The sequence below is a fragment of the Triticum aestivum genome, chromosome 4D (assembly GCF_018294505.1).
Source record: "Triticum aestivum cultivar Chinese Spring chromosome 4D, IWGSC CS RefSeq v2.1, whole genome shotgun sequence".
NCBI classification, from domain to species: domain Eukaryota; kingdom Viridiplantae; phylum Streptophyta; class Magnoliopsida; order Poales; family Poaceae; genus Triticum; species Triticum aestivum.
This window is the reverse complement of record NC_057805.1, coordinates 245,876,548-245,948,636: the sequence shown is the minus strand read 5'-3', so window position 1 is coordinate 245,948,636 and position 72,089 is coordinate 245,876,548.

Genomic DNA, 72,089 nt, shown 5'->3' with positions numbered 1-72,089 from the left:
CTCCTCGGAGCTACATCATAAGTACAGCGTACGCTCCATCCCTATCCGCAAGGATGACGAGGTGTAGGTCGACTGCAACCTTCTCCTCGGAGCTACGTCACAAGTACAACGTACGCTCCATCCCTATCCGCAAGGAGGACGAGGTGCAGGCCGACTGCAACCTTCTCCTCGGAGCTACGCCACAAGTATAACGTATGCTCCATCCCTATCCGCAAGGTCGACGAGATGCAGGATGATTGGAATCTCTTCCTCAGAGTTGCATCTCAAGTACAAAGGTTATTCCGAGTGAAGGACAAGTTCCACTCGACAGCAAACACAAGCATTTCTAGAGATAAACTAAATTCAGATAAATCCTAAGGTTCTGGACTGCAGATTAAAGTACTCGGGCATCAAGCCTGAAGGAGTTTAACAGTTACAAAATCACTTGGCATTCCGAGGCAAATTTAAGGTGAGGCATAAAAGTTTGTTCACTCCGCAGGAGGAGGGCTAGCAGGCTCGACGAATTCGTCCAGGTCGATTACGTCGGCAATCTGAGTGGTAGCAGCAATGAAGGTCTCCATGAAAGATTGGAAGTCGTGCTTCTTGGTATTGGCATCCTTGATCACTGCCAGCTTCTCTTCTCGCGCTTCCTTGCAGTGGACACGAACCAAGGATAGAGCCACATCAGCGCCGCACCGGGCAGAAGACTTCTTCCATTCTTGCACTCGACCGGGAACCTCATTAAGCCGAGTCATCAGAGACTCGAGGTCATTCTGGAGCGTCGCCCCTGGCCAGAGAGCTGTGTCGATCCGCGACATTGCGACTTTCAGTCGAGCAAGATAGTTGACAACACCAGCAATGCGAGATTCCACTCGGAGCACGTTCATGGCAGCTTTGTCCCTCACTGGAGAGTGGATGGGGTCCAAGCTTGTCTCCACTTGCCCAGTCTCTTCCTTGAAGTTCTGGCAAAATTCTGCACGCACAATTCAAAGATGAGTCAGTGGTTGTATGTCGAGTCGACAGTAACAAGTCAGTCGGGTCGAAGAAAATACCTTCAAGCATGACGAACAGCTTCTTAGCAAGACCTCCCAGATAGTTCTCCAGATCGTCCCTCTTGCGAGCAATGCCTTCCATCTTCTCGTTCAGATTGTTCTTGTCCTTCTTCAGGCGAGTCGCTTCCTTATTGGCTTCATCAAGGGCAGTTTTCAGCTTGGCGTTTTCTTCCTCCAGTTTGCCGACTGAAGCTAGCTTCTGTTGAGCGGGTGCGGTTTTCTCATCAGTTGTTTTCTGTGCGGCCGCAAGATCTTGGTCCTTTTTTGCCAGAGCTTGGTTTGATTTCTATGAAAGAAACAACGCTCAGTTTAGAAAAAGCAAAATAAAATCCGGTTCAGAGACAAATCAGTCGACAAGTTTTTTCTTACCAGCGGCTTCATCCTTGGCTTTCTGCAGATTTGTCTTGGCCAGCTCCAGATCGAGGTTGAGTTGAATCTGCTTCTTCTCCAGGTCAGCAAAACGAGCTCCAAGTTCACAAGATTTCTGTAATCAAAGGGAAGTCAATCGACAAATGGAAAGACTGGTTACTTCAGAGCAATGGTCTGATAAATTCAGCAAGTTCTAAGACTACTGCCGAGTCAAACATCCAACAGTAGTCTCGGGGACTACACCCAGTGGGTGCACTTAGCGTGCCCCCACTAGTCCAGTTTCCACTCGACGTGGTCTGTCCAGGCCGAGTTTACAAAAAAAGAGGCAAGTTGTTCTCAGACCGTAGCCAACTGCCCGTAGTCGACCACGGTCTCGGGGACTACACCCAGTGGGTGCACTAAGCGTGCCCCCGCTGGTTCAGGTTCCACTCGACATGGTTCGACCAGGCCGAGTGAGAAAATTCAAATTCTAAAACTACAGTCGACTGCCCGCAGTCAACTATAGTCTCGGGGACTACACCCAGTGGGTGCACTCACCATGCCCCCACTAGTTCAAAGATCCAATCGACACAACTTAGTCGACTCAAGATACAAGTTTGCTCGGTGGCAAATCAAAAACACCCAGTGGGTGTACAAATGCGAAACGCAGACAGATGAAAAGGTTTTTCAAAGGAAGTTTTCAGGTAGCATATCCTAACAGAACAAGTGGCAAGCTAAAGAGTCGGTTGGTGATCAACCAACCTGGACGTTGCTCTGAAGGGCTGAGCTGGCGTCGTAGGCCGCTTGGCTGGCTTCCAAGACCATCTTCATCTGCTCCATCATGATGCCCGCCTGGCGTATGGCTTCCTCGGCAGCACCCACTTGGTCCTCTGGGACGTGATGTGCGGTAAAGAGCGAAGATGGATCGGCTGGAGTCTGAGCAGTCGACGCTGAAGGCTGAGCACTCGTTAGTGGTATGGCAAAAGTTACAGAAGTCCGATTGGCATTGCCACCTTCCTGGATCACTGTTTCGGTCGCCGATGCAGACTGAGGTGTCTTTCCAGCTAACGCCTTCCTGTTTCTTCTCCCCTGGGACCTCAGTGGCATGTCTTCGTCATCATCTGGAAGATCAATGACATGGGGAGGAGCTACAAAAAGAATCAATTGCCAAAAATTCAATCGACCAACAAAACGACCGAGTAAATAAAGACAAGATTATGAGAATCGTACCTGGATTGGAGGTGACTGCATCTTCCATTTCTTCATCTTCATTCTTGTAAGCGGAAGTCTCGGAGGTAGCAGCACTGCAAATTTCAAGATTCAGTCGGTCATGTCTATAACAGTGAGTCGACCAAGACCCAGTTCGTACTAAACAAGGAATTAAAGTCCAACTATTACCCGGAAATAGTAGGAATGGTCACTTTGATCTTGGACAAGGCATTCTGCGGTTTTGATGGCGCAGCTTTCGGTTGCTTCGGTGCCTTCTCAGTCGGTGCTGGAGAAGACGTCCGAGGGCGCTTTGACGACTGCTCGGTTTGCGTGGTCGCTTTGCCGCGGATGCTTGCCGGGTCATGAGTGTGCTTAGATCGCCTTTCCCTACGGCGAGGAGAGTCGACCTCTTCTTCATCACTCGGGTCGTCGCTCTCCTCGTCCTCGTCTCCGTCAGAATGCCACTCGCCGCTATCGCCTCCACTCGCGTCCCCCTCTGGATCCTGCTCCTGCTCTCCGTTGGTCATCGAATACATCTCAGTAAGAGCCTAGAAGACAACAAGCAAGACAAAAGTCAGTCGGTTGACTACCAGCAGTTACATGATAAATCAAGATAACACTCGACAATTTGGAGTTGGACCTTGTCAGTTTCGTACGAGTTGTAGAGTGGAGGGACTCTCCTGGCCCCGCTGGGGTAATCTTTGTTGCCAGTGATACCCCTCAACCACTTCTCCACCGTATCGTCGTCGACTTCTTCTGGATGGACCCGAGTGGAATCGTCAATGCCCGAATACATCCACATCGGATGGTCACGGGCTTGAAGTGGCCGGATGCGTCGTCTGAGGAAGACTTCCAACAGATCCAAGCCGGTCACGCCATCATGGATGAGCTGGACCACTCGCTCAACCAGCACCTTCACCTCCGCTTTCTCCCTCGGGGTCACTTTCAAGGCGGAGGGCTTCTCTGCTCGAGCCATGGAAAAGGGGGGAAGTCCGATTGACTGACCTGGAGTCGGCTGGTCTTTGCAGTAAAACCAGGTCGACTGCCACCCTCGGACTGACTCGGGAAGGATTATGGCTGGGAAAGAGCTCTTACCCCTCATTTGAATCCCAAGACCCCCACACATCTGGATCACTTTTGTCTTCTCATTATTCGGATTAGCTTTTTTGACCGACTGAGTGCGACACGTGAAAATGTGCTTGAAGAGGCCCTAGTGTGGTCGACAACCCAAGAAATTCTCGCACATAGACACGAAAGCGGCAAGATACACGATGCTGTTGGGGGAAAAGTGATGAAGTTGTGTTCCAAAGAAGTTCAAGAAAGCTCGGAAAAAAGGATGAGGAGGCAAAGAAAACCCGCGGTCGACATGAGTGGCGAGGAGGACGCACTCACCCTCCTGCGGTCGGGGCTCAGTCTCGTCCTCCGGGAGCCGCACGGATCCATGGGGGATCAATCCCTCCTCGGCCAGATCGTCGATGTCGTCCTGACGAATCGTCGACCGGATCCAATCGCCCTGGATCCAGCCGCGCGGCAGACCGGACCTCGACGAAGATCCGCCCCGGCTGGACTTCTTCCCCTTCGCCTTCGCCGTCGCCTTCTTCACGCGCTCCAAAGCCATCGTCTTCTCCTTCCCCATCGGAGCGGACGGAGCTCGAACAGAGCGGCGGCGCTGGGGCGGGAGCAGATGCGATGGAGAAAACAGAGAAGGAAGAGGAAGAATGGGAACACACTGTTCAAAAACCCCAGTCCGACGCCTTATATGCGGTTGCTTCCGAGTGACTGACCTGTGGACCCGGGCAATCCTATCAAATCCCGCAATAGTCGCGCGCGCGATACGTGGCGAAAAAGGTGGCACGGAAATCGAGGCGGCCCTGCCTAATCAAACCTGATTACTGCGGCCTCCTCCGCCCCGTGCGCTTCCCAAAATTCGAATCCCGCGAGATCCGCAGGCAACAGAGCAACCTGTCAGACTGAAGATTTTCTCCATATCAACGCTCGAAGCTTTTCAGTAAAAGTTCAGTCGACAAAACCAAGAATGGATTAAGGCGACTGAAAAAGAAGTTGGTGTCACCGTGTTGATTCGTCGATCCCAACAAGACACTTCTGAAGCGCGAAAATTGAATCGGAAGTATTTTCAACTCCTTCTCCACTCAAACCCTGAACCATTCGGGGGCTAATGATGAAGCTATGTACCTAGGGTAGGGTTATAGGCCTGATCTAGACACCCTCCCCAAGGACATCACCCTGAAGTCAGAAGCATTCCAAGGGTACCATCATCCACTCGACCAGAATCATTCCACTCGGAAGAATCAATGTCACTCGACCGTAACAGAAACCACTCGACATACAGAAGATCTAAAGTCACTCTACACAACAACGGTCGAGCGTTTACTCATAGACTTAATGATCATTTATGTCACTTTATTATGGACGTTACCAGTAACGCTCCTTCTTTATGTACATTGATCTCCTTGTAACCTGGGCTGGCTGGGATCCTGGCGCACTCTATATAAGCCACACCCCTCCACTGGCACAAGGGTTCGCACCCCCTATAACACACACACACACGCATAATCCAGTCGACTGCCTCCAGGCACCGAGACGTAGGGCTATTACTTCCTCCGCGAAGGGCCTGAGCTCGGAAAACTCGTGTGTACAACTTCGCCATAGCTAGGATCTTGCCTCCTCATACCTACCCCCCATTCTACTGCCAGTCTTAGATCCACGACACTAGCTGCGTCGCCGGCGACCACCTTCCGCAGGTCCCTTTGTTGTGCCCCTCCTTCTCCTTACTACCTCCATCCCCTTCTCTGGTCCCTCAAGCTCTCTCTGTTCCGTTGACACAAGAACCTCGCCGTGGATGCAGACTTCAAGCCACCACCGCTGCCGTCGGAGATGCCATGACCGTGCCCGAGCTTTGCCTCGTTCCCCGACCATCCTCGCCGGCCTCCGGATTCGGCTCGCCCGCGCCGGGGTTTCCCAGCCGTCACCTGCCTTGTCGTCATCGCACCAAGGCCGACGCCCCTCTACCTGGCTCACCTTGTCGCTTCCTCCCCGCGCCTGCTACCGCCAAGTCCAAGCCGCCTCGCCCGGTTCCAGCTGTTCTGCGTCGTCCCCGCCGCTAAGCTCCACGCCACCAAAGGCCTCCAGCACCACCCTCTGCATCGCGTGTCCGCGCGCCTAGGATGCCACCCCTTCTCTCGCTGACCGAGGCGCCCATATCGAGCCGATCCCCTGCCGCTCACCCACGTTGACTTCGCCAATGCTAGATCCGGCCCGACCAGTCAAACCGGCCCGTCAGGCCCTCTGGTGAGCCTCCAGCTACCTACTCCTCGCCCGGTGTGGCCTATATCTCATCTTGCGCTCATGTCTGTGCAGCCCAGCAGAATCTTTTTCGGCCCATATAGTTTTTTTCCAGTTCTGCAAATTTAGCTATTTACTCAGGAGTTTGACAGTTTTACAAAAAAAACCTCAGTCATCCTGCATATAATAACTCACAAACCGTGCATCGGATTAAAATGTTTTTATTATGTAAAATGCTTAGAATTTCATCTAGTTTAATAATTTCAACCTTTCATCCATGTTTAAAATGTTTAACTTGTTGTTTGCATTATTTTGCATAAATAACATGATAAAATGATTTTCGTAACTAAATAACCGTAGCTCCGAATTAAATAAAATTTATATGTAAATGGGGTGGAAAATGCATACATTAACTTGATGCACTTTGTTTTGATGTTTAACAACATTAAAATAAGGTTTAGGGCAGAACATGGTGATTCTCCAGAATTGTTGTTTGTTGTTTCTGGCCTCATTTAAACTTTCCTAAATAGTTAGTTTGCTTATGCTTCACCTCTTGCCATGTTTAACAACATTTAGTATTGTTGGGTACATAAACAAGAGCAAACTAAATAATTGATTGTGGTGTTTCGACGATATGCAACTCGTTGCATATTGAGCTCCACTTAATTTGTAGCATTGCTTGTTGCACTTTGCCATGCCATGCCTCATTAAATCGGACATGCATCATACTTGGTTGTGCATCATGTCATGTCTATGCTTGTTGGTTTACATGTTTGCTCCGTTCCGGTTGTGGTTCTTGTCGATACTTGCGGTTTTGTTGCGTTTGTGAGGATTCATTCGACTACGACTGTTCATCTACTTCATGGATTCGGTCTTCTTCCTAGTAGGATTTCAGGCAAGATGACCGATACCTTAGATCTCACTATTATCTTTGCTAGTTGTCTCGTTGCTATCGCTATGTCGATCTACCTACCACTTGTGTATCAAGCCTCCCAAATATGCCATGATAAGCCTCTAAACTTTTCCACCGTCCTAGCGAACCATTGTTTGGCTATGTTACCGCTTTTCTCAGGCCCTCCTATAGTGTTGCTAGTTGCCGGTTGTTCCATGTTGAGACATGGATATCATGGGATATCACCATATCTCTTATTTAATTGATGCATCTATATACTTGGTAAAGGGTGGAAGGCTCGGCCTTTTGCCTGGTGTTTTGTTCCACTGTTGTCGCCCTAGTTTCTGTCATACCAGTGTTATGTTCCTTGATTTTGCGTTCCTAACACGGTTGGGGTTTATGGGCCCCCCTTGATAGCTTGCTTTGAATAAAATTCTTCCAGCAAGCCCCAACATTGGTTTTACCATTTGCCTAATAACAACTAAAACTTGCATAGGGACATGCTGGCCCCTGAGGTCTCTTAGTCAACCCCTAGGCCAGTGCTCATCATGAGTGTTGGTCCACCTACCTAGTATTCGGCGGTGCCAGCTCGGGGCAACTCGATGGTATTTTGGCTACCGTCCACTTTGCATAGACGGTGTTGTCCTGAGAACGAGATATGTGCAGCTCTTATCGGGGTATTGGCGCAGCAAGTGGTCTTGCTGGATTTGTTTTACCATTGTCGAAATGTCTTGTGAACCAGGATTCCGAGCTTGATCGGGTTGTTCTGGGAGGAGGATTTTCCTCCATTGATTGTGAGAGTGTGTCATGGACTAAGTTGGGACACCCCTGCAGGGTTTGATCTTCAAAAGTCGTGCCCGCGGTTATGTGGCAGATGGGAGTTTTTAATATCCGGTTGTAAAGAATTTGACACTAAACTCGTTAAAATAGACCAACCGTGTGTGTAACCGTGATCGTCTCTTTTCGACGAAGCTCAGGAAGAGAACATGGTTGAGTTATGTTTGAACATAAGTAGTTCAGGATACTAGTTTGCGACCGTTGCGTAGTTTCTCATATTATTCCAGTACTCGTAAGTTAGCCACCATACAATTCTTAGTGCTGCTGCAACCTCACCGTCGTCCTTTCCATACCCATTTAAGCTTTGCTAGTCTTGATACCCATGGTAATGGGATTGCTGAGTCCACGTGGCTCACAGATTACTACAACAACAGTTACAGGTACAGGTAATGCGATGGTCCGACTTGAGAGCGATGCTTGCTTGTTTTGGAGTTCTTCTGCTTCTTCTTCTTCGATCAATGGATAGTTTCCGGGTCAGGGAGCCTGGGATTAGCAGGGTGGATGTCGTTCTTATTTTTCATTTGATTTCATCCGTAGTCAGATCCTGCTCTTTTGTATGATGATTGCTATGTATTGATGTATTCATGTATTCATGTTGTAGCTTGTGGCGAGTGTAAGCCTTTATCTTGTATTCTCATCTATTCAGTACATGGTATGTTGTAATGATATCCACCTTGCTATGTGCTCGAAATGCGGTTGTGCCCCAATCATGAGTTCATCACGTGATTAGTATAGAATCGCATCTTGGGCGCTACAAAGTACTAGAGTGTTCTTGAGGTTGACTCCGGCAACATACTTCACTCATATTCATTTTGGCGAGGACTTGTGCAATCAACTATCATATCTTGCACTAGTTCATGGAGTCACAAACCCTCTTGTTGGTAAGACAAGGGACAAGGTAACCTAATGCTTTCATGGATATCATCAAATGTGCAATTCACTCTATGTCTATGGATATCCTTGTAGATGTTCCTTGCGAGACTAACCCATGTAGGTATTGAAAGTGCAACACTCCAATGGATTGCTCCAAAAGATCTACATCAACATTGAGCATCCACATCTTCACTGTCTACATGAAGTTATCATCGACAAAACCCAAGGTTAGTTCATCCCTCTTAGGGGGAATATCACATCTAGGCGGAGCTTTGCTCTAAAATTGAGCTAAAGCAACTCTAATGGTGTGAACACATCAATGCTTTATGTAAAAGTGGTAACCCTACTTTTTCTTAAACGATGAGTATGACCTACGATCAAATGTTCTCATTTGACTCCTCAGTCAATATATTCATATATAGATGACCTAGTCATCTCCAATTGCTTGATAGATGCTAGAATTGTTACATATTTCATTTGCTAAGAACCTTCTCTAGCTATCTATGCTTCTTCTCTTCTCAAACTCTATTCATGCTACATCACAAAAATTGAACAAGTCTTTTTCGGACCCTCCGGGTGAGGAGCACTCGGAGTCACCGATCCATCATGGGCTGCCTTCCAAAACCTTCTTGTGAATTTCGGTCAGACCAACTCACTCCTATTCGGTCCCACTGAAATGACCAGATTGATCTAGGTTTTCATCTTGGTGATACCGATTAGAATGACTCGGTCCCACCGAGTTGCACTAACTGGACGCAGTTTTGCATCTCGGTGCCGCTGAACCATTCCATTCGGTACCATCGACTGGGTATATATACCCTGCGAACCGGTATAGTTGAAAACTTCTTCAAACTGCTCATGCTCGCGCCCCAATGTTGCCGCCCCTTGGTCTTCGGATCATCGCAGTCTCCGCCGCAGGACTCCGTCGCGGTCAACGGAAATCTTCACCGTCGTTTCGCCATAGCGAATCGTCACCAAGTTAGGGTATGGTTCGACCACTTTGTTCCCTTTCCCTTTCTGATTCGATGCACAAAGATATTGCCCAGCTTCTTGCCATGAATGAAAATGTTCTATCCACAGAAAAACTTCTTTAGATTAGATTTGATGAAAGCAATTAGGGTTAGGTTTCCGCCGAGCTCATCTTAGACCGACCGAATTGAAGTTTTTGGTCCCGCCGATTAGCCCTGGCCATTGCACTAAGTACAACTCGGTGCCACCGAAGTGTACTGATCGGTTAGACCGAGAGCTAAACCTCAATGAAACCCTAGCATCACGGAGTCACCGAACCGCAACTCGGTCTGACCGATGTTGTGTGTTTAGACTCTGTTAGTGCTTTGGTGTCAGCGAGATTTTCATATCAGTAGCTCCGAAATGCTTTCTGCATAAAACTAAAACTAAAGTTTTGATTCTAACTTTTTGCAAAACAAGCTGCTTTTTGTGATGCTCATCCACTCTGCCCATACCTATCTATTCACAGGGTCTATCTACAAGATGTCAGATGCAAGTGACAACCATAATAGGTCAGAGGAGGAGGTCAATCTCAGTGAGGGCACAAGCCCTAGTGGAAGCTATGATGAGGGCAGCAGAAGCACTCGTAGCAATCTGCCCAAAGCTGCCACTAGACAGAGAAAGAAGAGAACCTCGGAGGATTTTGTGGTCGAAGAAGAGGTCACTTCCACAAAGAAGAAAGTGCTCAAGAAGGAGTATGTTGCTGTTGCTTCTTCAAAGCCAGGTCTCTAGAAGAAGGCCCCTGCTAAGAGAGTTCCTATGTCTAAGGGCAGGAAATCAACAGTTCCATAAGAGACTATGGAATTTACTCTTGAGAGAAGAAGGAGTTGCTGACGGGAAGAAAAAAGGAAAGAAAGAGTATAGAAGACAATTGCCATAGTGATTGGAAGACCATCCATGATGGTGGATGATGAAGATGAGGAGGAAGAGGAACCAGCTGCTCCCCCTACCAAGTCTCATAAGCTAATGGTAGATGCCATGAAATCTGTAGGTGTAACCTCCAAGCCCAAGCCTGCACCTAAGGCTGCTACTCCCAAGAGATCCACAAGAAATATATAAAAATGAAGACTACTTCCCCCACATTCATGAGAGCTTCAGATTGATAGGTGTAGATGCTTTTGTTGGGTAGAAGATAACCAAGTGGAATGATGAGATGGTGATGTAGTTTTATTAAACTGCACACTTCTATCTAGATGGAAAGATTGTGTGGATGACTGAGGGAACTAGATACCAGTCATCAATCTCTGAGTGGGCTGCTCTTATCAATGCCCCAGAACAAGATGAAAATGATATTGATGTATATGGCAAACCCAAGATGGATCACAACACAATGGCACACATGTACAAGACCATTCCTGATGAAGAATTGGACACTCACAAGTTTGGCTCTATCTACTTTCTGCTCGCTGGTTTGGCCACTACAAACTATATCTTGAGCCACACCTTGTTGCCTAAGTCTAGAGATAAGAGGATGATGCATGGACACTCCATCAACTTGCTACATTTGTTTTATATACCACAGAAATTCAATGTCATGAGCGTGATTGTAGAGACAATCAAACAGATTGATGCTGGTCAAAAGAGGTCATGTGGATATGCACCACACATACAGATGATTATCAACTCCAAGGTTGGTACAGGAACATATCTGCTTGACAAAAGGCACCTTCCTCTTCGGCCAGAATTTGAGGATAATGAAGTGGTGATGGATGCTTCCCATCCAACTTCAGTTGAGGCCTAAGAGAAGGCCGAGAAAGCAAAGGTAGCCAAAGTAGCAAAGGCAGCAAGTGCACCCAATGCATCAATAGTGAATCTCAAGTCAAGGCAAGACCAACTGACATATCTGCTAGAAGCAACTCTGAGAATTGAGCAAAGTCTGGCCAACCTAGACAAGAATCAGGAGAGCCTAGAGCGGATAGTTGAGGATAAAATGTATAATCTTGATGTCAATGTCACAAAGATCCAATCTATTGTCGAGAAGCTGGGAGATGATGCTGAGAGTGGAGATGACAAAACAGCCACTGAAAGATTCCAGACTGAGCCAAGGGCACCCAGGTCTATATATAGCTAAGCTAGTTGCAGACATGAGTCCTACTCACTCTGCACCCGTCGCCACTGCCATAGTGCCACCTCCAGTGTCAACACCACCAGCTCAAAAGACATAAGCCGAGGAATTTGCAGAAGCAGTTCTCTCAACGTCGTCTACACACACCAGAGCAACAAGCTAGAAGACCCCTTCAAGAGCTCCTTGAGATCGTGCCTAGAGTGTTGCATAGCACTATAGTTTTTCAAGCTTTTCGGTAACTTGTTGCCAAAGGGGTAGAAAATGTAAAGATCATAGGCTGAGAGAGAGAGAGAGTCTCGTTCTTTTGCTTGTTGGTTTTATTTCCTTGCTACTTTGTTTTGTTGATGCTACTTATTGTTTTATGCTCGTGAGATACTTTGTGTGATTGTGTGTTTGATCATACTATGCTTAATGTGTGACATATGCCTATCTCTGTGATTATTTGTGTATGATCATTCACTTATGTTTTTGGTGATGCGTGCATGTTATTTTACTCTTATCATTTTGTGTGCTCAACAAAGATGTATGTGACATGGAAGAGCGACCCATGATCCTAATCGATTGTGCATTTGCATTCAAACGCAAATTTTAAATAATGCACAAATTTAGGGGGAGCTCTTTCTTATCTTGTACTTCTCAAACCGACGATGTATTCCATTCATTTCATCATTTGTCGAAGCTTTGATCTATATGTTGTCAACAATTACCAAAAAGGGGATATTGAAAGTGCAACTAATCCCCAGGTGGTTTTCATAATTCATAACAACATATAGCTCATTGAACTAATATCCATTCAAGATAAATATTTCAGGAAGTTCAATGAATGGCAAGGCATAGAGATGTGGACCACTCAAAATGCTAAGGACATATATTGGCAAAAGCTCAGGACTCTCCATCTTTATTTTAGTGATCCAAGATCACATTGAGTCCATAGGAAAGCCAATACTATTAAAACAGGATGGGGACTTGCTTAATGGCTTGCTTGCCCAAATGCTTAGTGATATTGCTCCAAAACCCTCAGGCACTTTCTCCATCCAAATATGTCAAAATCCTAAACTCCAACTTGGCCCCATCAACTCTTTCTATCCGGCGCCACTAAGTTCATATGACATAGCCATAGCGAGAAACCCTAACAGTTCGGTCTCACCAATACGGGTCTCGGTCTCACCGAGATGGCCCTGCCAACACTCTCTAACTTGTTGCATTTATTTCGGTCTCACCGAGTTGGCTTGGCAAATTCTCTGTTGCCTTATTGCTTCACTTCGGTCTCACCGAGTTGATGCAAATGGTGCCACCGAGATGATGCTTGCCCTAAGCCCTAGAACATCGGTCTCATCGAGTTGTTCCAGTCGGTCCCACCGAGATTCCTAACATCCACATTTGTGAACTCACCGAAATGGGTCAAATGTGTGTAACGGTTGGATTTTGTGTGGAGGCTATATATACCCCCACCCCCTTCTCCATTTTTGAGAGCACCATCAGAACGTGCCTACACTTCCACCATACATTTTTTGAGAGAGAACCACCTACTCATGTGTTGAGATCATGATATTCCAATCCTACCACAAGAATCTTGATTTTTAGCCTTCCTCGACTTGCTTTCTACTCAAACCATCTTTCCACCATAGCCAAATCAGAGAGAGAAAGAGAGAGTTGAGTGTTCGAGAGACTGTCATTTGAAGCACGAGAACAAGGAGTTCATCATCAACACACCATCTATTACCTTTTGGAGAGTGGAGTCTCCTAGATTGGTTCGTGTCGCTTGGGAGCCTCCGTCAAGATGTGGAGTTGAACCAAGAAGTTTGTAAGGGCATGGAGATCGCCTACTTTGTGAAGATCTACCCGAGTGAGGCAAGTCCTTCATGGGCGATGGCCATGGTGGGATAGACAAGGTCGCTTCTTCGTGGACCCTTCGTTGGTGGAGCCCTCCGTGGACTCGCGCAGCCGTTACCCTTCGTGGGTTGAAGTCTACATCAATATGGACGTATGATAGCACCACCTATCGGAACCACGCCAAAAATCTCCGTGTCTCCACTGCGCCTGCCTTCTCCAAAGCCTTCCCTTTACCTTCATATGCAATGTTTTACTTTTCATTGCTACACTCTTAGAATTGCATGTGTAGGTTGATTGGTTGACTTGTGCTAATTTCTAAAATCTGCCCACAACTAAAATCGGGAAAAGGTTAGACTTTTATTTGTTCAAGTAGTCTAATCACCAACCCCACCCCCCTTTAGACATACTTTCGATCCTACAGATAGGACTAAAAAGATTAATGTGAAGTAGCTCAAGTGGTCTTCTCGTGGTCATGATGTTCTTTACGGGATGACTTCCTCCAAATTGTTTTACTGCTTGACAAGCACTACAAAGTCTATCTTTGTCAAAGTTAGCATCTTTAACACTAAGAATATGATCTCCTTTGACAAGGTTATCAAGATGTCACATATCAACATGTCCTAGCCTTCTATGCCAGAACCAACCTTTAGAAGAATTTGCAATAAGACATGTACAAGGTTGGGATGTTTTAGTGAAATCAACATTGTATATATCACCTCTATGAATGCCGATAAATACCATACTGTGATTATCTCGACGAAACACTTGGCAATCTACTTCGGTAAATAGGACATTGAAACCAATGCCAGCGTCTAGATACAAAAAGAAGATTGTAGCCAAGAGATTCAACAAGCATGAAATCTTTAGTGGAGCTATCATTGGACATGGCCACCTTACCAAGGCCAAGTACCTTACCCTGGGAGTTCTTCTCATATTCGATGTCAAATTCTTAGCTTTCATCATAATATCCATGTCCTTCAATGTCATCATAACCTTGAGAGATAATTTCATTAGTTTCATGATCATGACAATGTTCAAGAGAATGAATTCCAATAGCTTCTAAGATGATATTGCTAATAGTTCTAACATCTCCTTTTGGACGCATGAGATCACGTTGCTCCAATAGACAATCATCAAAGTTAGGATCATTAGGCTTCATTTTATGGAAAGCAATAGTCTTGTGGAGAATCTCATCAAGATTCTTTAGAGAGTAATTTGGACATCGCTTTCCCAAATCTTTCCACAAGGTATAGGCACATTCAAAATTTTGCATACAACCAAGCACAATTTTAGGTAATCCTCTAATAATAAGATTGACGATTCTAAGACTATGAAGCATGTCAATTTCTTCCTCGGGAGTTGGGTGCAACTGATCAATAGGAGGCACATAAGGACTACGCATATACTTGCTCAAGTTAAATTCATCAAAAATCTCAACCATTTCATCTCTCCAAAAGTTGTAGTACTCCCCATTAAGAATAGGCACTCTACATCTTAGGACTCCCCAACATAGACACATCCATCTTCCTCCAATGGTGATTAAACCAAGGCACTGGAGACCAAAGATCTAATACCAATTGAAAGATTGAGAAGATAGGTCTAGTGGTGGGTGAATAGACATTTAGCAAGGCAAAGGTGCAGTTTTTCATTTCCTTGGAATTTAGGCGGATTTTAGCACAAGTTAAGTGGCAAGCAGTACTTCCTACACATGCATATATAGAGATTGGGTAGCGGATAATGAACAGCCTGAAAGTGCAATAAAGTAAAGGGGGTAGATATCAAAAGATCAAATGCAATGAAGACACAGTATAGGCGATGCTATCATACGTCCACATTGATGGAGACTTCAACCCATAGAGGATAACAGTTGTGCGACTCCATAGAGAGCTTCACCCATGATCGATTGTAGTACAGTGGGGTTTTAAGCCCAAACTATGGGTTGTCGATGTTCTCCACAGGGACTAGGCGATGATGACTATACTCAGCTAAATCTAGGTAACACAAGTCAGACTATGAATGCGAAAAAATAAACCTAAACTAAACAAGTTTGTTCTCAAAGATCCTCACCAAGGAAAAATGCAAAACGAGCATATCGTTTTGCTTGAGAAAGTAAACACTGACACAAGCATACAAAAATGACCAAAGAGAAACAACAATACTAGAAAACATATGTCTATCTAACATGTTGTCGATGCAGCAAACCCTGGGTCTGTTGCCCATACTGTGCACAGGCACGGGAAAAAAAATTACAGCACTAGGCCATGCAAGAGACCAAGATCATCGAAGGACCAACATGCAGATCAAGAGGACCAAGACCAAGCCTAATGGGTAAGATACCACCAGGAGAAAATCTTCCCTTGCCGGGCAGGCAACCTCAGCAAGGGCAGGGTCACCCCCTGAAGAAAACATCTAAGACATCCTGGCATGGCCTACCGGGACTCGCGGTGGCAAAACCACCTCACCCAACCACTCCGCCACGACCCACGTTGTCAATCAATGCGGTGTCAAGCCGCAAAGTGATTAAGTGGCAGCCATTCGCCACATGGCGGCCTCTTTCTACAGTAAATACTTATAGATGACACCCGTCCTGCGACGTGTCAACCGAGCAGGCGTGGAGCTGGCAAGACAAGCCCGGAAAGGCTTGCAGGGCAAGCAACGATGTGACGTTGAGCGGTGCATTTAATGCGTCCTGTCAGCCTGCAGAGTTAGGTATGATAGCACTGTTCGCTATCTTATCAGTGCATAATGACTGTTTTGCCATTGTGGTGACCCCTTAATCTATAAAAGGAGGCCCATGGCAACCGTAGAAAGGGTTAGAAGATTGGATAGCCACATACTTATACGCGCGTAGCCACTGCCGTCCCTGTTGGGAAGGTGTACTACGCTCCACCACCATTCTTCCACCATCAATGCACCAAAGCAGGAGTAGGGTTTTACGCCTCGCGGTGGCCGAACCTGGGTAAAATTGCTTGGTGATCTCTCCCATGCTGCCCCACATTCTTCTTCTCTTTGTGCAACGTGACATCCCCCCTGCCGAACCAGCAAATGGGACATTGGTCGGATAGGTGGTTGTGGTTTCCCACGACATCTTTGGCGTGCCAGGTAGGGGGATCACTTGCGCAAACCTGAAAGCGTGTGCAGCGTGTCGTCTTCATCGCCATCTTCGTCTTCAACGGTGCCATCGACCATGGCGCCCAACAAGAAATCGGTGCTTCTGCTCACCCATGCACCTCGAAAGCTCCGCCACCCGCAGCCACTGATGCTACAGGAGGGGCGGAGGCGCGCGAGGATGTGGACGCTACTGGGGATGTGGTCGGAGGGGGCGGCACCGTCACCACATCTCCCGCGGCCAAAGCATGAGCATGGACACCGGAGGAGAACAACATTAGCAACCCCCCGACGGTCGTGCTCCACGATGTACGGGTGAAGGGGTTACTCCGTCCACATCCCTTCCTCTCGCCGACGGGCACAGCCGCAGCGATGGCGCTCGGTCTGGGGCGAATCGCCGCCCTCCGGCCGCCCCCGTTACGGGAACGACCGCAACACATGCACCTCCCCCGGGGCGAGTTGACCAAGCCGCTGCACCCACTGGAGCCGCTGGTCCTCAAGCACCTTCGCCACGCCACCCCGCTATTCAGGTGGCCGCCCCACAACAGCGAGGATGTGGCACTGTGAAAGTGCAACTATCCCTGGGTGGTTTTGGTAATTATTAACAACATATAGCTCATTAAGCTAATCCTATTTCAAGATGAATATTTTAGGAAAGTTCAATGATTGGCATGACATGGATTAGAAATGTGGACACTTCAAAATGCTAAGGGCAAAAGATTGGCTCAAGCTCTAAAGCTCAAGACTCTACATTTTACTTTTAGTGATCCAAGATCACATTGAGTCCATAGGAAAAGCCAATACTATTAAAACGAGATGAGGTGTTGCTTAATGGGTTTCTTCCTCAAAATGCTTAGTGATATGCTCCAAAACCCTCAACCACTTTCTCACATCCACACATGTCCCAAACCAAAAGTCAAACTCGGCCCCACCGAAACTTTCTATCCGGCGCCACCGAGTTCAGTTGACATAGCCACTGCCACAAACCCTAGTCACTTCAGTTTCACCGATAGGGATCTCGGTCTCACCGAGATGGGATTGCAAACTCCCTGTTTCCCTTCGTAACGTTTCGGTCCAACCGAGATGAGCGATCGGTCCCACCGAGTTCGCAATGCAAACTCTCTGTTTCCCCTTCGTAACGTTTCGGTCCAACCGAGATGAGCGAATCGGTCCCACCGAGTTTGCCTGACCAACTCTCTGTTAGCCTGTTAACAAAATCGGTATCACCGAGTTTGTGTAATCGGTCTCACCGAGATTACGTTATGCCCTAACCCTAATGAAGTCGGTCCCACCGAAAACTCTAACGTTCACATTTTGAACTAAATCGGTCTGACCGAGTTTCATTATTCGGTCCCACCGAGTTTGGTGATTTGTGTGTAACGGTTAGATTTTGTGTGGAGGATATATACACCCCTCCAACCACTCTTCATTCATGGAGAGAGCCATCAGAACATGCCTACACTTCGAAGATATATTTTCTGAGAGAGAACCACCTACACTTGTGTTGAGGTCAAGATATTCCATTCCAACCACATAAATCTTGATCTCTAGCCTTCCCCAAGTTGCTTTCCACTCAAATCATCTTTCCACAAGATCCAATCCTATGAGAGAGAGTTGAGTGTTGGGGAGACTATCATTTCGACGCACAAGAGCAAGGAGTTCATCATCAACATACCATCCATTACCTTTTGGATAGTGGTGTCTCCTTGATTGGTTAGGTGTCACTTGGGAGCCTCCGTCAAGATTGTGGAGTTGAACCAAGGAGTTTGTACGGGCAAGGAGATCGCCTACTTCGTGAAGATCTACCCTAGTGAGGCAAGTCCTTCGTGGGCAACGGCCATGGTGGGATAGACAAGGTTGCTTCTTCGTGGACCCTTCGTGTGTGGAGCCCTCCGTGGACTCACGCAACCGTTACCCTTCGTGGGTTGAAGCCTCCATCAATGTGGATGTACGATAGCACCACCTATCGGAACCACGGATAAAAAATCTCCGTGTATACATTGTGTTTGCTCCCTCAAACTCCTCCCTTTACCTTCATGTGCAATTCTTTTACATTCCGCTGCTATACTCTTAGAATTGCATGTGTAGGTTGATTGCTTGACTTGTGCCAAGTTGCTAAAATCTGCCAAGACATAAAATTGGGAAAAGGCTAGATTTTTATTTGGTCAAGTAGTCTAATCACCCCCCCCCCCCTCTAGACATACTTTCGATCCTACAAGTGGTATCAGAGCTACGGTCTCCATTTGCCTTGATTTCCATAGCTTTTGGTGATCATAGCCTTGGTTTCACAACCTAGGAGAGTATGGCGTCTAGCGAGGGAAATTACCACCGTGGATGTCCTTAATTTAATGGTACTAATTTTGCTAGTTGGAAGCATATGTTGAAAATGCATATTCTTGGACATAACCCTGCCGTTTGGGCTATTGTGTGTATTGGCTTACAAGGTGAAATCTTTGATGGGAGAGAACCAAACCGTGAAGCTACCGCGGAAGAGTTGAAGATGCCACAATACAATGCTCAAGCTTGTGATATTCTCTTCAACGGATTGTGCCCCGAAGAATTCAACAAAATCAGCCGTCTTGAGAATGCAAAGGAAATTTCAGATACTTTGATCGATATGCACAAGGGTACCGACTCCGTCAAGGAATCCAAATTGGATGTGCTTCAAAGTCAGCTTGACAAGTTCAAAATGAAGCATGGTGAAGGTGTCGCTGAAATGTACTATAGGCTTGCTCTCATCAGAAATGAGATAGCTGGCTTAGGAGTGAAGAAATGACCGATAGATTCATCATCAAGAAGATCCTAAGAGCCTTGGATGGAAAATATGATACCGTGTGCACATTGATCCAAATGATGCCCAATTACAAAGATCTCAAGCCTACGAAAGTCATTGGAAGAATTGTCGCTCATGAGATGTCACTCAAGGATATGGAAGAGCTTCACAACAAGTCAAGTGGTACTTACAAAGCCTCATGTGATGCTCCCACATCTTCAAGTGAGAAACAAACCTTCTATGAAGAATTGAGCCTAATGGTGAGGAACTTCAACAAGTTCTACAAGAGTATAAGCAAGGAGAGAAGTTCCAAGTCAAGGTCCTACAATGACAAAAGATCTTCAAGTCGTGAACGTAATTGCTACAATTGTGGAATACCCGGACACTACTCCAATGAGTGTACGACTCCCTACAAAAGAAGAGAAGATTCTCCCAAAAGAAGAAGTAGAAGAGAAGAATCGCCACCAAGAGAGAGAAGGAGTAGAGATGATCATTATGAATGAAGACCCTCTCGGAGAAGCAAGGATTCGGAAAGGAAGGACAAATCATCAAAGAGCTACACAAAAAGAAGACATCAAGCTCATGTTGGTGAATGGGTATCCGGCTCCGACTATGATAATCACTTCGAAAGAAGTTATCACTCTGACTCCGAATATACTCAAGATGAAGGTTTTGCCGGTCTAGCACTTGTCTCAACAAACTCCTATGACATATTTGAATCACCAAATGAAGGAATTGGAAGATGCTTCATGGCTAAAGGCCCAAAGGTATCACACCCCGAGTACGTTGATTTCAATAGTGATGAAGATGATTTGCTAGGTGATGACGATTTACTTGTTGACAACTCTAGTGATGAAAACTATGATGAACTTGCTATTAATCATGCTAATCAAGACAAAACGAATGACGATGATAAGAAGGAGATTTAGTGTCTCACTAAAGAACTAAACACTCTTAAGTTAGCTCATGAAACTACCTTGGAAGATCATCGAGAACTTTTAAAGACTCATGAGAAGCTACGCTTTGAAAAGCTCAACCTTGAGCAAGAGCGTAAGTTCTTAAAAGCAATCAATGATGATCTTCGCAAGAAAAGTTCTTCTTACATTGCCAAACGTTTACTCTTTTCTACTTACGTGCCATAAGTAAAATCTAGCAACAAGAGTAAGAAAGATTCTTCATCCAGTAGTAACAATAATCATGCTAAATCAAATATTGTTGCTTCTAGTAGTTCTCTTGATTCCACTAACGATTCTCTTAGCCAAGTTACACTTGAGCAATAAAATAGCTTATTGAATGGAATTATAAAGAAAGGTGTTTACAAGAGCCTTGCCGGAAATAAGCAATTTGAGGAAATTGTACGGAAGCAAGTAAGACACTGGAAGAATCAAGGTGTTGGTTTTGAACGAAAGTTCAATGCCAATGGAGTTGAGTGGGAAGAAGACCAATACCCCAAGACAAAGTTTGTTCCTAAACAAGAGAAGTATGATCCTACTTCCTTCCAAGGAACACAAGCTCAAGATGATCTTCCACCACAAGACCACAAGCAAAAAGGCAAGGATAAGCTTCAAGAGGAGATTGATGCATTTGAAGAAGATCTCAAGGCCTTGGTCAAGTGGGTTCCCAAGACTACATCAAGTTCTACTTCATCAAGTACAACCACAACTCCAAGGATTCCCATCAATATGGTGTGGATCTGGAAGAAGAGGGACTAGAGAGTTCTTGAGGGTGACTCCGCCAACATATTTCACTCATATCATTTTGGCAAGGACAAGTGCAAACAACTTCCAAATCATGCACTAGTTCAAGGAGTCACAAACCCTCTTGTTGGTAAGACAAGGGAGAAGGTAACCTAATGCTTTCATGGACATCATCTATATGTACATCACTCTTTGTCTATGGATATCCTTGTTTGTTCCTTGTGGGACTAACCCGTGTAGGTATTGATAGTGCAACTCACTCCAATGGATTGCTCCAAATGATCTACATCAACATTGAGCGTCCACATCTTCAACACCTACATGAAGTCATCATCGAGAAAACCCAAGGTTAGGTCATCCCTCTTAGGGGGGATATCACATCTAGGGGGAGCTTTACTCTAACCAATTGAGCTAAAGCAACTCTAATGATGTGAACACAACAATGCCTTATGTAAAAGTGGCAACCCCACTTGTGCTTAAACGATGAGTATGACCTATGATCAAATGTTCTCATTTGACTCCTAAGTCAATATACTCATATATAGATGACCTAGTCATCGCTAATTGCCTGATAGATGCTAGAGTGTTTGTGCATGCTTTGTCACATATTTCATTTGCCATTTTATTGTGTGAGCATGTTGATTGCATATTTTACTCATTCAGGGACATCCATTTCTTGCTTTGATTGTTTGGCTTTTTCTCTTTTGTCAAATGGATGGACAAGAATGCCTAAGAACTCCCTCAAGCTATCTATGCTTTTCTTGTCTCAAACTCTATTCATGCTACATCACAAAGTTTGATCAAGTCAGATTTGAACCACTCTGTGTGAGGAGCACTCGGAATCCCGGATTCGTCATTGACTCAAACTTCCAAAACCTCTTTGTGCATTTTGGTATGACTGAGTCATCCACTTCTGCCACACCGAGTTCACTAAGTTGATCTAGGTTTTCTATCTAGGTGCAACCGATTTGAACCTTTCGGTCACACCGACAGGGTCGGGATATATATACCGACAGGTTGAATTTTGGAAATTCCTCCAAAACCCTTTGCCCGCGCGTGTGTCCTGCTCTGCCTCCTCGGGTCTCCGGATCATCTCCTCGCCGCCGGCGACCTCCCGCCACTGGTTTCCATCGCCGTCAACGGAAATCTGCTCCGTCGTTGTCGCCATAGCAAACCTCCGCCGAACTAGGGTATGGGTTCGACTCTGTGTGCTATTCCTTTAACTCTGATTCATAGCACATTGCTTTGCCATGATCTTTACCACATATGCAAACGATCTATCCACTGAAAACATCCCTTAGGATAGATTTGTTTGAAATTTAGGGTTAGGTCTCCGCCGAACTCATCTCGGACCGACTGAGTTGTAGAAATTAGTCTCACCGATTTGGCTTAGGCCATGGCACATGCATTTTCGGTCTGACCGAAAACTGCACATCGGTGTGATCGAGTTCAATTCTCTGTGAAACCCTAGTAGTCTCGGTGCCACCGAACTGTGACTTGGTCTGACCGGGTTCACATGTTTAGGCTCCAAAAATTGCTTCGGTATCACCGAGTTTATCAAATCGGTAGCTCCGAAATGCTTTCTGTGGAGAACTAAAACTAAGTTTTTAAGTCATCTGTTTTACAAGAACTCTGCACTTTGTCATGCTCATCCACTCTACCTCATCTACATCTATTCACGGGGTCTGCTGTTAGTGTGTTTGCCAAGATGTCTGACCAGAGTGACAGTCAGAACAGATCTAAGGAACAAGTGCAACTGAGTAAGGGTTCAGATCCCTCAAGCAGCTATGATGAGGGCAGTAGAAGCACACCTAGTAACTTGCCCAAGGTAGTCACTAGAGCAAGGAAGAAGAGAACCTCAGACTGTGAGGATGAAGATTATGTGGCTGGTGAGGATGAAGCCACCTCATGGAAGAAAGTGTTGAAGAAAGAATATGGCACAACTGCTGGAACAAAACCAAGCTTGAACAAGAAGGCACCTGCGAGAAGAATCCCAATGTCAAAGCCAAGGAAGGTTGCAACAGGAGAGACAATGAAGTTCACCATAGAATTAGATGATGGTGAAGCAGTAGGAGATGACAAGAAAAAGAAAAGGGCAAGAACCACTACTGCAAAAGTTCTTGGAAAGCCAACTATGGTTAGAGAGTCAGAAGAGGAAGAGGATGCTCCAGCACCCAAAGCTCGGAAGCTTATGGGAGATGCAATTAAGTCACGGGATTCTCCATCTAAGCCCAAGTCTGCTCCCAAAGCTCAAACTTAGAAACCCCCAAAGCCCAAGAGAAACACTAGAAGTATTCCTGCAGGAGAGAAGAACAAGGCCCCAGTGCCTCAAGCTGAAGAAGAGGATGAAGAGTCTCTTGTTTTGAGAAAGCTGAAACCCAAGATTCCAGACCACAATGATGCTCATCCAGTGCCTAAGGACATGCATATCAGAAAGGATGCTGGACTGAGATTGTGGAGACAGTCTGATCCCTATGCTGTGAGGAGGAGGACTGCAATTGACTGCAGGTTTCATACAAAGGAACAACAAGACTTTTATGAGACCATTCTACTTGACAAGAAGCCAATTGTCTATGACATGATATGGGTTGATTGGGAATACATGAAGGAGAATGAAGATCACTTCCCAGGAGTTTATGACAGCTTCAAAGCATGTGGAGTTGACAAATTTGTTGGGAAGAAGCTCACAAAATGGAATGATGAGTTGATCATGCAGTTTTACTCCACTGCTCACTTTTACCCAGATGGGAAGATCATTTGAATGTCTGAAGGTACTAGGTACCGATCCACTATTGAAGAATGGGCCAAGCTGATTAATGCCCCAGAGGAACATGAAGATGACTTAGATGTGTATGCAACGAAGAAGAAAGACCACAACACTATGGCTAACATGTACAAAGAGATCCCTGATAAAGCTTTGGAGACACACAAGCTTGGGTCCGTACATTATCTGTTGTCTGGTTTACCTACCATCAACGCCATTCTAAGGCACACATTGCTACCAAACTCAGGAGATCACAAGATGATCAGAGGACATTCCATCAACATGTTGCAAATCTTTGATGTCCCTCAAAAGTTTAAAGTCATGAGCCTGATTGTAGAGACAATCAAGAGGACAGGTGCTGATCAAAAGAGGAGTTGTGGGTATGCTCCACATATTTAGGAGCTCATCAATGCTAAGATGGGCACAGGAACATACTTGTTGGACAAAGAGCACTTACCCTTGCTCCCTGAGTTTGAAGATAATGAGGTTGTCATGATTGTGAATGAACCTTCATCAGCTCAAGCACAAGAGAAGAGAGCAAAAGCTAAAGCAGAGAAAGCTGCCAAGATGCCTAGTGTTGAGGAAGCATCTCCAGTTTTCCTAAAGAGCAAACAAGACCAGCTTGGATATCTGATTCAAGCTACTTTGAGGATTGAGAAGGGATTGGCCACCCTGACTTAGAATCAGGAGAGTTTGGAGAGGATCATAGAGACAAAAATTTATGATCTTGATCTGAAGGTAACTGAGATTCAAACAGTAGTTGAGCAGCTCCAGGAGGAAGCAGGAGAGAGGAAAGGGAAGGCAACTACTGATGCTTTTCAGCGAGTGCCTAGAGGTCAGAGGTCTGCTGCAGTACCCATGGCTGACACTAGAGCCACCACATCAGCACCAGCAGCCACAACTTCAGTGCCACCTCTAGGAGCCACTCCACCAGCTCCAACAACATCAACTGATGCCTTCGTCCTTGGAGTTCTCTCTACACCACCTCCCGAAGACCAAGCCTGAGAGACGCATAGCACTATGCATTTTCACAAAATTTGGTAACTTGTTGCCAAAGGGGGAGAAATATGTATAGATCATAGGCTTCGAGAGAGAGTGTTTTGTCTTTTATATCTCATGCTTTTGGTTGAACTTTATTGTGTGCTTGGTTTATACTTTATGTCCTTGTGTGAGATACTTGTATGATCATGTGTTTGATCATATGCTACTTTAATGATTGCTTGGATGATATTATCCTTTATATCCATATATGATCATTCACTTTGCTTGGTGATGAGTGCATGCTTTTAATTTATATCATTTTGAGCGCTCCACCAAGATGTATGTGACATGGAAGAGTAACCCATGATCCTAATCGATTGTGCATTTGCATTCAAAAGCAAATCTTAAATAATGCACAAATTTAGGGGGAGCTCTTTCTTATCACATACTTCTCAAAGCGATGAGGTACTTCAATCTTATTATGATTTGTTGAAGCTTTGATCTATATGTTGTCATCAATAACCAAAAAGGGGGAGACTTAAAGTGCAACTATCCCTGGGTGGTTTTGGTAATTATTAACAACATATAGCTCATTGAGCTAATGCTATTTCAAGATGAATGTTTCAGGAAAGTTCAATGATTGGCATGGCATGGATTAGAAATGTGGATCCCTCAAAATGCTAAGGACAAAAGATTGACTCAAGCTCTAAAGCTCAAGACTCTATAGTTTTACTTTTAGTGATCCAAGATCACATTGAGTCCATAGGAAAAGCCAATACTATTAAAAGGGGATGAGGTGTTGCTTAATGGGTTTCTTGCTCAAAATGCTTAGTGATATGCTCCAAAACCCTCAACCACTTTCTCACATCCACACATGTCCTAAACCAAAAGTCAAACTCGGCCCAATCGAAACTTTCTATCCGGTGCCACCGAGTTCAGTTGACATAGCCACTGCCACAAACCCTAGTCACTTCGGTTTCACCGATAGGGATCTTGGTCTCACCGAGATGGGATTGCAAACTCTCTGTTTTATTTCGTAACATTTCGGTCCAACCGAGATGAGCGATCGGTCCCACCGAGTTCACAATGCAAACTCTCTGTTTCCCCTTCATAAAGTTTCGGTCCAACCAAAATGAGCGGATCGGTCCCACCGAGTTTGCCAAAATTGGCATCACCGAGTTTGTGTAATCGGTCTCACCAAGATTACGTTATGCCCTAACCCTAATGAAATCGGTCCCACCGAGTTGACATGTCGGTCCCACCGAAAACTCTAACGTTCACATTTTGAACTAAATCGGTCTGACTGAGTTTCATTATTCGGTCCCACCGAGTTTGGTGATTTGTGTGTAACGGTTAGATTTTGTGTGGAGGCTATATATACCCCTCCACCCACTCTTCATTCATGGAGAGAGCCATCAGAACATGCCTACACTTCCCAGATATATTTTCTGAGAGAGAACCACCTACACTTGTGTTGAGGTCAAGATATTCCATTCCAACCACATAAATCTTGATCTCTAGCCTTCCCCAAGTTGCTTTCCACTCAAATCATCTTTCCACAAGATACAATCCTATGAGAGAGAGTTGAGTGTTGGGGAGACTATCATTTTGTGGACCCTTCGTGGGTGGAGCCCTCCGTGGACTCGCGCAATCGTTACCCTTCGTGGGTTGAAGTCTCCATCAACGTGGATGTACGATAGCATCACCTATCGGAACCACGGATAAAAAATCTCCGTGTCTACATTGTGATTGCTCCCTCAAACTCCTCCCTTTAACTTCAGCTGCAATTGTTTTACATTCCGCTGCTGTAGTCTTAGAATTGCATGTGTAGGTTGATTGCTTGACTTGTGCAAAGTTGCTAAAATCTGCCAAGACTTAAAATTGGGAAAAGGCTAGATTTTTATTTGGTCAAGTAGTCTAATCACCCCCCCTCTAGACGTACTTTCGATCCTACACGCTGTCGCTGCTAGCATTGTCAGGAGCCGAGCGACGCTGTGATCTACATCATCCTCACCTATGCCAAGTACCGCTACGGAGGCCATGGCGCGGGCTCAACTGCTGCTGAGGTTTCCACCACCGGCCGAGCACATGGACGAGTGGCGTGCCACCATCCACAGTCCGCTCGGTTTTGCCGAGGCGGGGGCTCGCAGCAAGCTGGCCTGCCACGGCCTCCCCAAGCGACAACGACAACTCGTGCTGCTGGTCGAACAGAAGGGGCCACCCCCACAGTGCAGTCCCTGCCACGGCAGCCAGCGGAGCGCAGCAGAATCAAGAACCTGATGACGCCCCAATGGCAACTTCTGGCCCTCAAGCGTGTCCAGGCCGACAGCGTGCCCTGGAGGACAGGCGGAGGGGATACATGTGCATTGTCATTGAACGACACCGCGACGACCACCGCGGGACCAATGAGTGCGACAGTCCCGACGTCGACGAGCCTGCGCTCGGTATTGGCGGGTGGCTACCTTTCGAGGTTGGGTGCCCTACCTTTACTCATGAGTTGTGGCAAGTCCGTTGGCCATCCGTCCGCATGTTCAAGCCAGAGATACCTGAGAAGTATGATCGGAGACTAAACCCGGCAGAGTTTCTGAGCATCTACACCATCGTTGTTCCAGCTGTCGGGGGAAGAGATGAGAAGGTGTTCGCCAACTACTTCCCTTTGGCCCTTAAGTCCAATGTGAGGTCCTGGCTGATGCACCTACCGGAGAACTCCATTTCGTCATGGGCTGACTTGTGCCATGAGTTCATTGGAGCCTTCACTGGCGGCCATCAAGAACCAGGTCGACCCAGCGATTCGCAGCTTCTCCAACAGAAAGAAGGAGATACTCTCTGGAAGTATTTGCAGAGATTCAGCAAAGTCCATAGGAACATCCCGAACATCCATCCAGCAGCTGTGATAGCTGCCTTCCAGTCCAATGTGCACAACCGCAAGATTCGTTCTAAGATGAACGTGTGGTTTCCCAAGATTGTGAAGGAGCTTTACACCTTGGTGGAAAAGTGTGCTCGGATGGAGGAGGGAAGGAAGTTGCCCGGAGAGGAAGATTGCATCATTGTCGATTCATAGGATGATGACGAATCCACCAGTCATAAGAAGAGCAAGAAGCGCAATAAGAGACGCAAGGATAAGACAGTAATGTATGTTGAAGGATCGTGTCGGTGTACAAAAGTAGGGGTGCACATTTGTAACCCTTTACCTATGCACGGATAGTCGGAGACGCGCCCACGGCCGCACCAAGCAGAGCAGGGGAAGGAACCGGAGAGAAGCCGAAGCACAAGATGCCCAAGACAACGCCAAGGCCAAGAACACAAAGAGGTAGAGGGGTGGAGCAGGTTCCCCCGGCAAGACCCTTGCCGGGGCGGCACCCCCAAACACCAACAGAGCAAGTCGCCCTTGAGCCCACAGTTTCCAAACCAACCGACTACGGTTGGACCAGGGCTCGGGAGGCACCTCTGTGGTGGCATGCAGATCTTTGTCAAGACCATAGATATATGAGATCAGAGGAGGACCAGAAGACGGCGACCCTCAGCGGGATCCTTGCGGAGGAAAACCACAAGACCCTCGGCAAGATCCTTGCCGGGGACGACTGCGCGCCACGGCAAGACCCTCGCCGGGCCACCGGCAAGGCCCTTGCCGAAGATGTCAGCAGGGCCACTGCCAGGCCCGCATCAACCGAGTCTCCACCGCCGCTTCGCATGCAGCTGCCAGCCCAACCAGCTGGGCAGGCACCTGCGTGGCAACATGCAGCTTCCAGGACAACTCAGCAGGCGCCTGCGTGGCGGTATGAGGACCTTCGTGAAGGCCCTACCACCGCGCCACCTTAGCTGCCTGCCTGCCTACATGGCACCAGATACACCGCTCGCCAGGGCGTGTGTCAAAGTGAGGAGGAGCGGTGACGGACGGGACGGGCTTGTTCCCGTCCCCAATAAAGCAAGGGGACACCTAAGTTGCGCATTAAATGCACTTTTTACTGTAATACGGGCGATAAGCTCGTAGCACTGTACGCCTTTCCACCTCCTGTGTGCCACTATGGCAGCCCCTTTCGACTATAAAATGAGGCCCTTGGCATACTGGACGAGGATTCGGCTCTTTGGAACTACATAGCCACCGTAGCTAGTCCAAGGTCTCAAGAACACTCAATACATCCACCAAAGCAGGACTAGGGTTTTAGGCATTCTCGCGGCCCGAACCTGGGTAAACGATCCTTGTGCTCACTTCTAATCCTGCTCTTCTCACAACCCTGTGCCCCGGCAACCGTAGTAGGGATTCTTGTGATCCCATAGGTGTCATTTCCCACTGACATCTTTGGCACGCCAGGTAGGGGGCGCAATTGTGAGAATCTGGTCTAGTAGTTAGCCTAGCGGTTCTTCATCACCATGGCTCCCAAGAAGAAGACGGCCACGGCGATCGGCTCGTCGAGAGCCGAACGGCCCCTGCCAGTACGGGCGAGCAGGGGCCCGGTCGCGGACAGGACCCGGGCCACGGTCCGCGAGCATCAGCATCGCCCTGGCAGTCAGAGCCTGGCGAGCGGCGCCGTTCATGCGCCAGGCGACGGGCCGCACGCCACCAAATCCAAAGACAGAGTTGGGCCCCCCGCAGGCGGCACGGGGCCCTCTAGGAGTTTCGTTGTGCCACCCATGGGCGGCGTAGCGACCTCCAAGACGCCCACACCGGCGCCCACAGCGCGCTCTTCCCAGGGTGCGTGCGACAAGCAGCGCCACCACACTAGAGACCCCGGGCATCGCCGTGGGAAGAGCCCTGTGCATCGTCCTCGGGACGAAGGAGTCCAACATGCTCCCCAAAGTGCTGGCGAAAACGGCACGCAGCTGCTGGGCCATGGTAGAGCTCCTTCTAACGTAGTTAGAAGTCGGAGCGCGCGACGGTCCATGCAGCTGTCACCACCGCCCACGCCAGCAGAAGCTTTGGCGCGCGCAGCTGCTCCTCGACTTCCCTCTGCTGCAGAGAAGCTCGACGAGTGGAGAGCAACCATCCGGAGCCTCGTCGCCGTCGCCAATAAAGATGATCCGTGACCGGCGGGGCCTTCGGGCCGGCGCTCCGTCGAACCGCCGCATGCTAGCGGTGGAGGGGCCGGAGGTGCTGCGGCCACGGTGCACTCTCCTCCTCCACGCCAGCTACCGCGGGCGTCGGTCCGTCGCGATGACGCTTGTGATAATATTTCCATAGCGTCATCCGACCCACGGACCCACCGCGACCAATGCCAAGTTCTTCGAGAACGAGCTCACGAAGATGCTCGAACCACTATCGAGCGCCGGCGCGATACACGCCACCAGTCGAACAAGCGGGCGGGACCCGCTATGGACCACCCAGCATCGGGGGGCTTCGGCGGCCTACCTTACGAGGTGGGCTGCCCAGCCTTTACTCGTGAGCTGCGGCAGTTCTAGTGGGCGTCCCACCGCACATTCAAGCCCGACGTCCGCGAGAAGTACACTAGCAAGTCCCATCCGTCCGAGTTCCTCAGCATCTACACCATCGCGATGCAGGCTGCCGGAGCTCGCGACGACAAGGTGCTTGCCAATTACTTCCCGTTGGCACTGAAGCCCAATGTCATGTCTTGGTTAATGCACTTGCCGACGGATTCCATTTCTTCTTGGTTGGATCTGTGCCATGAGTTCGTTGGCGCCTTCACTGGGGGCCACCAAGCTCATGGCCAGGCCAGTGACCTGCATATCATTCCCCAGAAGGAAGGGCAAACCCTGCGCAAGTACATCCAGAGATTCAGCCGGGTGCAGTACAACATCCCCGACGTTCATCCCGCTGCCGTGATCAGCGCGTTCCACCAGAACATGCGCAACCGCAAGATGCGCGAAGAGCTGGCGATGACCAAGGTTAAGGATGTGGCCGAACTCTATGTTCTGGCCGACAGGTGCACCCGGGCTGAAGAAGGGAGGAAGTACCCCGGCGAGGACGCCGGCGCGGAAACGAACTCTACTGATGAAGACACCGCCGCCCCGATGAAGAAGGGCTGGCCTCGCAACAGGAAACGCAGAGGCAAGACTGCGCTTGTCGTTGAGGGATCCGACATTACCGGCGCTGCCAAGAAGGCCAAGGCAGACGGCCCCGAGAAGGAGATTCCGGGTGTGCCACCTGCCGGGCCTTGGCAGCTGCCGACAAGCCAGGAAGCTCCGGCAAGCAGTACTGCAAGATCCACCGCACCAAGGGCCACGACCTCCAGACTTACCGACAAGTCGAGCTGCTTGCTGAAAAGCAAAAGGCCGAGTATGAGAGGCGGGACAAGGAGAATGGCCAGGATGGTGCCTAGGGATCCGGCGGGAAGCGTGGTGGCCAAGGAGGCCGCCGCGGCAAGGACGACCAGCAAGAGAGGCCCGCCAGGGGCCGTGACAAGAAACAAGAAGACAATGATCGTGACGAGGACAACGAGTCTGGTGAGCAAGGGTTCCAGAAGGCTACGGAGGCCATGTGCATCGATGGTGGCGCCTCGCTGCATACTTCTCACCGCCAGCTCAAGCAGTGGGCGCGTGAGATTACAGCAGCAGAGCCATCGTTTGACGCTCAGAAGCCGCTGAAGTGGTCCTGCATGCCCCTCATCATTGACGCCGAGGACCACCCTGACCGCACAACCGCGGTCGGGTGTTTGCCGTTGTTGGTCTCACCAACGATACGCAACCTCAAGGTGAACAAGATGTTGGTCGACGGTGGGGCCGTCCTGAACTTGATCTCGCCCGTCATAATCAAAAGGCTGCAAATTCCTGATGGAGACCTCAAGGAAACGGGCACGTTTCAAGGGGTCAATCCGGGGGGGAGCCAGCCGAAGGGGAAGGTCACACTGCCCGTGACGTTTGGAGGGGAGTTGAACTACAGGACGGAGAGGATCGTCTTTGATGTGGCCGAGATCCCCTTGCCCTACAATGGGATCCTCGGCCGCCCGGCACTAGCCAAGTTCATGGCGGCGTCGTACTACGCCTACAACATGCTAAAGATGCCCGGGCCTTTGACCATCATCTCCGTCCCCTCCGACAAGAAGGACGCACTGATTTGCGCCTACCAACTCTACCGGGAAGCAGTTGCAGCAGCTCCCGCCAAGGCACTTGCTCCTGCCGCTGAAGCCCCGGGAGGGAAGAAGAAGCCCAGCAAGACCTCTCGCACCCACTCCGGCAAGCGCACCTCTTCAGGGTGTTGTGCTACCGTCGAGGATGTGCCAGAGAGCTGTACCGGCAAGAGCAAGAAATCCAAAGCTGAGCCACCACAGACCAAGAAGGTGTCCGTCAGGGAGGATGGCACGGGAGGGCCCTTCACCGTAGGCTCCACCCTCGACAGCAAATAGGAAGGCGCGCTCGTCACCTTCCTGCGGGCGAATGTCTATGTGTTTGCATCGCAAGCATCCGACATCCCTGGTGTTCCCAGGGAGGTGATTGAGCACCACCTAGCTGTCTGTCCTCATGCGCGGTCCGTCAAGCAGAAGGCCAGAAAGTAGGCTCTGGAGAGGCAGGAGTTTATCATAGAGGAGATCAGGAAGTTGAAAGCGACAGGTTTGGTGAGAGGAGTACTCCATCCGACGTGGTTGGCTAATCCGGTAGTGGTGCGCAAGGCAAATGGGAAGTGGAGGCTGTGTATTGACTACACAGATATCAATAAGGCTTGTCCTAAGGACCCCTTCCCATTGCCGCACATCGACCAGATTGTCGACTCCACGGCCGGGTGTGATCTGTTGTCATTCCTCAACGTCTACTCGAGCTACCACCAAATCTTCATGACAAGAGAAGATGAAGAGAAGACATCATTCATCACCCCATGTGGTACGTATTGATTTTTATGGATGCCTTTCAGGTTGAAGAGTGTTGGCTCGACATTTGCAAGAGCGGTCCAAATTGGTTTTGAACCCCAGCTCCATAGGAATATGGAAGCGTACATAGATGACATAGTGGTCAAAACCAAGGACGGGGCGACTCTTGTGCAAGACCTGGAAGAGACATCTGCCAACCTGCGCAAGATCAACCTTAAGCTGAACCCTGAGAAGTGTGTCTTTGGCGTCCCGTCAGGCAAGCTTCTCGGATTCTTTGTGTCGCAGCGCGGGATCGAGGAAAACCCAGACAAAATCAAGGCTATTGAACATATTGAGGCGCCCAAGCGGATCAAGGATGTGCATCGGCTCACCGGCTGCGTCGCCGCCATGAGCCGATTCATCTCCAAGTCCGCTGAGCGCGCCCTTCCCTTTTTCAAAATCCTGAAGAAGGCAGCTCAATGGAGTAGACCCCAGAAGCCGAGGTGGCATTGCAGGATCTGAAGAAATACCTTTCCTCCACGCCAATACTACTTGCGCCTAAACCACAAGAGTCGTTGCTGCTGTATCTAGCGGCAACTAATCAAGTGGTCAGCGCCTCACTGGTGGCACAGAGGGAGGTCGACGAGGAGGCAGTGACGATGGCAGAACCAGCAGATGGCAAGCCAGAGATTCCCCTGGCAGGACCTGGTGCCGGGAAGGCAAGGCCCCAGGCAGAGTCTGACGCCATCAGGGCAGCGCCCGCATAGCCAAGCGAAGTGGTGCCGAAGAAGATGATGATGCAGCACCCGGTTTACTTTGTCAGCTCCCTCTTGCAGGGGGCTAGGTCGAGGTACTCCGGTGTGCAGAAATTGCTCTTCGGCCTCCTTATGGCCTCGAGGAAGCTGCATCATTACTTCCAAGCCCACGAGATCACTGTCGTCACCCGCCTCCCGTTGCAACGGATACTTCACAACCCAGATGCGATCGGAAGGATTGTGGAATGGGCCTTGGAGTTGTCGAGCTTTGGGTTGAAGTTTGAAAGTACCTCAACAATCCAGAGCAGGACCTTGGCAGAGTTCATTGTAGAATGGACCTCAATGTCCCACGAAGAAATCCAGGAGACCGCTCTCCTCGGCAAGGAAGCGAGCTACGACTGGATCATGTACTTAGATGGGGCTTTCTCGCTGCAAGGTGCTGGTGTGCTGCTTGTCGCACCCACCGGAGAGCACCTCAAGTATGTGATCCAGATGCACTTTCCCAGGGAGATGTCCACAAACAACACTGCTGAATACGAGGGGCTGCTTGCCGGTCTCAGGATCGTGGCGGACCTCAGAGTAAAAAAGCTCATCGTCAGGGGTGATTCATAGCTTGGCGTCAGACAAGTCAACAAAGATTATCAGAGTCCGTTGATGGAGGCTTACGTAGATGAGGTGAGGAAATTGGAGGAGCGCTTCGACGGTATACAAGCAGAGCACGTTCCCCGAGCGGAGAACGACATCGCTGACTACCTGTCGAAGCGCGCTGCATTCAAGCTACCTGTGGAACCAGGTACCTTTTTGCTCCATTTAACTCAACCATCCGTCGAACCATCAACAGAGCAGAACAAACGAAGGAAGTTAGGCCCCGGCAAGTACTTTCCTGCCGAGCCCCCAGGGGCTACCGGCGAGGGTGCTGCCGCGGACTCTGAGCCCACCAAGGGGCAGCTGCCTCTGGCGGGGCACCATGCCCTGGCCGTGGAGACGGCTGCCCCCATGGCGGAAGAGATGCCTTTGGTCCTTGTCGTCGAGCCCCAGGCTCTAGCATGGGCACATCATACCGTCAATTTCCTCCAGACAGGGGAGCTTCCTGAGGAGCAGGAAGAAGCGGAAAGAGTAGCCCGTCGATCTGCCCTGTACCAGTTCGTCGATGGCGTCCTGTACAGGAGAAGGCCGAACGGTGTGAAATTGAAGTGCATCCCCCGGGAGGAAGGACTGGAGCTGTTGGCAGAGATACATGGAGGCATATGTGGCTCCCACATAGGGTCAAGGGCCCTTGCCGGCAAGGCATTCCGGCAGGGTTTCTTCTGGCCCAGCTCCCTCCAGGATGCAACGGCACTAGTAACCAAGTGTGAAGCATGTCAGTTCCATTCAAAGAAGCTTCATCAACCAGCTCAAGCCCTCCAAACAATCCCTCTCTCCTGGCCATTTTCGGTCTGTGGGCTCGACATACTGGGCCCTTTCCCCCGTGCTGTCGGGGGCTTTGAGTACTTGTACGTTGCAATCGACAAGTTCACAAAGTGGCCGGAGGTGGAACCAGTGAGGAAGGTGACATCACAGTCAGCCGTCAAGTTCTTCAAGGGGCTAGTCTGCCGTTTTGGTGTGCCAAACAGAGTCATCACTGACAACAGCACGCAGTTCACAAGCTACACCTTCATGCAATACATTCAAGACATCGGCAGCAAGGTCTGTTTTGCTTCTGTGGCACATCCACGGAGCAACAGCCAAGCGGAAAGGGCAAATGCTGAAGTGTTGCGAGGCCTGAGAACAAAGAATTTTCATAAGCTGCACAAGAGCGGAAGGCGCTAGATTGATGAGTTGCCGGCAGTTCTTTGGTCGATCAGGACGACACCAAATCGAGCCACCGACCAGAAACCCTTTGCCCTAGTATATGGGGCAGAGGCAGTTCTCCCCACGGAACTCATATACCGGTCACCTCGAGTGCTCGCTTATGATGAGCTTGAGCAAGAGCAGTTGCGGCAAGATGACGCAACACTCCTTGAGGAAGATCGTCTTCGGGCGGCTGTGAGAGCTGCACGCTACCGGCAGGCCTTGCGCCGCTACCATAGCCGCAAGGTCCATTCCCAAAGCTTTGAGGAAGGCAACCTTGTTCTTCGGCGTGTTCAGTTGGCCAAGAATTCCAACAAGTTGACGCCAAAGTGGGAAGGCCCTTATCGGGTAATACGAGTCACCAGGCCTGGCGCAGTCCGCCTGGAGACCGAAGATGTTGTCCCAGTGAGCAACTCCTAGAACATCGAGCATCTTCGCATGTTTTACCCATAAGGCGCGGCTTGTCGGGCCTCCCGGCAAGCCACATTTTGTACAAGCTTTGCCGGCAAGGCATGTAACCCTGTGTACAAAGCCAGGCGCAGACCCTGAGCACAAATAAATGAAGCGCTGGCGCCCTAAGTCATAGCATGCATGCTAGGTTGAGTCTCTTCCTCGGATAGGATTGATAGTGCTTAGCGGTGACTAACCCCTAGCTTAGAGGTCGAGTGTGCGTTTTTCTGTCCTCTTTGGTTCACAGGGCACATGGACACTTCTCCTGAGCCGCTTGGGAGAAAGAGGATGGATCGGTGCTCCAGCCCCGGCAAGCCAGGATTGCCGGGGGCTGAAGACACAATGGCCCAACCACGGCAAGCCAAGGTTACTGCGGCAGCGAATTCAGATAAGTCTTTCATTCCCCTCTTATGCATTTCCGTATGAAACTGGGACATGTGAAACCTCTTTTATATTCTTAAAACCACCGTCCTCCCTTTTTCCTGTACCCAGGAGCTATTCCCTGGGTCGGAACTTGGTCGTAGTCGCGGTGGCAAGAGAAACGGACGAGGGGCCTAACTCTGTGTCGCCCCTGCCTCCGCCGAAAGCGTGAGAATGGTTGGCTGAAGTGGGGGAACGGCAAGGCCTGTTGCTAGGTGACAATGTTTATCCTGAAAGTAACAAGGATTCGTCCTTGGCATGGGCCTCGCTCATGCACAAAGAACCCGGCAAACACCCTTTTTCATTGAAAACGTCCCATACAGGTACAGTTCGTATGGAATGAAAAACATGAGCAAGGAGATTACAAGACTAAAAATTAACAAGTGCCCGCAGGCTTACAAACTAAAAAGAGATAAGGTGCCCGTAATCCCTTTCTTGTCCCTCTCCTCAAAAAGCGAAGCAGGACAGCGGGAGGGCAAAAGAAGCGCCTGGGCGAGGCACGAGCAGCAGAAGGCGCTAGGAGAACATCTCGGTGGCCGTCCCGGAGAGGGGCTGGTGATGATGATGACGGGAGAAGAGCTGGAAGACGAGGCGGCAGGACCGGCAATATGCGACGAAGGCGTCGGTGCCCGCGTACTCCGACTTGACGGCCCGCCACCCGCCTTCTTCGCTTTCTCCGGGCCTCCTACGCCAGTCGCCCATGGAGGCGACCCCGAGAAGTTCAAGGGGCTCGGTGCAGATGCTGCTGCTACCGACGCCGCCCTGGGACGGCGGGTCCGACACCTAGTCGGACCCATCATCCTCCCGCCTATTCCCCTCGTCGTCGATGTCGCTGTCCTCCTCGTCGCTCTCGCTCGAGGGGGAATCTTCATCGTCTGAGGAGCTCTCCACGCAGCACTTCAGGCGAGTCCCAAGATCTCCGAAGACCTTGATGGAGAGAAGTCCGACCTCCATTAACTTGAAGTAAAGGACGAGCCCCACCGTCAGGCTATGGATGCGAGCAAATGTCTTCCATCCACGACGGAGATACATAACATGCGGAGCGGGGAAGCCGACGTTGACCCACGTACCGCCGGTCCCGCAGCCCCACATGTGCAATCTGAGGGTCTGGGGCGGATCGAGCTCCATCTCCTCAGCAAAGGGGCTGGGGAGACGGAGATGACGACGCGGTGACCGGCGCACCTGATGAAGAACTTGCGGGGCCGGTCCCGACGTGGCCGTCCATTGCGGGAGGCACCGCTGGCAGAGGCACGGCCGCCGCGCCACCTCGTCCCCCTCTCCCCTGACCGCCGCGGCGACCTCGGCCACGCCCCCTCCCCTTCCTCTTGTGGCTGGCTCCGCCGCCACAGGCTCGTGGGAAGGAGGGACGCGCTGACGAGGAGCGACCCTCGCTACCACCGTCGAAGGCCCAGCACCTCCTCTCGCCATAGCAGGTGGAAGAAAGAAGCAAAGATGAAGGAGGATGGATACTGAAGAATGTGAGATGGCGCCCTCCCTCCCCCTCTTTATAAAGGGGCGGGGTCGAGGCTCGGCCGCCCCACTCAGCCAATCCGGCCGGCGGAGGCGCAGGGAATCAGGACCGACCCGCTGCCCCAATCAGCGACGGCCCGGTTTCCCGCCTCCACAGCCCGCCACTTGCATGAAGGACGCGTGGCGAACGTGCAGGGTCGAAGGGACAGGTGAGACGACCGTTCCCCGCCCCGTGGTCAAGGAGCGTGGGCGCCTTGAAGACTGCGACCCGAGTCCATCCAGTAAATGAGCCGCGCCTCCACGCCTCCCTCTTTTATGGGGAAGGTGCGAGCCGCCTCGTTACCACAATATGACGCATGCGTGCGGGAACCGCCCCACGCATGATGCCCACGTCACATGCCCCCCCCACGTCGCGCGTTCAACGCGGGTCGTGGGGAAGCGCAGCAGACGGAAAATTACCGCGGTAAAATCCTCCCCTCCTGCCCGCACACCGTTTTGGGCCTGGCCCAACAACGTGTCGCGCTTATGTGTGGCCCAGGCCCGGGGGCTCCTGTCGGTGTACAAAAGTAGGGGCGCACCTTTGTACCCCTTTACCTGTGCACGGACAGTCGGAGCCGCGCCCACGGCCGCACCAAGCAGAGCAGGGGAAGGAACCGGAGAGAAGCCGAAGCACAAGATGCCCAAGACAACGCCAAGGCCAAGAACACAAAGAAGCAAAGGGGCAGAGCAGGTTCCCCTGGCAAGACCCTTGCCGGGGGCAGCCCCAGCAAGACCCTTGCCGGGGCGGCACGCCCAAACACCAACAGAGCAAGCCGCGCATGAGCCCACAGTTTCCAAACCAACCGACTACGGTTGGACCAGGGCTCGGGAGGCACCTCTGTGGTGGCATGCAGATCTTTGTCAAGACCATAGATATATGAGATCAGAGGAGGACCAGAAGATGGCGACCCTCGGCGGGATCCTTGGCGAGGAAAACCACAAGACCCCTGGCAAGATCCTTGCCGGGGACGACTGCGCGCCACGGCAAGACCCTCGCCGGGCCCCCGGCAAGGCCCTTGCCGAAGACGTCAGCAGGGCCACTGCCAGGCCCACATCAACCAAGTCTCCACCGCTGCTTCGCATGCAGCTGCCAGCCCAACCAGCTGGGCAGGCACCTGCGTGGCAACATGCAGCTTCCAGGACAACTCAGCAGGCGCCTACGTGGTGGTATGAGGACCTTCATGAAGGCCCTACCACCGCACCACCTCAGCTGCCTGCCTGCCTACATGGCGCCACATACACCGCTGGCAAGGACGCGTGTCAATGCGAGGAGGAGCGGCGACGGATGGGACGGGCCTCGTTCCCGTCCCCAATAAAGCAAGGGGACACCTAAGTTGCGCATTAAATGCACTTTTTACTGTAATACGGGCGATAAGCTCGTAGCACTGTACACCTTTCCACCTCCTGTGTGCCACTGTGGCAGCCCCTTTCGACTATAAAAGGAGGCCCTTGGCATACTGGAGGAGGATTCGGCTCTTTGGAACTACATACCCACCGTAGCTAGTCCAAGGGTTCAAGAACACTCAATACATCCACCAAAGCAGGACTAGGGTTTTACGCATTCTCGCGGCCCGAAACTGGGTACACGATCCTTGTGCTGACTGCTAATCCTGCTCTTCTCACAACCCTGCGCCCCGACAACCGTAGTAGGGATTCTTGTGATCCCATAGGTGTCGTTTCCCACCGACAGATCGGGTACACCTAGTACCGGCAAGAAGGCTAAGGCGGAAGCCACCGGCAAGGAAGCTGCCATGTGCGCTGACTGCCGGGATGCTGCAGCTGCCAAGTAGGTCGGGAAAGGTGATGGGCCATACTGCAAGATTCATCGGACCAAGGGCCACGACCTTCAAGAGTGTTATCAGGTTGAGCAGCTTGTGAAGAGGCAGAGAACAGAATATGAGAAGCGCGACAAGGAAAAGGGTCAGAATGTTGCTAGCTGTAAGGGTCGAGGCGGTGAAGTAAATCGCCCCAGCAAACCCTTCCGAAACAAAGGAAAACCCGCCAAAGATCGAGAGAAGGAAGCCTGTGATGATGAGAGCGATGGAGGGGATGAAGAGGAAACCAGTGAGCAGGAGCTTCAGAAGGCCACTGACGCCATGTGCATTGACTGGGGTGCATCTCTACACACCTCTCACCGCCAACTCAAACGGTGGGCACGTGAGGTCAATGCCGTGGAACCAGCGCTAGAGGCCCGGAAACCAGTCAAATGGTCACGCACGCCCATCATATTTGACGAAGAGGACCATCCTGACTGCAACACTGCGGTGGGATGTTATCCATTGTTGGTCTCTCCGACAATTCGCAACCTCAAGGTCACAAAAATGTTGGTGGATGGTGGGGCCGGGTTGAATCTGATTTCCCCAAAGGTTCTCAGCAAACTCCAGATAGCAGAGGATGAGTTGAAGGTCACTGTCACGTTTCAAGTAATTAATCCCGATAGGAGTCATCCTAAGGGAAAGATCACGTTGCCTGTGACGTTTGGAAGGGAGTTGAACTATCGGACTGAGAAGATTGTGTTCCATGTGGTCGACCTCCCCCTACCGTACAATGGGATCCTTGGGCGCCCGGAATTGGCTAAGTTCATGGCGGCATCCCACTATGCCTACAATACCTTGAAGATGCCTAGGCCAGTGGGAGTCATTTCCATCCCATCAGATGAGAAGGACGCAATCATTTGCATGGACAAGATGTACTAGGACGCAGTCGCAGTAGAGGCAACGGCAGCAGCAGTTCCCGCCAAGGAGAACAGAGGAAAGAAGAAGGATAGTAAGGACGCTGGCAAAGAATCCGGGAAGCGTGCTTCTGCGGAGTACGCTATGCCCGTTGATGACTTGCCGGAGAGTTCCAACAGCAAAAGGTCCAAGGTTGCTGCTCCACAAGTGAGAAGGTCCCAGCAGGGCTGGCTAGCATTGATGGCATTTTCACCATCAGCGCCACCCTCGATGACAAATAGGAAAGCGCACGCATTGCCTTCCTGCGGGCGAATATCGATGTGTTTGCTTGGCAACCATCTGATATCCCTGGTGTTCCCAGGGAGGTAATCGAGCACCACCTTGATGTGTGCCCACATGTCGGACCCGTCAAGCAGAAAGCCCGGAAGCAGGCCTTGGAGAGGCAGCATTTTATTGCAGAGGAGATCAAGAAGCTTGAAGCAGCTGGTTTGGTCAAAGGAGTGCTACATCCCACATGGTTAGCAAATCTAGTGGTGGTCCGGAAGGCTAATGGGAAATGGAGGCTTTGCATAGATTTCACAGATCTCAACAAGGCTTGCCCGAAGGACCCATTTCCCTTGCCGTGCATCGATCGGATTGTGGATTCCACTTCGGGCTGCGATTTGCTTTCCTTTCTGGATGCATATTCTGGGTATCATCAGATCTTCATGTCAAAGGAAGACGAAGATAAGACGCCGTTCATCACACCATGTGGTACACTACTGTAGGATGTGCTAACGCGACACTACGATCAAAGACCCTTCAAGAAACTGTGTGCGATGCAATAATCGCAAACGGTGTTGTATGAAAACTGTCAGAAATGTATAAAACATTTGCGATGACAGATGCATCAAACACAGTTCAGGTTTTAGTTGCGTGTGCGATGAAGGGCATACGGTTCAGTTCAATTAACTATTTGTGATGAGGAGTAACAAAAGAAACGGGCAGCCAGATGAAGGCGTGTGCGATACACACCATACGGTTCACTCAGATGAACTGTTTGTGATTAGGCAACACAAAAGAAACAGTCACCCAGATGAAGGTGTGTGCGATATACAGCATACGGTTCACTCGGATGAACTGTTTGTGATTAGGCAACACAAAAGAAATGGTCAACCAGATCAAGGTTTGTGTGATATACGCATGCGGTTCACTCGGCCCTTGTCGTCAGTGTGTGACCTCTATGGCAACCGTTCGCTCCCCAGGCGCCTCTTCGTGTACCATGGCAATCGTCCACCGCCTCTTCGCCTTTCCCTCTCAATTTGTAACTGCTGTTGCATGCTCTTCCGCCCTCCTCCATTCGCCTTCACCCTTCCTTCTGCCATTGTTCAGTCATCTTCTCCATGGAGGGAATAGGCCGGAAACAACCCCGTTATTCTTGCCCGGTCTGAATGATGACGCGGTGGAGGAACTCATTGATCGGTGCGACGTCATCACCTCGGCTAGCATGGCAGGTTCGTTCAAGACCATTCTTGACTCAACTAATAACATCATTACAAGGAACCCAAGGGTCTAGGAGCGGTTTGATCTCCCCTATCTTCTTCGCCGTGACCCTGCTGACTGGCGCGAGGACGAGGGAAGCCTCGCCTTGCGCAAGTTGATGCCGCTTGATAATAATACGTATGATGTTAAGATACCATCGCTTGAGGGCAAGGCTTGGGCAGGCGCCAATGGAGATTGGGTTGTTTACATTGGGTACAACTGCGAGTGGGAACTTGTCAATGTGTACACTCGTCACCGGGTTCCACTTCCAAAAATCTCGGACGACTGCCCAGAGGTTGAGTACACCGGTATTCTATGTGAGTTCAAATATGATCATGGTAACTGTCGCCTATGGAAGATAGCAATTTTTCGAGTTCCCAGCCGCTATTGGGATTACTCAAACTATGAAGTTATTGCTATCTTCGACAAGCTTGTTGCCTTCCTTACTTCCACGCCTCGATGGATATTGCTCAAAAATCAATTTCTGTACACGGATGAGTACAGTGATGCAATTCAATGCGAGGGTCTTGTGTTTGCTGCCACCACTCGTGGCACTGTTTTTTCATGGAATCATCATGCTTTCAGTACGTTTGTCTTCCACCGTAATTATAATTGTTTCATCCACATGCATGCGGGTTAGCTAGTTTCCCTTTACTCGTTAATTAACCTTCTTGTGTTTCCAAGGTCCTGTGAACATTCCACCACCTGTACTTTTAAATTTTTATAACCAAGGGGGAGATGACAATGCTGATGATCACAAGCATGAGGACGAGCTGGACCCATATACTCAGTGGCGCCTGGCAACTTATTCCGATGGATCACCTCTTCTTCTTTTCTGTATACTAGCTAAAGTAGTGATAAATCCTGTCAATAAAATAGATCCTAATGAAAGTCCATCGATTCCCAATCTCCAGTGGAAATCGCAGGCATCTATCCATTTATAATCCTCCTTTAATTGGATTAAGGGATCCTCCAGTTGGAAATGATAACAGAACGCATAAATCATTAGAAGGAATTCTCATAAACAAATAGATATAGTATACCACCTAACGGCTTTGTTTCCCTTATGAGGTAAAAAGAAAATTAATGAACCTGCAAATATCGGCAAAACAACAAGTATTGTTAACCAAGGAAAATAACTCATGATAAAGTGATAAAGACAAGATACGTTTTGACCAGAAAAGCCCATGCTCGATTATTTCGAGCACATGCTTCTTCGGTAAACAGGAATCAGACGATTCGAGTGAAGTTTCTTGTAACGTATCAATAAGATAGAGCCATGTTGCGTGTTGTTTCAGGCCCTAAATAAACACAGACACTTAAACAATCTGTCAGACAGGCAGATTCACATCTCTTACAACCCACACAATCTTCGGTTCTCGGCGCGGAAGCAATTTGCTTGGCTTTACATCCATCCTAGGGTATCATTTCTAATACATCTGTTGGAAAAGCTCGTACACATTGAGTGCATCCTATACATGTATCATAAATTTTTACGGAATGTGACACTGGATCTATAAACTTTCTTTTCAACATAAATTTTTTCGATCTGGTAAAAATGAAATTAGTACTATAATGAGTCATATGAATTGTAGACACCAGACGAAGCAATGGTTTATCCAAACTTCAAACATAAAAATCTATTTTTTAATCTGTTTGTGAGAAAGCGTGAAGAGAGCCAAGATACTTTAATTTTGGATTTCAACAATAAGAAATAAGAAAGAATTTTACGAATTGTACAGACGAATTCGAATTAGCCAATAAATTGGCTATCATCTTTTCACTATAAATTATTGCAATATTCAAATTGCAATATCAATGAATTACAAATACAAAAATTCATTTAAGTGAAAAATAATACTATGCAATAATCTACTAAAAATGGATATTCTCAAATAATACTAAGAAAATAGTATTGATTTCTATTTATTTTAATATGTGTGCCTTTGTTTAGAGGATTCTATGTCTAATTATTCAAAAGTATAATTATTCAATAAATTAGGTTGATTGATACAAGTGGATTTCCTATTACGATGGATGGAAGAAAGAATGGATAGTCGAATAGCGGCTTCAGCAGCCGCAAGGGCTATAACAAAAATCGCGAAAATATCTCCTTTTAATTGGCAACTATCAAATAGATCAGAAAATGTTACAAGATTTAGATTAATTGAATTCAGTATAAGTTCAAGACATATTAGAGCTCTAACCATGTTTCGGCTTGTGATCAATCCATAGATACCAATCGAAAATAAATAGACACTAAAAAAAGTACATGCTCAAACATCATTAACTAACTCCTTATCAATCTCGATTCATTTCAATATGAGGGCAAGAATTGAACCGATTCAATTAATTACAATAGAACAATTACACAACAAAAGAGAAAATAAAGGAGGTATTTGTTGGCAGTAGATGGATTTTACTGCATCAAAATTGTGATTCTTTAGTTATTTATTTTAGATTTGCAATTCCTACAATTTGTACTTTTTCTAAGTTTTCTTATTGCCGAGCCGTAGTAATTGCACCTATTAAAGAAACTAGAAGAATTATGGAAATGAGTTCAAACGGAAGATAAAAATCGGTTGCTAAATGAATTCCAATTTGTTGAACATTATTTATGAGACCCTGTTCTACTATTTGGTTTGATCTTGTAGTCCAAAGAATTCCATACCACGACGTATCTGGGACAGTAGTCATTAGTGAAAAAACAATAGTTATAGAAACGAGTGAAGTGAACCCATCTCCTATAGTCCAATAATTCTTATCTTTAGACCATTCTGAGCCATTTACGAACATTACAGCGAATATGATCAAGACATTTATGGCTCCCACATAAATAAGAAGTTGTGCGACAGCTACAAAGTAGGAATTTAATTAAAAATAGAATAAGGATATACAAACAAGAACTAATCCCAGCGAAAAGGCAGAATAAATGGGGTTGGCAAGTAATACTACTCCTAGACCCCCTAGTAGAAGAACAAATCCCCCAAATAGCATAAGAATCTCATGTAATGGTCCAGGTAAATCCATTATGGATAAAAAGAAATTAATAGTATAAAAAATTTCATGAACTGACTAACACTAAAGGATTCAAGGAAGAAAAAAGGATTAGGGTATTTTTTGTGTATAAACTATATAGTTAGAAATTATATTATATCACAAAAATCTAGTATGATTTAAAATAAGAAATAATTTCCAATAAGCAGTAGTTTTTTGTTTTTCTTTATAGTTTAATTTTAAAGTTTAATAAAGAATTATTAGATTTTTATAACAAAAAGACAAAATCAAAGTTTAGTAATCAGTAATCGTTCTTGAATTCGAAGATTTTTCTTTGTTTATTTTACTTTCAGACGAATTCCGAATTGTTTGTATTGTGTAATCTCCCATTATGGAGAGTGGTAACCAACTTACAGCAATTTGATTGTAATTCAATTCATGACGATCATAGGTAGAAAGTTCATATTTTTCAGTCATTGATAAACAGCTTGTTGGACAGTACTCAACACAATTTCCACAAAATATACAAACTCTGAAATCAATACTATAATTAAGCAATTGTTTTCTTTTAATATCCTTTTCAAATCTCCAATCCACAATGGGTAAATCTATCAGACATACGTGAACACATACTTCACAAGCAATACAGTTATCAAATTCAAAGTGGATTCGCCCTCGGAAACGCTCTGGTGTAATTGATTTTTCATAAGGGTAGTGAATCGTTATATGTAAACGATTTGTGTGGGATAAGGTAGTTATGAGACATTGACCTACGTACCTTGTAGCACGTATTGTTCGTTGACCATAACTCATGAACCCAGTTACCACAGGGAACATATTCATTCTAAAAATTGCTGATGTTACTAAGGAAGCAGGTGTTGTCTCGCATGGTCGCACTCTCCGGACCTAATCCAACATCCGTAGCAGGGTATTCGGGATGGATACTAGTGTACTAGCGCCAACACCTTCTCCCTGGTTCAATATTGAAAGTCTTGGGGGAAACTCGCTCTTCCTTAGCCAAAACTATCCAATGATGGTGGAAGGCGATCCAGCTGCTGTTTACACAATGTTACTACCATTTACGAGAAGAAACTGTATCTATACCTCGGACATTGCTATGCTTCCCTACCGGCCCAATATGGGTCCTGACATAGGCCGCTTCAGCCTGGATGATCAGTCCTGCGTTGGTCTCCAGATTGACAGTAGCTGGCCCTTCCCAGAGAATCACTTCTGGTTCAAAGCAAGTGTTTCCAATGCCGACGAGTGGTTGAGCTGAAGTTCATTTCATCGCTTTGTTACTTGTTGTGTGAGAAAAACTTTACTAGAATGTTTTGTTGGAAATGATCTATAATCCAACGTGTATCCTCGTTGTCGTTGTGGGCTAATGACTTGTTGTATGTAATCAATGGTACATTTGCATATGCGTCCATCAACTCACACCTGCTATTGGTGTCCATATGAACAGTGCTAGTGATTTTAGTTGCAAAAATTAGATAGTGCTAGTGATTTTTAGCTGCATATTTTGACAAATCGCAGTGTTACAAGGTTGACAAATGGCAATGTTACTAGATAAACAAATGTCAATCTTTCTAGTTTGACAAATGGAAACATACCCAAAATGACAGATATGCAAATCTTACCCAATTGTTTGTACATGGTTGCACACGGGTCATGCAAAACAACCGTTTGCGTTGAAGGGATGCAGAAATCTCGCTCGGCACATTTTCCTTTGGCTTCCTGGGGAAGCTGTCGGTTTGCATCCGGGTGTTCTAACTAAAAAGTTTGTGATGAGTGTTTTATATTTAAAAACCATTGATGTTTTTTCAAAAGAAAATCGTTTGATAAGTCTGTACATTAAGAGAGAAAAACGCAAGTTCGTTCAAACCATGTCTTTCATTCAGCCACACTGCGAATTTATATTCATATGATCGAGAATTCGAGATATAGTATTAAACCCAAAAAAACTATTTCCGGCGGCGGCGTGCCGCACCGTCGTTGTCGTTGTCGTCCTCTGGGACGCCGTTGCTGAAGTCTTCAAAGCAGCAAAAAATGTTATTCACTTGTAAATCAAACATCATGTCGTCGCGCGATCCACGGGCGGGGCGTGGGAGGATGGCAACTGGCACCGCTGAGAGGTAGCGGTCGACGGCAGCGTCCCATGCCGCTGAGGGGGGCGCACGCACGGGCACGGGCACGAGCGCGGCGGGTGCAGCCAAACGCACGGGGGCCGGCACCACGGTGGGTGGAGGGGCGCGCACGGGCACGGTGCTGGCGCTGGCATGTACACGAGCTCGCGCAGGTCCGCGGAGACCTTGCTGACGCCCGCGGCTTCCAGCTCTGCGATAGTGCTCGGCGACCAGCCCGTCAATGCTACGGGGATGGTCGCTGGCGCGGGCGCGGGGATGGGAGCAGGGGCAGCAACCGCCGCGGCCAGCTCGTTCTGGCGCATGTCCATGAGGCCCCATTCCTCCTTATTTTATATCTCCTCCGGCTCGGAGTCGACTTCACCAAACTTGAAGACTAGTGGAAAATGATCGTTCTGCGGCATGGCGTTGGTGGAGGTCTGCGGCTGCGGGAGGGAGGGGAATGGGAGGCGAACAGGAAGACCACCCGTATTAAACAGCGGCTCGGGCGCCATTAATGGAGAGGAAGGCGGGCGGCCATGGAAGTCAAAGGGCTTGCTTCCCAATGAGCTTGGGCAGCGTACAGCTCACACGCTTCCTGGTGAGCCTGCGCATTGGAGGACAGCTTGCACGCCTCTCGGTCAGCCCGCGCACCGGACTGCGCTCGCACGCCTCCCGTTCAGTCAAGGTCAAGCAGATGTCCACACGACACCTCCTACATCCATTAAAACCAAGACATGTGGCGTCACGTGAATGGTTAAAAGAACGCACACGGTTTGAATTCTACAAACGTTTGAGATATTAAAGTGGCAGCTATTTTTTCAAAATGCCTTTGTTGGCTGTCATTATTCGTGTGTGGCTTCTCTCAAAATGGACACGAAAAATGCCGCAGCATGTCGGGTGCCATTCCATGATAGCATGCCAAGTTTCATGAATTTCAGACGGGTTTTGGATTTACTAGAATTTAAAAACCAGGCATCTCAATGATTTGCCGGCAATCAACGGTGCCCTGGTGTTTGAAATTCCTTCCCAATTCTTGCATGGGACCTAAGTATGCACCCGAGGATACAGATTTGATTTTTGAACCAATTTATATGCACTAGAGCATGTGCATGTAGTTCAAATTTGAATTATGCACATAAATGCATTGAAAATTCAGTTAATGCATAAAAATATCCAAACGAACCGCGAAAAATCCCAAAAATTGAAACAACACTCATGTTGTTCTATCTTGACACGAGAAAATTTATGAAAGCAATAAGAGGCAATGGATATCGTTTCGTACCCAAAGGTGGGATGTTCCCTACAGAAACCATCATGCTAGTTGTGAGAAGCTCTGGTTTGTGAGAAGCGTATACCCGAACCTGCCCCGAATGGGAAAAAATTACCACGGCATGTTGATGCCGCTCCATGATAGCATGCCAAGTTTCATGAATTTCAGACGAGTTATGGATTTACAATAATTTAAAAACCAGGCATCTCAACGTTTTTCAGCAATCAAGAGTGCCCTGGTGTTTGAATTTCATTCTCATCTCTTGCATGGGACCTAGAAATTCACCCAAGGACACCGATTCGATTTTTCAACCAACTTTAGTGCATTGGAGCATGTGCTTGTAGTTCAAATTTGAATTATGCACATAGAATGCCTAGAAAATCAAGTTAATGCATAAAAATGTCCAAACGAACACCAAAAAATCACAAAAATTGACACAACACACCTATTGTTATATGTTGACACGAGAAAAAATTTGAAAGCAACAAGAGGCAATGGATATCATTTCGTCCCCGAAGGTGGGACGTTCCCTATCGAAACCATCATGCTTGTTGTGAGAAGCTCTGGTTTGTGAGAAGCATATACCCAAACCTGCCCCAAATCGGAGAATTTTTTTACCACGGCATGTTTATGCCGCTCGATGATAGCATGCCAAGTTTCATGAATTTCAGACGAGTTTTACTAAAATTTAAAAACCAGGCATCTCAAAGTTTTGCTGGCAATCAACGGTGCCCTGGTGTTTGAAATTCATTCATATTTCTTGCATGGGACCTAAGCATGCACCCAAGGACACATATTTGATTTTTCAACCAATTTATATGCACTGGAGCATGTGCATGTAGTTCAAATTTGAATTATGCACATAAATGCATTGAAAACTTAGTTAATGCATAAAAATGTCCAAACGAACCCCGAAAAATCCCCAAAATTGACACAACACTCCTGTTGTTCTATGTTGACACGAGAAAAAAATTTGAAAGCAATAAGAGGCAATGGATATCGTTTCGTCCCCAAAGGTGGGATGTTCCCTATCGAAACCATCATGCTTGTTGTGAGAAGCATATACCCGAACCTGCCCCAAATGGGACAAAATTTTTACCACGGCATGTTGATGCCGCTCCATGATAGCATGCCAAGTTTCATGAATTCCAGACGAGTTTTGGATTTACTAAAATTTAAAAACCAGGCATCTCAACATTTTGCCGGCAATCAACAGTGCTCTGGTGTTTGAATTTCATTCCAATCTCTTGCATGGGACCTAGAAATTCTCCCAAGGACACACATGTGATTTTTCAACCAACTTTAGTGCATTGGAGCATGTGCTTGTAGTTCAAATTTGAATTATGCACATAAAATGCCTACAAAACCCAGTTAATGTATAAAAAGGCCAAACGAACCCCGAAAAATTCCAAGATTAAACACAACAGTCCTGTTGTTCTATGTTGACACTAGAATTTTTTTGAAAGCAATAAGAGGCAACCGATATCGTCCCATCCCCAAAGGTGGTACGTTCCCTATCGAAACCATCATGCTTGTTGTGAGAAGCTCTAGTTTGTGAGAACCGTATACCCAAACCTGCCCCAAATGGGAAAACAATTTCACCACGGCATGTTGATGCCGCTCCATCATAGCATGCCAAGTTTCATGAATTTCATACGAGTTTTGGATTTACTAGAATTTAAAAACCAGGTATCTCAATGTTTTGCTGGCAATCAACAGTGCCCTGGTGTGTGAAATTCATTCCCATCTCTTGCATGGGACCTAGAAATTCACCCAAGGACACACATGTGATTTTTCAACCAACTTTCGTGCATTGGAGCATGTGCTTGTAGTTCAAATTTGAATTATGCACATAAAATGCCTAGAAAACCTAGTTAATGTTTAAAAAGGCCAAACGAACCCCGAAAAATTCATTCCCATTTCTTCCATGGGACCTAAGCATGCACTAAAGGACACAGATTTGATTTTTCAACCAATTTGTATGCACCGGAGCATGTGCATGTAGTTTAATTTTGAATTGTGCACGTGAAATGGCTAGAGAACCATTTTATTGTATAAAATGTCCAAACGAACCCTGAATAATTCCAATTCTTTTACGACACACATATAGTTGCATGTTCACTTCGGACAAAAGGTCTAGCAATTCAAATAGCATCCATTTGCCGTTGTGACCCCATTTTTTAATTCAAATCAAGTAGATCCCACACAGTTTATTATCACCAACCGTGTGAGATGTAGTACAAAATATCTTGGAGCACCATCGGCGTATAGTACACCTATGGCTTACTCGAGAAGGTGCATCGGCTACAGTCCACAGCCGGCGTGTCAAGCACACTAGCTCACTCCCCAAAACCTCCCGCCTCTGCATCCCTCGCAATCTCAAAAATATATATCGCCTGGAAGGTTTTAATGTTTGATAGCACATGATTAGTATGTGCGGACTGTGTCCGATGTCTGTTACTCCCGCTCTGCTTTAGTCCCTTGATTCATATTTTCAGTAGCCCCGGCATTTTACTCCCGCCTCTGCATCCCTCGCAATCTAAAAAATATCTGCTCGCCCTTGATCCAAATTTTTAGTAGCTCCGCCATGTTACTCCTGCCTAGTAAAATTTTCAGTTGCCGCAGTATTTCCTCAAACACAACCTTGCCCCCCCCCCCCAAACACACACCCAAAAATCTCCGCTCACACAGACACACACAATCCTCGAAACCATTGGTAGGTCACCGCCATTGTCGGCGCCTCCATCCTCAACCTCTGCCCATGCGCTGGGGAACTCGATGAGCCACTGGCCAAAAAGAGGTTTATCGCGGCCTTTTCGCCCGACGCCGGCAAGGTGGCCGTCGAGGTGTCCCCATCGTCCTCCGTGGGCCCGATCCGCCATCGCTGGTCCCCCGATCCGCCCGCCGCCGCGCCCCTACCCCGGTTCGAGGACTTCCCCGTCCTCCCTCGGACTCGACAGCCGATGAAGTCCTACCTCGGGGTCCGGAAGTGGCGGTGGGGGACGTGGGTTGCCGATATTACAGATCGGGAGACCCACACCCGCCGGTGGCTCGGTAGCTTCCACACGGCCGAGCTCGCAGCCACGGAGTACGACCGCTGGCAGGTCCGCTACCCCGGCGCGGTGGCTAGGCTCAATTTCCCCTTCGGCACACGTCCGGTCCACCTCGTTCCGCCGGAGCCAGGGTGGTGAGCTCGGCTATGGCGCAGGAGGACCGCGAGGTGTGGGAGCGCCTCGAGGCCGAGGCTGCCGACGAGGCCTACATGCAAGACCTCCACCGGCAGCACCCGGAGCTCGTGGACGTGGAGCGGGCAATCTTTGCCGGCGCAACGGGTGGCAAGGTTATCGCGCTCTCCTCCAATGACGAGGTCGAAAGCGGCGAGGACAGCGGCGCCGAGGGTGGCGAGGTTATCGCACTCTCCTCTGATGACGAGGTCAAAGGCGGCGGCGATGGCGGGGCGAAGGGTGTCGAGGTGAGCCCCGAGGACGAGGAGATCGACGTCTACGAGTGGAGGAGTGCCTTCCCCAACGACCCCGACGACGGTACTGGCCCGGACCCAGCTCGCGGCACACCGTACATGACGATGAAGGATTGGCTCGACCTCTACTTCGACCGAAAGTAGTTTAGCTTAGTTTAAATTTATGTTTTATGTTCGGTTATGCAAAACTATCTATGTTTATGTTTGAATGCATGCTACTTTTAGTTGAACCTACTTTGAACTTGATCAAATTGAAGTTTACAACCTTAAGTTTAGGGGATTGACTAGAAAAGGCTGAAAATTGCTGGAGTATATATATATATATCCACTAAGGGTTTTAGTCCTTTAACTTTTTAAGGATCACCTAGAGATGTCCTTATGACTTGTTTATTTCAGTTCTTCACAATGTGATGCTCTATATGTGCAACTATTTGCCGTGTAGTTCAATTTCATCAATAACAGTTTCAACAATACCACTATGAATTACGATATTTGGTTGCTGTGAAGGATATTGCAGTTAACATGCCTTTTTGTTTTTCAATTGTTGTTTAGCAACATGCATTGTACTGAATGACTTAATATGCAATCCCAGGCTACATAGAAACAAGGAAGAGTGTTATCTTAATGTTCTGATGATGTCTAGATATACATGTAATAAAATCTTATATAATGGGATGGATGGAGTGTTGTACTACATCATTTTTCAATTGTTGTTTAGCTTCTAATGTTAACTTGGTGCTTTTAGGTACATATATCATTGCCAAAGATCCACACTTCGACCCTTTCTGCGTATGGGGCAATGATATATTCATGAACCAGCATCAAGTAAGGAAACTGATAAAGATTGTTACTAAAATGGGTCAAAAGATGTCAATCGAACTATTTGTTTACACTTTATGCAAGACAATAGTGAACTACGGGATGGTAAGTAAGAACCCTGTAGCCTTCTTTTTACTGCCCGTAATGAGTTGTGTTAGATGACAATATCTGAATCTTTTTCCTTTTGCAGTGGATCCTGAAGCGGTTTCCTCAAATTACCTCTCAAACTACATGATTGGCGGCCGGCCATCACAAGGGGTTGGACTAGAGTCCTGCATGCCTTCTGCATCCAGGAGAGCACAATAGGGCCATTCCGCTTCACCTTGTTCAGCAACTGGAATGTATGTTGCCTCTTTCTTTACCATCTGTAATAGTGCAAGTATAGAACCCTGGTACGTCATTCTTTATTTGGTGCATATGTAATTCTTAAACATATGTACCTGTGAATCGAATAATGCATTGGTTGTTTGAACCTGATGGATACGAATAAAGCTATAGCCTACTTTCAAGTTTAAATTAGGTACAATTTTAAATAGCAGCAATTAAATTAGGGCGAAATTACGTTGTGCAGGTCATTATGGCACACACGGCTGCTAAAACACAAACGTTTGTGATATACACCATAATCCGAGACGGTTCACAGAGAGGAAACGTGTGCAAGCATGCACACAGTTGCCGTTTGCAAAGCGTGTGTGATGTCAGCCACTATCACATACGGTGCGGGAAAACTAAATGTGTGTGATTATCTACCCATCGTACACGGTTTATAATCATGAACTGTTTGTGATGTGCCAGGCATCATAAAACTCCCGTGCCTAGAATCTGCCTTGAAAACTCCCGTGCCTGGAATCTGCCTGGTTTTAGGCAGAACCACAAAACTCCGACTGCGATGGCAATGCGAGCACAAACGAGTAGCAAGGATGAAGCGTTTGGGATATTCGAGATATCAGAAACGGTTATATAGGGACAACTATATGCATTAAGGCTCCCTATCCCTGACGGTTTCTGGGTCATGTGGGAAGGACCCCCCTATCCCCACACTCACTTGGCAACGGTTCCAAATGTCATCGCGGAAAGGGGTAAAAAAACGTTTGTTTAGGACCGACGCGCACCAGTGGTATGTACTGTTCTATCTGCATGCCATTTGGATTAAACAGTGTTGGGTCTACTTTTGCAAGGGCAGTCCAGATTGAGTTTGAGCCACGGCTGCATAGAAACATTGAGGCTTACATGGATGATATTGTGGTCAAGACCAAGGACAGAGCAACCCTCATCTAGGACTTGGAGGAGACATTTGGTAATCTGCGCAAGATCAACTTGATGCTCAACCCGGAGAAGTGTGTGTTCGGCGTTCCCTCCGGCAAGCTACTTGGATTCTTCGTGTCCCATCGGGGGATCGAAGCCAATCCTGACAAGGTTAAAGCTATCAAGCAGATCCAAGTGCCAAGGACAGTCAAGGATGTGATGTGTTTGACAGGGTTCATTGCCGCGCTAAGTAGATTCATTTCCAAGTCTGCCAAGCGCGCCCTATCGTTCTTCAAGATCCTAAAGAAGGCAGGACACATGAAGTGGACCCCAGAAGTAGATGCAGTTTTGCAAGAGTTGAAGGCCTACTTGTCCGCTGTGCCCACTTTGGTTGCACCCAAGCCACAGGAGCCATTGCTGCTATACTTAGCGGCAACCAACCAAGTGGATAGTGCGGCCTTAGTGGCACAGCGGGAAGTGGATGAAACAGGGAGTGAGCAAGGACTGGCAGAGCCAGGCGAGATTCAGGACAGAAGCGAGCACGGTACGAGAGCAACCCCAAGGACATGGCAAGGAAGAAAGTGGTGCAGCACCCAATGTACTTTGTCAGTTCCTTACTACAGGGGGCTCGATCAAGGTACTCTGACGTGCAAAAGTTGATCTTTGGTCTCATCATGGCCTCAAGGAAACTACGCCACTACTTCCAAGCCCATGAGATCACGGTTGTCACTCGCTTCCCGTTGCAAAGGATACTCCGAAACCTTGAGGCTGCCGGCAGAATAGTGGAATGGGCGTTGGAGTTATCCAGTTTTGGTCTAAAGTTTGAGAGCACATCAACAATCCAGAGTAGGGCATTGGCAGAGTTTATCACGGAACGGACGCCAACCCCTGACGAGGAAATGCCAGAAATAGTTATCCCCGGCAAGGAGGCGCCTCAAGAATGGATTATGTATTTCGATGTTGCTTTTCCCTACAATGTGCAGGAGCTGGCGTGCTTCTCGTCGCTGAGGGAGTCCTGGATTAAGGGATCCTCAGGTGTCCGGACTATGGTACGTAGGCCGGACTGATGGGCTGTGAAGATACAAGACCGATGACTCTCTCCCGTGTCCGGATGGGACTCTCGTTGGCGTGGAAGGCAAGCTTGGGGTCCAAATATGAAGATTCCTTTCTCTGTAACCGACTTTGTACAACCCTAGTCCCCTCCGGTGTCTATATAAACCAGAGGTGTCAAGACCCCGATCCTAAGTCACACCAATCTAGCATGTAACACATCATATCACTTTGCGGCCTCACGCACGGTATTCCCACTGGTGCCACCTTACCTGGCCCGGGACCGTTTGCGCCTTTTGGCTCACGTATATGATAGTGTCGCTAGCATCCATATGACAGAGAACCCGGGCCGACATGAATAGTCGTGAACCCAAAGTGGCGCTAACTTACGGGGACAGGCATACATGAACCAGCATCGAATGTGTCGGTCATCAGCGTGTGAATCCGGGCTGTAGCAACTGGGCTAACAGGACTCCGGGAACCCGGGCTGTAGCAGGCTAGCAGGACTCCGGAAATCATCGCGTGACATTTCCCCGAAGGGACAGACACAGGAACGAAGTGGATCACATGTCGGCCAGTCTAAGTGTTCCGGAGCAGTAGTAACTGGGCTAGCAGGACTCCGGTAAACCGGGCTGTAGCAGACTACCATGGCTCAGTGGAAGCACCAGACTACATTTCCCCATAAGAGAGGCTACCAAGGATAAACAACTAGGTTGTCGGATCCCACGCATACCAAGCATTTCAATCATACACATAATATGCTCGATATGTGCAAATACAACATGGCATCACAACAAGACTCTACGACTCAGAGTATTTATTCGTTAGGCTCCGAGGAGCCAAATATTACAAACATGGATCTCATGACCCAACATACAGAGCATACAAGCAACAAGCACATGCGGAAGCATAACTTGTCTGAGTATAGACAACTACAAATGAAAAGGCTAAGAAGCCTGACTGTCTACAAGACCCCGCCGAGGGCACAAGATCGTAGCTAAGGTAACAAGCTAAACATCGAAGTCCACGCGGAACTAGTAGCGAGACTGAAGTCTCTCTAAAAAACATAAATTAAGCAAACGTGAGTACAAATGTACCTAGCAAGACTTACATCAGAACTATCTACATATGCATCGGTATCAACAAAGGGGGGTGGAGATTAACTGCAGCAAGCTAGCTTTGACTCGGTGGCTATCCTGAACTACGACTACAAGTAACTCTTTTGAGGTGGCGCACATGAGTCCACATATTCACCATATCAATACACCACTATGGATCTGCTTTCGTCTCCCTACGAGAACGCCATCCATAGCACTCACGCTTATCTTGCGCATTTTAGAGTATCCACTTTCACTTGTCTATGAACTGTACAGGCAACCCTGAAGTCCTTTATCGCGGACACGGCTATTCGAATAGATCATTTATAACCCTGTAGGGGTGTACTTCTTCACACACGCTCTTGCCACTTACCACCATGTACACGTCGTGTATCTCGGCAACCTTCAAGCGGAAGCCTGGCGAGGGAGTCGGCCACGACCTGACTAACCACACAAGTCTCTAATCCAGGTTTATCGCCTATTCAGGTTCCATCCGCGAGGAGATCCGGCCGGGGTTTCGCTCACAGCCCCAAACGATGTGTGCAGGGTTCCCGGGACACCAAACGGGCGCCCAGTACACCGGGCCACAGTGTATCTACCGCATCATAGCCCACCCCTAGGGTCAGCGCTATGCTCGACCTCCAACACATATCCTACAAACACCAGAAACCAGTTGCAACTCCTGGACAGAGATCAAGGCGATTAATAAGTCGAGAGGGTCCATTGGTTTCGGGCCCAACGCGTGGTAGCAGCTGTTCATGGATCACAAACACAGAACTGAGTTCCTGAGGACGGTTTCAATGAGACAACCCACCATGTACTCCTACATGGCCTCTCACCGCTACCTTTACCAAATTGTGTTCACACGCTTAGCTCTCAACAGTAGGACATGTTCACACACCTCCAATTCATCCCCGATGAACAGACCTAACTCAACTCTAAGCAGTAGCAGGCATGACAAACAAGCATGAATGAGTAGGTACATCAGGGCTCAAACAACTCCTACTCATGCTAGTGGGTTTCATCTATTTACTATGGTAATGACAGGTCATGCAGAGGAAAAGGGGTTCAAATACCGCAGCATGAAACAGTTGAATTGTTGTTGTCCTAATGCAGTAAAAGAGAGCAGGAGCGAGAGAGTGGGATTCTATCGGAATGAACAAGGGGGTTTGCTTGCCTGGCATTTCTGAAGATAATATAGTTCTTCATCGGTGTCATCGAACTCATTGTCGGAACCACGTCTACTGAGAGGGGACAAATACCGGCAAACAAAGAAGAACACAATCAATGCAATGCAACAATTATGATGCATGATAAAGACATGGCAATATTATGTGATTTGAGCTAATGCAACTAAAACTACGGGGTTTGAGCTAATTTGAACCAAAGGTTCAAATTCAAACTCAAGCTATGAATTCAAATAGTGCATTATCATGTTTTGAACTAAACAGTGAGGTTAAGTTGTTTAAACATGCATGAAACCAGTACAAATGGTAGATTGGATTTTTCTAATCATTTTTCATATATAAATTATTTCATTTGGAGCTACGGTTGAATTTCTATGAATTTTAGAAGTTTTGGATATTTTCTGAAATAAATAAATCATTTCTGATTTATTTGAAATCCCAGAAAACATTTACTGCATAAGCATGATGTTGGTGTGACTTCAGCAAGTCAACAGAGGCGGTCCAGGTCAAACCTAACCAGTGGGACCCGCACGTCAGTGTAACAGGGCAGGGACAGGGGCTGACCAGTGGGTCTGGGTCAACGTTGACGTGGGATGGTCAAACTAACATGTGGGGCCGGCTATATTAACCTAAAATAAACAGGGAATAAATCTCGGGGTTAAATAAGGCATGGGGCCCATAGTCAGTGAGAGAGGGGGTTAGTTAGCTGGGTCATTAGTGGCTAATGACAGCGCCACGTCGGCTTCGCCGGAGTTCCGTCGGCGGCGACCAAAACGCGGCGGAGGCACACCGGAGCGGCTCGGGTTTCATCTACAGGCTGTTGTTTGGTGCGCTGAGGGCACCAGGGCATAGCCCTTGCTCGCCCGCATCGTGCGACGGTCAAGCTAGACGAGAGGGTCACCGGAATCGACGCCGACGACGACGTTTGCGGCGGCCGTGGTTCGGGCGTGCTCGGGAACGGCGATGTGGTGTGCCATAGATCGAGCAGGTGGGGGTTTTCGGCTCCTAGGAGGGTGTGGAGTACGGTGCCTCACTCGGTTTCGAGCCCTGGTGGCTGTAGCGACGCCGGTGACATCACCGGCGGCGTGGAGTTTGCGGGTACGGTGGGGGTCAGAGCTAGAGCATGCGCGTGGGTGTGGAGATAGGGGAGGAGCAAGAGGGGCTCACGGCGGTTCATATGAAGGAGACGGCGAGCTCGGGGAGGGGCTGGTGATGATGGAAGGTCGCTGGCGATCTCGGGCGGCCGAGGTTGAAGACGGCGATGGCGACGGCGATGCAGGTCGTACGGAGATGCTTGGCTCGGCAGAGAGCTTCAGCGCGAGGAGGCGGAGCCTAGGGACTCGTCGGTGAGGAGTCTGGTGGCTGGTGGTCGCGGTAACGGCGATCGGCGGCGACAGGCGTATCCGGTGGTGCTGCGGGAAGGAGCTACAGGAGAGGGAGAGAGCTCCAGAGTGAGGGGAGAGGCAGAGGGGGCTGCGGGGCACCTGCTGGCACCGATAGGCTCGAGGGGGAGGCCGTGAAGCAGGCAAGGAGGAGTTGGCCTCCTCGAGCACGTGCGCGTCGACACGCCTCTGCCTACTGGCAGAGGTTGAAGACAGCCGCTTCGGCCTGGTGGGCTGGGCCGGCCAATGGGCCGCCAGGTAAGTGGCTGGGCTTCTCTCTCTCTCTCCTATTTCTGTTTTCTATTTTTGTCTTTGGTTCTGGATTTAGTAAAAATACTAAATCATTTAATAAATTCCTGAAATAAATTGTCGGCACTATTAGAATTATTTACAACTGCCCACAACCACCTCCAGAATAATCTGGGCATTTTAATTATTTATAGCAATTAAATGCCCAAACTCAAATACTTTATAAGTTCATTCAAAAATACAAATTGATCTAGAAAAATATGCACCATTTTTGTCAGAGGTGCTGGACCAATTCAAAAAGGATGAACATTTCTAAAGGGCATTTTGGGTTCATTGAAAAGTTTTAAGTTTCAACCTAGTTGAATTCATTTGGTGCTAGGGTTTCAACATCCCCATTTCAAGTTTCTTAGGAATTTAAACATGATGACATGATGAGCAAGCAAAGTCAAGCAAGGGCTGATCTGGGGCTGTGACAGCTCACCTCCACTAAACAAGAATCTCGTCCTGAGATTCAAGACGTGAGGTAAGAAGACAGAGGGGAGACAAAGCTAACACGATCTTCATGATCCAATTGCTCCTCTCGAGGATGTTGATTCATTCCTTCAAATTGACCTTGATGTATTTGCTTTCGAAATCTTAATTCAACTCAATGACGACAAAAAGAGATTCTACAGGAAACGATCTCCTCGAAGATCGAGCGATTCACGATCAACTCACGGGATGAGACACCGTAACTCTCTCGAGTTGGGACACAAACACACATCAAGAGGGATGGAAGAAACAGATGGCGAAAGTTCGATTTGGTAGGCAACAATTCCACGCTTAAATAGATGGTGAGGGGGTTTCAAGGTAGCAAGGAGTTAAGTTGCCCATGATACCATAACGAGACATCTTAGGGGAGATGACTCGTAGAGGTATTCCCTTAGGTGGCAAAAAGAATTACTTTTGATACGGAGATCATTGAAACTCTCTGTACCAGCCTAAGGCAATTCACCAACAATCGTTTGGCGGAGTTCAGAGGAATAGCATACCCGGGCTAGAATGGATGATGTGGACTACCTTGTTGAAGACAACGCAAAGGATGATTTTTGCTTATCATCAGAAATGGATGGGACCCATGGTAGGACCACTTTTGAAGGTGATCCTGACCAGAAATTACCGAGAAGGGTAGTCCATGGTTGAATGGCACAATGGCAGTGCAAGCTAGGAAGAAAATGCTAATGCTGGGAATGATTCTAGTAACTGGGAGAAACTCAACAGTAGGGAGTGATTCCACTGTTAGAAAGGTTATGGCATAATCGAAGAAACTAAGAGCGGATCCCAATTAATGCCGAGGATAAATCCTAGTGCTTGCGCGTGCTCTCAAGAACTTGAGCATTTCCATATTCATCAAGGTTTTACCAATACCCGTGTCAAGGATCCTGGCAACACAACATACTACCATGATGAATAGTGATGGACGATGCAGATGCAAAGGGAGATAACACCTTCTCAGATTTCTCCTTAGCGAGGCCAAGGAAAAAAATATGATGATCGACCGAGAGACATTTAGCACTCTGCTTCTAATGTTCTCCTTGATGTGCTAGCGTAACCCATTTATTGATATGGTTTGGTATCTAGAACATCAGGTAGAAGGTCGGACTTCGGGAGCGCAAGAATCCATAAGGAATAACTATGGAAGTAAATCCTACGGAATCCTTGGGAAGGTGGCCAATTGTCTCAATCAAGATACTACAATAATGGGTCTTTCGGCTGGGTGTGTTGGCCACGACATCCACTTTACCGGGTTATAGAGAGACCAATATTATAGTTCTTGGGAAACGTTCCAACCATCACACCTGCCTGAGATTCAGATCTGGTTGGTGTCAGGATAATCCAGACTCATCCAGCCTAGAGAGAAAAATGAAAGTTTGCAACACAAATCGACGAGATGACGTTGCGAGATTCTCGGGAGATGAACTACGATAGCAAGCTCCAAAACATGAGCTGGTTCTGCTACACACCTGTGAACACACTGTCCTAGACAAGCATGACCACATGGTAGTCTTATAATAAAACACGACCGAGTTCTAGTTGGGAACCATCATCGCGGATAACGAAGTCCTTGCATAAGTCATATGATTAGCTCTTACGAAGGAACTTCTTCTCCTTGAACAAATCAGTTAGTGGCTTGGTGTGCTAGGAACACCTATGGAGTGGAGGCGGCCAACCTATCAAACCATAGAGCACTTCGCACATGCATGACTAACTTGGGATGATTCCAGAGGAGACAAAAACAAGCTTTCTCGAGTTCATGGCGACAACTTGCATCAAATGCACATGAATTTGAGGAAGTCACTTCTTTCATCCAAACGTATACCTCATGAGCGGAACATGAAGGTAATGCTTACAAAGTCTCCAATGCTAGCTTTAATGTTCATCATGAATCATGGAGGAGATAAAAATGTTGTCAATGGGCTCAACAGTAGTTCATCCAGGCTTCCATATAAGTGGAATTCCATAATTATGTGAACAAGGTGATAGCATTGGTCAGACCCAAAAGATATAATGGTGTATGCTCGAGGAAACAACCACAAGTAAGACAACATTACGAATATTGTTGGTTCTGATTTGATCTGACGATAGCCCACACTCAAATCAAAGTTTGGATAAGATGATAGGTCCATTAACTGATCATGAGGATCAATCAATGAAAATACCATCTTTCTTCAACACAAATACAAGATATCCCTTAGGGATGAGCTAGGTCGGACAAGCTTTTATCTTCCAACTCTCCAAGTTGTTGTCTAGCTTAACCAACTAGCTCAAGGGTATGCAACACAGATTCTTGGAGAAGGGTTGGTTACAAGAAACCAACTTGATCACGAGCTCAACATAGCGGTCAGGGGACAACCTGGAAATACTTCCGAGAAGATATTTGGAAAATCATGAACCACCGACATGTTACTAAGCTTGAGATCAATCTTGCTTTTCAGAGCAAGACGATGAAAGTGCTAGTTATCGAATAGAGGGGGGTGAATAGGCGATTTTTATGATAGTCTTCAAAAGATGATAGTTTCGAAGACACACAATAGAAATGAACCTATTGATATGCAGCGGAAGGTAGACTACACTAAGCAAGCCATAGTCAAGTATTCAATGAAGTGAAAGCACGAAGACTAATAGCAGCTAGGTAGTAAAGATCGGGATGGAAGATAGTATGAAGCCAAGCAATGACAGTAGTCACACAGTGAAGTAAAACTGTTAGTGCAAGCAGGCAATAACTTCACGAAGACAAACTGTAAGTAAAGAGAGGGAGAGGATAGAACCAGTCACTTGGTGAGGACACATGATTTGTTGGACCAGTTCCAGTTGCTGTGACAACTGTACGTCTGGTTAGGGAGGCTGAGATTCAACTCAGAAGACCACATCTTCACCTTATTCACCTTGAGCTAAGGACACCCAGTCCTCGCCCAATAACTCTGGTAAGTCTTCAAGGTAGACTTTCAAACCTTCACAGACTTCGTTCACCGGCGATCCACAATGACTCTTGGATGCTCAGAACGTGACGCCTAACTGGCTGGAGGATTCACAGTCCTCAAGTGTAACAAGTCTTCAGGTTTCGCGGACAGAAAGACTTCAGTGATGCCTAACACTCTTTGGCTCTGGGTGTTTGGGCTTTGTCCTCGTAAGGATTTCTCTCTCTCAAAAGCTTCGGAGGTGGGTTGCTCACAAACGACAAAAGCCGTGCACTAACTCTGAGCAGCCACCAATTTATGGTGTAGGGGGTGGGATATTTATAGCCACTAGGCAACCCGACCTGATTTGTCCGAAATGACCCTGGGTCACTAAGGAACTGACACGTGTTCCAACGGTCAGATTTCAAACACACGCGGCAACTTTACTTGGGCTACAAGTAAAGCTGAATCATCCAGCTTTGGATAAGATTTGCTCTCATTGTCTTCGCTCGAAGACATAGGATTTTGGTTGAGCATCACTTCAGTCACTCTGACTTTGTTCACTGGGACCCCACTTAACAGTACGGTGGTTCCTATGACTCAACAAAGAAGAAAAGGAAACAACAAAACAACTAAGTCTTCGCGCTCCATAGTCTTCACACGATGTCTTCTCTTGTCATAGTCTTCAATGTGAATATCTTCACATGCCACCTTTGTCTTCAATGTCTTCATACATTTTTAGGGGTCATCTCCGGTAGGTAAACCGAACTAATGAGGGACTACTACCTGTGTTATCCTGCAATTCTCACAAACACATTAGTCCCTCAACCAGGTTTGTCGTCAATACTCCAAAACCAACTAGGGGTGGCACTAGATGCACTTACAATCTCCCCCTTTTTGGTGATTGATGACAAACTGGTTGAAGTTTTCAACGGGGATAAAAGTATGTGAAATTGTAAAGGATAAAGGTATTGTCTTCAATAAGTAGCAACAGGCTCCCCCTGAAGATGTGCATATAAGTAATTTGCTTTTGGAATGCAAATGCACATGGCAGGTTGTACTTGTGGAGATCCTCTTCAACTTATGGAGATGATTCATCATGCAAGATTTAATATAACGAAGATAATGATATGCATGATGAAAAATGGACGTCTGCAATATGACTAAGTGTGGAATTTATCATCGCACATGCGGAATTTATCATCAGATCACAGAATAGCAAACAAGTAGCAGACGACCATCAAGTTTAAGTGTTATAACTCAAAGAACCAAATGTATCAAAAGCGAGAGTTGTAAACACTAGGCAAAATATAAAGCAACCACCCATATGGACCCGCTTGAAGACTATCAACTCATATGCTTCTCCCCCTTTTGTTAGTAAGGACCAAAAAGGTTTGAAGACATAGAGCCTCTACTTTTTCCCAGACGGAGTAGGTGAAGCTGCAGGGTCGGCGTCGGGGTTTGGCGGTGCAGAAGATCTTGGTGCAGTGTCGATACGCGCTGAAGTTGGAGGTGGTGAGGTAGCATCATCTTGATCATCTATTACTCGGGAATTCACCGTTGCAGCTAAGGAGGAGTAATCAGAGTCTTCAAGAGAGGGAGTTCGACGCAAAACAGCATTCCTTGGAGGAGTGGAGTCAAACTTGAATCTTTCAGTGAAGCCATCGTCTTGAAGATCTGCTTCAGCACTCAGCAATGTCAAACTCTTCCAGGACCTCTGACAGGTTTCATGCGTGACAAAAGGCATTCTTGGTGGCAAGATTGTGAATGTGATTGGCGTCCACCAAGAGGCTTTGCATCTGACGATTCAGCCAGTAGTGATGCTTATCCTGTTTCTGATGCAGAGCAACGAGAAGCTCTCGGTCATTGAGAACACGAGATCGCTTCCGAGGCCTTTAAGCAATAGTGCTTTCAGTGGCTTCAGTTTGAGCACGGTGAGGTAAGCGTGTATTGCCAGCCAATGGATAAACACGAGTGACTGCCGGGACTCCTTCAATGGTCTGCATGAAGCTTTGGTGATCAGCATTGTGAAGACAAACAGGCTCCTTGGCAGGCTCTGGGTATACGGCATCAACTGACATATCAACTTCTGGCAGAACGATCAGATGGTTGTGAGCAGAGGGCTGATAGTTGACAGCTGAATGTAGCTTGATGAGGCGCATAACCCATGGAGCATAGAACTTCAGCCCAAAGAGATCAGAGCCTGATGCAACCAACTGCCTGATAAAGAAGTCTTGAGCATTGAAGCTGATGTCGTTGAAGATATAAAAGACCAAAGTCTTCATTGCTCCTTCAAGTTTTGCTGCTGAAGAATGTCCTTTGACAGGCCATAGAGTTCGCCTTATGATATGATAAATGGTGCGGGGCAGATACTCTAGGTCTTCAACAAAGAATTCTTTTGGGTAATTAGCGTCATGTGGCAAAGGCTTCATCATGCTCAGCATTTGGCTCATGCTGGGCTCTGACTTCTGAAAGATGCTCTCCAAACCAGGTTCATATAGTTCACCTAGAGTGGGCAGACCAGTAAGCTCAATAATGTCAAAAGACATAGCTTCATGGTGTACGTTGCCTGTCATCCACTCAAGGACCCATGTCTTCGGATCCCTGTTGTAGCCGCGAATGTGGAGGGTGGCATAGAATTGCAGCAGAAGCTCTTCATTCCAATGCTCCTTATCAGACACAAAATTCAGCAATCCAGCATCACGGAAGCAGTCAAGGGCCTCTTCCAGGCATGGCAATCTGGCAATGGCTTCGCAGTCAAGACACATATGAGGGAAGATGCGCCCTTGATCATAGAGAACACATGAGTAGTAGCTGCGCTGCTGATAGCTTCCAGAACTGATCAGATGAAATCCTTGGCTTGGAATAGGGGTCTTGGCGCTGTCAAAGAAAGTGTTGTGCGCAATGAAGCCATTTGCATTGAAGGACCCTGGTGAAGTGGCAGTACCTGGAAACCTGGGCAGTCTTGGCTTCGGCTTCTGGACCTGAGGCCTGTGCTCGACATGATAGTCAAATTGCGGACCAGCAGTAGGTGGAGGAACCAGAATGGGCCATCTGACAGTGACTAGCTGACCATAATTGTATGCTTGCTCGATAGTGTGTGGCCTTGGAGGCGGTACAGGAGCAGTGGCATTGGCATTAACTTCAGGCTGCAGATTTGCTTCAGGTGCAGCATGGCTTTAGTGCAATCACTTCAAAGCACCACATACTTCAGTTGCCATAGTAGCTTCAGCCATGACAACGTCATTGGCTTCAGTGTTGGTGTTGGTGGTCGCCTCAATGTTGTTAACCTCCACTTGAGTAGCTGGAGGGTCGGAGACGTTCTCCTCGAGAACAACTTCAGGATTGGTTGGGGTGTAGCAACACATTCTTCTTCTTCTCTTGGTTCTTCTTGGTCATCGGCTGATGCAGCCGGAATATCTTCAGCCGCTTTGGCTTCAGACTCAGGGTTGTTCATAGTTGGAGAGGTTTCAGGAAATACTTGACGAGAAACCGATTGGCGCTCTTCTCCTTCTGGAACACTTGACAAGGTGACTTGAGGCCTTGGTCCCTTGTGAAACCTGCGGAAAGCTGGCGACGCTTGTGGAGATGGAGTTGGTTGGGCCACAAAGTCGTCATCTTCAAGCACCGGAGTGGTGACTTGAGTTGGGGGAGTAGTTGGTGTTTCTGCTTGACGGGGGCAGTCTTGAGGGTGATCAGCCCATGAGTCATCCTGAGCAATTGGCGTCAACGGACGACCAATGCTGATGAGTTCGTTGTTCATAAGAACAGGCGATGATACCATATTATGCTCGATCTGAGGAAGGACTTCATCATCTTCAACATTGTCTTGATGACCAATGTCTTCAGCTGCGGTGGGGTGAACAGCTGGAATGTCTTCTGCTTCAGGAGCCTTTGGGGAAGCAGGCTCATGAACTATCAAACAACGTTCTTGTTGTGCAGATTCAGGACGAGCAACAGAAATCGGCTCGACGACAAGGGGCTCTGTGGGAGCAGCCCGATCTCTCTTCTTGGTCTTGCGCTTCTTGGTGGGTGGAGCATCATCAGTGGTGTTCTTGGTCTTGCGCTTTCTAGCTTTGGCTTCAGCTGCCCTTGTCTTCTGAAGCTCTGAAGCCACTGTGGGGACCTTAGGCTTCACGCCTGTCATACTTGCGGGGAAGACAATGCGAGGTTCTTCCCGCCTGGATGGTTCAGCTTGGTCCATAGTTGGCTTCTTTTTCTTGGTAGCCATCTTGGGGTCGATGCCAGGATGCCCAAGTGCCTTGCGCTTCTCAGCTTCATTGTAAGCTTGAACACACTTGGCAGTGAGAATCTTCATGCGCTCACGAGAACCTTTGGCTTCATCACGTTTCTTGTGAAACGCTTCCTTGAGCTCATGCAGCATGACCTTAAAGTTTTGGACGTCTGCCACGCTGAGCTTGGCCATGTGCTTCTTGAACTGAGCCTTTTCATAATCGATCTTGTGCTTCAGCTCAACAATTTTCTGAGCAAGAGCCAGCTCGGGAGCAATGGGAAGTTGCAGATCGTCAAAGCTGAGATTGGGGGTGTCAAACCACTCATCAATGAAGTTGTGCAATACTTCCATGTCAAAGAGAGGCAAATCATTGAAGATTTCCGCCTCTTGCTTGCTCTTTATCAGCTGCTCAAGAGCATCATCAGCAAGATCGTCGTCACTTGACAGATCAATGGCGTCGTTTTCATTCCTCAGAACAGCAGCTGGGGTCAGAGCTGGACTAGTGGTGTGCATGGGCATCTTCTTCTTTTTCTCAGACTTGGAGATGCGTGTGAGATCTTCAAACTGCATAGTTGGTGCAGGAGGAGCAGAGGCCAGAGGCTTCGCTCGTGAAGCTTTTGGTGCAGGGGAAGGCTTCGAACCTTTAGCTTTCTTCAGCTTCTTAGGCTTCGGTGGTGCAAGCGCTTTGTCAGAATCAGCGTCATCTGCAGGTTGATCCACGTCTGTCCCTTGAACCATAATATGGGTGATGAGACCTTCTAGGTTGTAGAAGGGCACAACAAGATTGGGTCCAGCTTCGCGTGTGCCATCGGCACGAGGAGCAGAGGGACCTGGGTTGAAGTCTAATCCTCGTGACTTCTTGTTTTCTTTGCCGAGTTCTTGGGAAACTGGAAGTTGCGCTTGAACAGATTGTCGTCACGACACCATAGCAATGAAGATGGGTCGGCATCTGCAGGCTATGGTCCACGGACCATGCAAGGGTAGAAGCCATGTTCAATGGCTTCAGCTCTGGACCTGGGTAGAAGATTCTTGTACAAGATGTCTCCCTAGGGACGCTTGATGGCATTCTTCTCATCATATTCATGGGTCACGAACCTGTACTTGTACCATTGTTCTGCCCAATATCTTCGAATCCATTGGATTCGGGTTTTTCGCTGATTGTAGTCCTCCTCTAGATCTGTCTTGTACAGCTCATAGAGGTCTGGTGGCAAATCCTTCGATGTGTTCCCACGGCGCTATCTGCCACCCTTCCTTGCAGACTTATCTGTTGCCATGAAGTTCAGACTGAATGGCTTCAACACTGTCAAAGGCTTCCGTCTGCTGGTCAGACAGGAACTGGCTTCGGGAGAGTTGATATAATGTTGTAAGAATTCTGCAAATGAATGCAGACTATGAGAACCAAGGGATTCTCCCACGGACATGTACCTGTGACAGCATTAGAGATGCGAGGGAAGGGGAAGAGGTCATATGCATTCTCAGAAGATTTTGAAGATAAATCAGTTTAGAAGACATTGACCTCATAGCGCGAAGACATTCACTTATATGTTGAGAGTTGGTTCCAGATTTGTACGAATCCAAGAATAAGTACAAGTGAGGAATCTAACTACGTGTGAAGCATAAGTGAATATACTAGGCACCATATGAGATGCAGACAGGATAGATCCAAATTTGTGGAGGCAGAAACCACTTTTGGTAGAAAGGATGAATCTATAGGATCAAAAAGACGGTAAAAAGAGGGTTTTAATTTACCACGCGATGAACTGCTAGACGGAGTAGAAGATGAGGCCGAGAAGTTCGATCTTCCGTGCCCTAACTTGGCGATGGAGGACACCTACGGCAGCGGCGGAGAAGACGATGTCCGCGGCCGGCGTGAAGACGGCGTCGGTGAGGTCGCGGCAGCTAAGCGCTTCGTCGCCAGCGTCGTCGAGAGCTAGGGGTGGCGCTAGGGTTTGTCGAGGTGGAGAGGTGGAAGAGAGATTTTGATCGCGATTGGATGTGCATTTATAGGGAAAGGGAAGGCACAGCGCAATTACGCAGGTGCCCCTGGTGGTTCACATCTGAGGGACATGTGGCGAACATGCAACACATTGGGAGTTGTCCCACATTCCCACGCCCGCCTGGACTGTCGGATGGTCGTTCCGGCTTCTCCGGGTTTCAGGCAATAAGAATTGAGCATTAAAAACAGATTTAATGTTTGTCTCTGTATCTTCTGCTGATAAGGACGCAGAGAAGACATTCGACAGTTTCAACAGAATGCATATGATTTGGATAGATAGAGTTTGAGGTAGAAAGCATAGAGAGGTTAGGGTCCGATCACATTCACTTAGTTCAAAAGATTCAAACGAGAAGACATAGCTATAAGTGAATGTTGTAGAGGACAGAACACTAATATATTTATATATCAGAATACAACCAAATCAACATAGTGAAGACAAACATGAAGTCATGTTCATATTGAAGACGAACCAAATGCGAAGACATAGAAAATGTAACGCCATGAGAAAAACACTTCAAAAAGAAGAATTTGGTGGTGGCGTTACCCACCGTATAGGAAGTATTAGACCCAGACATGGCGCACAATTATCGTGGTGCTCCGAAGTCAAATTCCGCGTTAATGTATTCACACTTAGAGTGTAAGTCTTCATTGATTGAAGATATACTTTACTTCGTGTGTTGCACATCTAAGTCATCAACATGCATAAGTGTTAGGATGTGTGCCTGATCACAGGACATTCGAGGATTCCAAGATATTTAGCTCACACCGCAACTTGCAAAACCTTTTCTCATCCAAGGGCTTTGTGAAGATATCTGCCAATTGCTCTTCAGTGTTGACGTGAATGATGTCAATATCTTCCTTCATAACATGATCTCTGAGAAAGTGATGACGAATTTCAATGTGCTTTATCTTCGAGTGCTGAACTGGGTTGTTGGCAATCTTGATGGCGCTTTCATTGTCGCAGTAGAGTGGTACTTGTTTCAGATGGATGCCATAGTCCTTGAGTGTTTGCTTCATCCATAGAAGCTGAGCGCAGCAAGATCCAGCAACAATGTATTCAGATTCAGCAGTGGAGAGTGATACATAGTTCTGCTTCTTTGAAGACCAACAGACAAGTGATTGTCCCAAAAAGTGACATGTGCCTGATGTATATTTGCAATCCACCTTATCACCAGCATAATCAGCATCCGAGAATCCAACTATATCAAACTTTGAGCCCTTTGGATACCATAATCCTAGTGTTGGGGTGTAAGCCAAATATCGAAGAATTCGCTTCACAGCTAAGTGATGTGATTCCTTTGGTGCCGCTTGAAATCGAGCACACATGCAAACACTAAGCATGATATCTGGCCTAGATGCACATAAATAAAGTAAAGAACCAATCATGGAGCGGTATACCTTTTGATCAAACTCTTTACCATTGGCGTCAGGACCCAGATGACTCTTGGTTGGCATCGGTGTCGTATAACCTTTGCAGTCTTGCATTCCAAACTTCTTCAGGAAATCTTTGAGGTATTTCTCTTGAGATATGAAGATGCCATTGCTTTGCTGACGAATTTGAAGACAAAGGAAGAACTTCAGCTCACCCATCATGGACATCTGATATTGCTCTTGCATCATGTGTCCAAATTCATCACTGTATTTCTGGTTGGTGCAGCCGAAGATAATGTCATCCACGTATATTTGGCACACAAACAGTTCACCATCATATGTCTTCGTGAAGAGAGTGGGATCCAGGGAACCAGGTTTGAAGCCTTTGCTCTTTAGGAAGTCTTTGAGTGTATCATACCAAGCGCGAGGGGGCTTGTTTGAGGCCATACAGAGCCTTGTTTAGCTTGTACACCATATCAGGATGTTTTGGATCTTCAAAGCCAGGAGGTTGTGCAACATACACTTCTTCTTCAATCTTTCCATTGAGAAATGCACTCTTCACATCCATTTGATACAGCAGGATGTTGTGATGATTTGCATAGGCTAGCAATATGCGAATAGCTTCAAGCCTAGCCATAGGAGCAAATGTTTCATCGAAGTCAATTCCTTCAACTTGAGTGTATCCTTGAGCAACGAGACGAGCCTTGTTTCTGACAACTTGACCATGCTCATCTTGCTTGTTGCGATATACCCATTTTGTGCCTATTATGTTGTGCTTGCAGGGGTCAGGACACTTGACAAGTTCCTAAACATTGTTCAGCTTGAACTGTTGAAGCTCTTCTTGCATAGCTTGAATCCATTCAGGTTCCATGAAGGCTTCAGCAACTTTCTTGGATTCAGATATTGAGACAAATGCAAAGTGCCCATAGAAATTTGCTAGCTGTGTTGCTCTTGAACGAGTGAGTGGACCAGGCGCATTGATGCTATCAATTATCTTCTCAATCTGTACTTCATTTGCAACACGGGGATGAACCGGACGAAGATTTTGCTCGTGCTGATCATTGTCATCGTTTGGAGGATTGTCTTCAGGTTGATTAGGTGCAGAAATGATAAGTTCCTCTTCAGGTTGTGCTTCATTTGGCATGATTTCTCCAGTTCCCATGAGCTTGATGGATTCACTAGGTGGAACTTCATCTAGCACATTTGGTAGGTGCTCTCTTTGCGAGCCGTTAGTCTCATCGAACCGCACATCCACAGTTTCAACCACTTTATAGTGAAAGAGGTTGAAGACTCTGTAGCAGTGCGAATCCTTTCCGTAACCAAGCATAAATCCTTCATGTGCTTTCGGTGCGAATTTTGAAGTGGGATGTGGATCCTTGATCCAGCACCTAGCACCAAATACTCTGAAGTAACTGACATGTGGCTTCTTACCAGTGAGGAGTTCATAGGATGTTTTCTTCAGAAGCTTTTGAAGATAAACACGGTTGATGACATGGCATGCAGTATCAATAGCTTTAGGCCATAACTTTCTTGGAGTCTTGTATTCATCGAGCATCGTCCGAGCCATCTCAATGAGTGTTCTGTTCTTGCGCTCCACGATGCCATTCTGCTGAGATGTGTACGAGCAGAGAACTCATGAGTGATGCCCAATGTATCCAGGTAAATATCGAGGCTGGTGTTCTTGAACTTTGTGTTGTTGTCACTTCTGATATGCTTGATCTTGACACCATAATTGTTCATGGAACGGTTGGCGAAGCGTCTGAAGACATCCTGCACTTCAGTCTTGTAGAGAATTATATGCACCCATGTATATCTGGAATAATCATCAACAATGACGAAGCCATAGAGACAAGCAGTAGTAGTGAGAGTAGAGTAGGGAGTAGGGCCAAATAAGTCCATGTGTACCAGCTCGAAGGGTTGAGATGTCGTCATGATTGTCTTCGAGGGATGCTTGGCCCTTGTCATCTTTCCAGCTTCGCAGGCACCGCACAAGTGATCCTTCTTGAACTTGACGCCCTCGATGCCTATGACATGCTTCTTCTTTGCGAGAGTGTGCAAGTTCCTCATGCCAGCATGCCCTAGCCTTCGATGCCAGAGCCAGCACTCTGAAGATTTTGCTAGAAGACATACGGCAAGCTAAGGTCCTGCTGAGAAATCTACCATGTACAGATCATCTTTCCGGTACCCTTCAAAGACTAGAGACTTGTCAGATTCCGTTAGTACAAGGCAACGATATTTTCCAAATATCACAATCATGTTCAAGTCACAAAGCATTGAGACAGACATTAAGTTGAAACGAAGGGATTCAACAAGCATCACTTTATCCATGTGCTGATCCTTTGAGATTGCAACTCTACCTAGACCCAATACCTTGCTTTTACCAGTGTCAGCAAATGTGATGTGACTCTTGTCAGATGGACGTAAGGTTGAGTCCATGAGAAGACTTTGATCACCAGTCATATGATTAGTGCATCCGCTGTCCATAATCCATTCTGAAGCATGAGGTGTCATACCCTACAATTCAGTTAGGGGGATA